The sequence below is a fragment of the Propithecus coquereli genome, unplaced genomic scaffold (genome assembly GCF_000956105.1).
Source record: "Propithecus coquereli isolate 6110/MARCELLA unplaced genomic scaffold, Pcoq_1.0 Scaffold14, whole genome shotgun sequence".
NCBI classification, from domain to species: Eukaryota; Metazoa; Chordata; class Mammalia; order Primates; family Indriidae; genus Propithecus; species Propithecus coquereli.
Genome location: NW_012138302.1, coordinates 6460165 through 6528870, shown reverse-complemented (window position 1 = coordinate 6528870; position 68706 = coordinate 6460165). Strand labels below are relative to the sequence as shown.

The following is a 68706-nucleotide window of genomic DNA, read 5'->3' as shown; positions in this document are numbered from 1 at the left end:
CTCCCAGAGTGCAAGGATTACAGGTGTGAGCCACCACACCTGGCCCAGAATCTGCATTTTAACAAGACTTCCAGGTGACTTGTACACTAAACTTGGAGAAGCACTGCTCTCGAGGTAGTCTGTGAGACAGCAGACCTCACACATTAGTGTGCACAAGAATCGCCTGTGGAACTTGTGAACAGTCTGTGTTTAATCCAGGAAGTCTGCACTGGGGTCCAGGGAGATGCTGATGCCAGTGATCCATGGACCACAGACACTCTGAGCACTCAGTAGCTATGTGGAAATGGTGGCTCAGGAGGGCGGCTTGTTGGGAAGATCACACAATGCAGCTGTGTGGAGGATGGGTTGGCGAGGAGGAGTGTCAGGTTTCAGTCTGAAATGTCAGTTCTTGGTGCGCTCATGGCCGGAGAATGACGGGACCCGCCAAAGTTAAGGCAAGCACAGAAAATGAGGTTTATTGAGGAGAGAAAGATAGGATCATAGGGCAAGAGCAAGATAGAGGTTTACAGAGCATGGTACATAAGCCACAGATGATGACCAGACCTATTGTCCCAGAAAAGGGCAAGTAAAAGGAGGAGTCCAAAAGGGACTTGGTTGTGGTCTGCGTCTTGTTTTATAGTGCCTGGATTGAGATCTCCCTAGTGGCTCAGACGTCATCATGAAACCACTTGATCGGACAGTTGGAGATGCATGACCTGAGTCTTACTGCACATGTGGGGTGTTCTAGTCTCTTCTGGACTCTATGATATTTATACCTGCGCTGCTTGGCCCATGGGCTAGAAAGCCCTCTGCATTCTTTTGCAGCTGGCATGCTAGGTTATGATTGGCCAATTTATAGCATATTCCCTCCTCCTCCAGGTATGTCAGTCACTAGGGAGAGGATCATGGTGGAGCAGGACCAAGACTGGGGCCTAGGGCCCACCCTTATCCTTCTTCCCAGGTGGGGCAATTGCACCAAAGCAACAGCACCCACTTTTGTCCCTAGGAGACCCGGAATCCCTCGCTATCTACATAACAGCAGGATTGGGTGAGATTGGCCGTGTCAACTGTGGGCTGAGACATCCTTGGCTCTGGCAGTGCCCCACTTCCTCCTCTTGCCCTGCCCCTCTTTCCATCCCACTTTTCCTGGCCGGACCAGGGTGTGCATCACTCACAGCCAGTGTGCTCACCGGGGAATGTGTGGGGCTTGTGGGAGGGAACTTGGGGGCCCAGTAAACAGCATCACTTTTCTCATTTCCCCAGCTGGGAACCAACTGAAAGATGAGATATCAGAGACAGACATCAACTTTATTACTGATTAAAGGTCGAAAGAAGGATGCAACTTAGATTGACACAGTCACCATCCTAACTAACACGTGAGCGCAGAATGACAGGGTCACTCTGGCCATAGGCATAACCACAGTGCTCCCCACAGGGCTGGGACTGCCCCACTGAGCCCACAAGGGGTGGAGAGCAGCCCAGCCTGTGTCCTCTCTGCGCTGGCGGAACCGAGGGACTGGCCTGTGCTTTGCTCCAGTCTTGCTCTGGATCTGACCACTGGGATCATGGAGGAAGTGTCAAAGGACAGTTTTCTCCCAGAGTTTTCTCTTCTGGAAAGAAGAATGAAAATTCCCTCACTGCTAAGGTGACACAAGGCTCAGAGCATGTGTTGCTGTCCCAATACCCATCCAGCAACAAAACAGTTCTGATGACTTCAGAGCCCAGGAGCGGTTTCCAGGCCTTCTCCAAGCACGGAAGTGGACCGAGGGTGGGACGTGGAGACGGGGCAGACAGGAAGTCAGGCGGCACCCCTTGGACACCAGCTGGGCTTCCTCTGTCCCAGCCCCTCTCTCCTCAAGATGGGAGCGTGGTGAAGGAGCGGATTTGGAACTGTAGGGAACTCCCTCCTTAGGGGGCAGTTGAGGCAATGTGGGGTTCAGACCATCTGTGCCCTGGACAGAGGCCTCTTTCTTCCCTGGGAATGCTGAGCACATGGGCGTCCTGACACCTCAATCGTTCCAGTCTCAAATATTCTACCTGTTTGAGTGCTCTGTCCTTGGTCCACCCAGTAGGACCTGCAGCTCAGCCACTGGATTGATGTTGCATCCCTGAAACAGCTTTGTTCTCTCAGCAGTGTCCACCCCCTGCTGCCAGGCACCCCTTCCCCAGCCTGAGTCACCATGAAGGGTGCAGAAAGAGCTCCAGCTGTACGGCAGGCAGGAGTGTGACTACTGATTTTTTGGCTTGAAATCCCAGATCTGCTGTTCACTAGGCTGTGTGACCTTAGGTGAGTTACTTAACCTCTTTGTGCTACAGTTTCTTCATATGTAAAACAAGGATAATGTTAGTATCTATCTCACTGGACTATTGTGAGCAGTAAGTGACTTCATACAAAGCCATTCAGACTGATGCCTGGGCATTTTAGTACTCAGTGAAGGCAAGCTGGTGTTTTTATAACTAGGTCCAAGGAAAGGATCAAATGACCAAGAGAAAGGGGAAGCTGTCTTCTGTATGTTCAGATCTGCCATGGGGGCTGAGCACTATGCAGGGTGCTTTAGCTAATTAAACACTTGGGAGAACAGAGGAGGAACCATTATCCCCCAGTTTGCAGACTAAGAGCCTGAGTGGACAAGCGGTTCGGCTGGGGTTTGGCACCGAGGTCTCTGACTCCAGACATGGCGCCTTCTTTGCTTCCCACCATGCTGTGTCACCCAGAGAGGAGACTGGGAAAAGAAACGAGTAGTGTGGTTACCGAATTTAAGGGCAGGTATCTGTTGGCGTCCTGGTGAAGGAGCAAGGGTTGCTCTGGAGAAGCCAGGAAGTTCTCGCCTCTGCTTTGAGCTAAACATCTTCAGGCTTTATGGCTGAAGAGTCCCTTTTGCCCCTCTGCCCATAAGGCTGACCCTGTAGCTCCTGAGAGCTACGCATTACAGCCCAGACACCAGAAGGAGACTGAATCTCTCTCCTAAATCCCAGTTCCAAAACTCCCAGGAGAGGGCCTGATTGGCTCAGGTGGTGTCTGGTGTCTGTCCTTCAATGGCCTAGTTTCCCTGCAAGACCGTGGCAGCTCCTGCTGAGTCACATGGATGCAGAATGGGGCGGGGGAGGGGACCTTTCTAGGCAAGGAGGACTTGGCAGATCATCCGACAGGCATCTACTTCATATGCTTGTTCTTCTCTTTGCTCTCGATCTTTCTCTACCTCCTCTTGCTCATACTTTCAGCCTGTCTTGACCTCCCTTTCTGCAAATTTCACATCTCTTCTCATGCCTCACTCCACCTCATGGCTGCACTCTCTTCTCACTCTCTTCTCACTCCCTAACCATACCCCATACCACTGCCTGAAACTCTGCATGTTTCTTCATTCAGACTTCTCAGATAAGCCAATGGTCCTGCCCATAGTCCCACACCAAGGCACTTCATAGGCAACGACTCACTTAAGACTGGCTGCCTTGGGGTGCACAGCCTGTGTTCAGGAATCTGCGAGGGCAACACAAAGCTACACTTTCTGTAGGTCTGTGAGCTGGGTGATTGCACTGTAGGGGCTGGTGTCATAAGGAGACATCGCTTATGCCTGGACATTGGAAGGATGCTCCTTCCAAAGGGCCTTCCCAAGCTTTGCCACCCTAAAATCTACTCACCATAGCATTTGACCCTCGAGACTGCCATGTGGTGCCAAGTACATTTGTCCAACTCGTACTGCCACAGAGGTCCCAATGTGCCATGGCTTAAACAAGTTAGAAGATTATGTCTTGCTCATATCTCCAATGCAGAATAAGCAGCCCAGAGAAGATATGACAGCTCTATTGCATTGGGGACCTAAGCTCCTTCTGACTTGCTGTTCTAGTGTCCCTGGGAGGTTGGCCTCATCTTCTTAGATCGAGACGGATCACTACCACTTTCCAGCCAGTGGGAAAGGGAAAATGCATTTCCCTCCCCTTTAAAGGCAGGAGCCAGAGTTTGCACACATAATTCCCTCGCATCTCACTAGCCAGACCTTGGTTACTTGGTCATGTCAAGCTGCAAGGGGAGCTGGGAAACGGAGTCTCTACTCTGGGTGCCCCGCTGAAGGTGGGGATTCTATTACTAAGGGGGAAGGGAAGACTATATTGGGAGACAACGGTGCTACCATTCTCCTGTCACTGTTTTTGACCCTTTTCCACCGCATGCTGGCATAGAGCAAACCTGCTTATATGGCTCCACTGTTAAGAAATTCTCCGGTGGCTCCCCACTGCCTCCAGCAGTGAGATTTTAAGTACAGATTTTTGAAAGACCATACTTTCAGGGATCATTTCAATAGTTCATTACTAGAGAAGTTTCTCTGAACATGTAGAGCACCAAAAAATAAAAAAAAAACAAACAAAAATAAATTAAGTGCAGATTTTTGAATCCCTGAAGTTAACATGCAAATTTTGCACAGATGTGCATTTTTCTGAAGAGAACTTTGTATTCTCAAAGGGGTCTTTTATTCTCCCTCAAGTTACAGGCTCAAGTCCAAATTCCTAATATTGGCCAGGTGTGGTGGCTCACTGCTATAATCCCAACAATTTGGGAGGCCGAGGTGGGAGGACCACTTGAGGCCAGGAGTTCGAGACCAGCCTGGGTAACACAGTGAGACCCCCGTCTCTACAAAAAATAAAAAAATTAGCTGGCCCTGGTAGCTCCTCAGGAGGCTGAGGCAGGAAGATCACTCCAGCCTAGGTGACAGAGTGAGACCCCATCTCTACAAAAAACAAAAACAGAAACCACAAAACCAACCCCATTTTTTTTTTTTTTTTTGAGACAGAGTCTCGCTTTTGTTGCCCAGGCTAGAGTGAGTGCGGTGGCACCAGCCTGGCTCACAGCAACCTCAAACTCCTGGGCTCAAGCGATCCTTCTGCCTCAGCCTCCCAAGTAGCTGGGACTACAGGCATGTGCCACCATACCCGGCTAATTTTTTCTATATATTTTTAGTTGTCCGATTAATTTCTTTCTATTTTTAGTAGAGACGGGGTCTCGCTCTTGCTCAGGCTGGTTTCGAACTCCTGAGCTCAAACAATCCACCCGCCTCGGCCTCCCAGAGTGCTAGGATTACAGGTGTGAGCCACCGCGCCCAGCCCCAACCACATTTTTAATATCATCATACAAGGGACTTGTGTCTCTGGACATCCCTCTCAAATCTCCTCTCCAGTCATTTCTCCCATGTAACTGACATTTAGGTCATTCTGAAATTCTCTCCATAGCCAGACAGGCCATGGCTTTTCACATGCCATATCCCACCCCCCTCCACGCTGCCTTTTTTTTTTTGAGACAGGGTCTTGCTCTGTTGCCAGGGCTAGAGTGCAGAGGTATCACAAAGTGCTGGGATTACAGGCATGAACCACCATACCTGGCCTCACATGCTATATTTTTACACCTGCTGTTCTATCTAGAATACCCTGGCAAACTCCTGCACATCCTATGGCTTAGCTCAAAAGCCACCTCCTCTAGGAGGTTTCCCTGACTTTCTGTCCAAGTCAGTCTCCGCCGCACCATTCAGACCTTCACCGCTTATACATTTCATAGTTGTCTTAGCCTACATCCGTCTCCCCCACCACCAAAGCAGGACCCTGAATAGATCGTCCACAAATGTCTGTTGAATAAATGTCACTCATATTAACAAAACTGGAGTGCTCTTTCCAAAAAGTAAATCTGAGCGTTGCTTCCTGAGTTCCAAACTTGGGTCCAAACTTGTTACTGTGGCTTTCCTTCTGGCCTTATCTTCCTTCCCTTTCCTTCCTTCTCTAGGAACACTGACGTCCTTTTAATGTCCCAAATCTATGTTCTTGCTCATCTTGGAGCTTTAGTCATGCTCCTTCCTTTGCCTGGAACGTTCTCCTGCTCTTCTTTTCCTGGTTAACTCCTACACCTCCTTCCGAGAGCTTAAATATTCCTCAGGAAGCCTTCCTGGACCCCTCTGTGCTCGAGACTAGGCTGAAGGCCCCACCTATGCACCCCCCTGGCACCCTGTGCTCTCCCAGGTGCAACATGTCTCGTACTCCATGGAAGTTTGTCCTCCTTTGCTGCTAAACTGCTGCAAATGCTGTGCCTGTCTTACCCACTAGCATAGCCCAGCCCCAAACACAGTATTTGGAAGGGAGTAGGTACCTGATAAATATGGGTTAAATGAGGATTAAAGGAATGGATTTCTCAGTCTTAAATCTGATTTTTAAGAGCTTCCATCACCTTTAGAATAAAGCCTTCCCACAGCTTTTACAGAACCTTCTGGTTTGGTCCCCATGTATTTTCAGTCTCATCTTTTAAAAATCCACCCTTTGATCTCAGTGTCCCAAACACAAGGTCCCCAAATGTCTGCTCTCCCTTCGTTCAGCCTCGGCAGTGCGATTCTCTCTGCCTGACACACTCGCCTCTCTTTACCTCTCACTTCTCGTCCTTTTCTGGCTAATGTCCACTAATCTCTAAGTTTTCAGTTCAGATACCATTCCTCCAGGAAGCTGCTCTTAATTTCCTAAGACCAGCTCTGGTCTCCCCCCACCCCACCCCCATCCTTTTTTCTGAGACAGGATCTTGCTCTGTTGCCCAGGCTGGAGTACAGTGGTGCAACCATAGCTCACTTCAGCTTTGAACTTTTGGGTTCAAGCAATCCTCCTGATGCTGAGTAGCTGGGACTACAGGCATGCACCACCATGCCTGGCTAATTTTTCTTATTTTCTGTAGCAATAGGGTCTCAATATGTTGCCCAGGCTGGTCTCTGGCCTCAAATGATCCTCCCACCTTGGCCTCCCAAAGGGCTTGGATTATAGGCGTGAACCACCTTGCCCAGCCTCTGCTGCCCTTTATTAGTACCACGTAGTACTCTGGGCTTCCCTCTCACCTTCTATTGGATTTCTCTAGCAGAGGGGAAGGCAAGAGACTGAACTGTGCTCACTGTGATGTCTCTGATGTTGGGAACAGTGTCAGGCATCTGGCAGTTCCAATAAATACTTATTGAATGAATTTCGGAGCCGAGGGACAGCGACAGGGAGGCAGGCTGTGCTGTTTGTCTCACCACATCCTGGGATGAGAAATTCCAATGGAATGAAGTGGTGGTTACGAGGGAGGAGATCATGTATTAACATTCAAAACTCAAGATTAAAAGAAAATTGTCAAAAATCTCAGAAAGGATGGACAGAGTCTTTTTGACAATGATGAGTACTAGTCTTCAAACTCTAGGAAAACCAGTTTGCTTTCTCTGGTAAATAAGTTGTTGTTAATAGTTGGATTCAAATGAAATATTAAAAAAAGTTACCCAATGAAAGTTGCCACTCTAAGGTGAGATACAGAAATACATTGTAAGCTGGCAACATAGGACATAGACCCCCTGCTGTCCGCAGAGACACAATGACAGAGAAGACCCACACTGCAAATTCCCAAGAACCAAGAACAGAAATGCCAAGAAATTTTGAGACAAAAGATTGAGAGGCAGCATTTTAATATACAAACAATGAGGAGAGGCCAGAGCCTCGCTACCCAAAGTGTGGTTGTGGCCCGGCAGCATCAGCATCTCCCGGGAGCTGGTTAGGAACGCAGACTCTCAGGCCCCACTCCAGACCTACCATTTTCCGACAAGATCCCGGGTGATTTGTATGCACATACATGTACGCAAAGCACTGGGCTAGACCACTGATTAATGTAGGCTTTTGCTCTTACAATGTGTTTTGAGGTCAAAATAAACCCACTTAAAGTATTTTTAGCTCATTTGCTCCATTCTCTGCACCTCTGAGCAGCATCAACACATGTCACTGTTCCTGCTCTGGGACTTGGAGCCTGTCTTATAAATCACAATGGCATAAAGAAGTTTGCTGCACCAGTTCTGTAGACAGCTTGAATGGGTTACAAATTGGATTCCAAAACTTCCATCAGCTGCTCCTTGCGCAGCACCCCAGGAGGTAGGTCGTATGAAGATTTCTGTTTTTAGAGGTGATGGAACTGGGGCCCAAGGAAGCTTTGATTCACCCAAGGGGCACCGAGCAAATCGGCATTTTGGCAAATCCTAGCCAACTAAGAACTCAAGCTTTTGAGTTTCCAGTGTGGGGCGCATCAAGCTTTTTTGTCTCTCTGTTTTTGTAAGGGAGGATTTTTTGCATAAGAGATTTTAAGAAAGAACACACTCAGATAACCCTTAAGTGAGCTACTGAATAGCAACCATGCAGATGCGGGCCCCAGGGCATATGGAAGCTTCGGAAAGAACCGTCCAGTGGAGAAAGCTGTCAGTCCAGGGAGCTCCCTGCCCTGCGCTGCCCAGTCCCATGCTCCTGCTGTAGCCAGGCTGGGAGGCTCTGCAGCCAGGAGCCTAGGAAAACCTCAGGGCAGATGTTCGCTCATAGAAGATATGGCAGAAAGCACCGGGGATCACCATGAGGCTGTGGATGAGGCTATGCAGGAAATGTGGTGCCTTCTAGATGACAACCACTCATCCCCAGGAGGAAGCTCACTCCGATTCATTAATTTCTTTCACAGGTTCGGAATAGCTGATATCACTGGACTCTGCCTAAATATGTGTGGTGCGTGTCACTGGATTGAATTTTTTAATTAATTCTAATTTCCCTGGAGCAAATTGGAGCCACTTGATGACTCAGAAATGGTCAAGCCTGTACCTTTGGCATTGACACCAATGTGCTTCTTCCTGCCTCCTCTGAATTTAAGACTTCTCCATCAACGCCATTGAGACAAAGCCCCCAAATGCGGCTTATTCAGCTTATTCTGTTTCACCCATCTGCGTGGTGATTCTGCTAGGGTCCTCTAGAGAATGATTGCCAGCGGGGTGGCTTAAATCCCCTCCCGTCCTCTCTAGACATGCATATTCAATGGGACACATTTATATATACTTTTTTAAAAAACAAAAAGACAGTGCACTTTAAAATTCCATGTAAAAAGTATTGCTTTTCTAATGTGCTACTGTGCTCCTGCCTACCTGCTGGCTACACGGTGCTACAGTGGGTAGAGTCACGAGGAATTCAAGGCTGAAGATACTTTGGATTTTTGGATGACACCAGTGCAGCCCGCACCTTGCACCTTGAACCCTGTTCTGAAACCCGTGTAGTTGTGGGGCTTGGCCTAAGGCAAAAACTACAAAGCGTCCTAATGAGCAGAATTACACGACAGGAATGTATGTGCATATTTGACATAGTTTCTTCTCTGGAGGGGTGGCCCTCTAGCTGTGACCCCTGCCCTCTCCAAGGGTGAGGGAGGAGTCCAGAGAAGGAGCCTTTTGTTCTGGGTGCCAGTTCTACAGCCACTATGGCCCCAGGGACCTGCCCTGCTCCGCGTGGGCCCACAGAAGCCCTGCGATTTCCATATGGGTGGGTGATTTCAGAACGATGGACAAAGCTGTGCGGCCAGCCTACAGAGGAGAGAGAAAAGGAGAAATAAATTTCATCTTATCTGCCCCCCGCCCCAGAGGGGGAAGGCAAATTGGGAGCTGGGGGTATGCTTGGGGTGTAGGAGTCTATTCCAAGCATCTAGAGACCCCAGGAGAGGAGGAGGTTCAAATGGCATGAAGAGTGCAAGAAATGGGTCCCCTTCCATGGAAACAGAACTCACTCCTGGGAATTGGTGCTAGTGAAATAAAAAAGGGTCACTTGGTTTTTAACACTTTTTTAAAAAATTGGAAAACAGAGGAAAGAAAAGAACTCTTGTTATTCTATTATACAGACCTAAATGAAAGTTAGCATTTTGGTATATTTCCCTCCAATCTTTCCTCTTGTGCAAATTTGTTGTTGGTTTTTAAATAGAGGAATGATAGTATACATCAACTTTGAACCTGCTTTTATTTGTAACTTACTGTGGAATGCTATAAAAATTTTCCCTGTTCTTACACAATATAGCGCACAATTTTTCTTTTTGGCTTTATAATTTTCCATAATTTACTAACCATTTCCCTTCTATTGCAGACTTAGGCTGTTATCATAAACTCAGTGCAAAAAGCATTTTCCCACTGTTAATTATTTCCTAAGGACTGACTCTTAGAAGTGGGCTTGCAGCGCTGCAAGACATGCACATTTTTACCTCCTGATGGCGATGCCACAGCACTGTTTACACTGCCATGGCAATGCAGGGAGCTGCCAGCCTCACCTTCTATAGGAGCTGGGTGGGGGTGGCGCTCAGCAGGCAACTCTGGCCATTTTCTACAGAAAGTTGAAGGCAAAGGTGGACGCTGAGCTCTGCAAGGGCAGCTACAGTCTCTTATGAGTGGCCTCAATCCTGTATCCACAATTCTGAAATCTAAACAGCTCCAAAACCCATAACCTTGGTAACTCCTTTGGAGTTAAAACCAAGCTGAGGCTGTCTGTGATCCTTATTTAGCCTTGTGTGAATATTTTTACCTTTTGCTGTGAAAATGGGTTTGATTAGGTAGGGGGCACCCAAGACCCCACTAGATCGTTCTCTACTGTATATATGCAGAATTACTTCCTAAAATGTGAAAAATTCTTTTAAAGAAGCCAGTGGGAAGTGTTAACACCCAGCTTAAAACTCTTCAGGCTTTCCCCCATGCACCAGGATGGAATCCAGCTTCACACGAGGTATAAATAACTACAACGCATAGCAAAAAGCTAACCGAGTTGGAAGAGAGGAACACAGTGAGCTCCAGGGAGAGGATGGCCACTGCATGCTGGGGTGGAGGTGGGGGCTGGTTAGGGGGAGGCACGAGAAGGAAACAGCCTTTTGGTGGGACCCCAAAAGATGGCACATGGGCTTCTCAAAACATGTGAGATTCTTTCTCCAAAAAGGCCTCGTGCCTCCCTGGCCTTCGTTTTGCCACCCTTTATATGTTGGAATTTGTGGGGTTGTTTGATAAATCTTGGTCTCCACAAGGTCAGGAACTCGATCTGGTCTGTCAGGGCTGCACGCCAGCACGTGGCCCAGTTCCTGGCATTGGGTCGGCACTCAACCAGCATTGCCGAACGAGGGAATGCTGCGTGAGAACGTGACGGCATTGACTTCGAGTTGATGAAGAACCTGAGCAACCTAAATCCTAAGGAGTATTTTCTTAGATTGGAAAATAGTGGAGAAAAAAACACAGATTTTAAGCAGGGGCGTCTTGTCACAGCTCACTCAGGGAGGGGCCTGAGTGTTCCAGCACCCTGCACTCCATCCTGCCGTGCTTTGTAAACACGAAGAAGAGTGCGAGATTACTATGTTTTGAGGAAAGAGCCACAGGGCTGGTCCCAGGGGACATGCACCTTATAACAGGGTCCATCTGGAGACGACAGGCTGCATCTATGGGCTCCTCAATTGCAGACACAGAGAGCAGGGACCGCATCCAGCTCAGGAAGTATGGCCAGAGAGGCCATCTGGGGATGGTGAGTGTCCCTTGCATGCCTTTGCCAGAGCCTGGGAACCGGCCTGTGGCATGCAGCTCCCGTGGGAGCCAGACGTGGTGAGCCCCCGCTCAGCAACACTGCAGGCCTGGAGAAGGCAACCCCGGCTGTGACCTGTACAGCTGGGGGCTCAGGCAGCCGGCATACCTGTGTGCGTGCACATGTTGGGGGTGTCTTTCAATATGGCAAGAACTCGTCACAAAAAGACAAACAAGGCGTAATTTCTGCCTTAAAGAAGTTTTCAATTTGATGGGTCTTTGAAGAAGCTGCCAGAACAAGACCTTCAAAGGGTGAGCCTCTGGGGTCCCAGGCTGGGTCCTCCCTGTCTTCCTCACTCTGGTGGCCCCGAAGAGGCTGGGTGGCCCATTTCCTTGAATTGTCTTCTAAACCTAGGGAAAGTGCCTTGCTGGCTGTTCTGGGAGTTCTGCATTTATATCTAACTTGAAATGCTGATGAGAGAAACCAATTTCACAACATGAATTCTCCCTCAATCTTCCAGGGGAATTCCCAGGTAATCCCTGCTGCTAACATCTGAGCTTCCATAGGAAGATGAGTATGGACGTGATGGGGGGATTATGAGAAGGACTGGCCTTTCCCCTTCCATGTGAGGCACCAGGTATGAGCCCTGGTACTCGGGAGGGCCCTGTCGGTAGTTCCCTTCTCCCACTGAAACTTCTCACCTGGTGCATGTAGACACTGTGCTCACCCAGGTCACCCTTGGGACATTTGGGTGTGAATCCTGAATCAACCTGGACACAGGTGGGCAGCACGTGACTGGGCCATGTCACATGGGGTCTAGAACCCGCCTTGCCTGAGGCATGCTGCCTGCACTGCCTGGGCTCCCCGTGCCAGCAGGGCTTTCCCTAGCATGCTCCACCTTCTGCTGTGATAGATTTCTGCTTCTTCTCCTCTTTAGCACCCCAGTCCCTCCCTTCCAGGCTTAGAGCCCCACCCTGGTCCTCAGCCTGGCCTGGTTCTTCCTGATCCAGCACTTCACTGGGACTGGTTATCTGAACCCACTAGGATGTCAGTACTGCCTCCACCAGGCTTTCTCAACTGCAGCACTATTGATATTTTGGGACTGATAATTTTGATTCTTTGCTGTTCTTGTGCCTTGTAGGATGTTTAGCAGCATCCCTGGCCTTTACCCACTAGAGGCCAGCCGCACTCTCTCCCCACTTACGGCAAATAAAAATGTCTCCAGACACTGTCTCCAGGCATGGTCTACTGCCATCCCTATTTTGCAGAGGAGCACAGAGAGGCTCAGAGGGGTTAGGTGATCTAGCCGAAGGCAAACAGTCACTGAACCCAGATTCAAACTCATGAGCATTTACTGTCAAAGTCCATGCTTTAACAATCATGCCTGAGTTGTCTAATGTGCAACAGATCCCATGGCTCTTCCTCCATCTCCAGAAAGCAGCCACTTGGCTCTCTGGCCTGTGACAGACCTCCAGAGGTGCCCAGGAGAGCTCTCAGATTCACTGCCTGATTATCCCGGCTAACCAGGGACTTGCAGAGCTCGTGCCTACCTGCCCACAGGCCTCCGCTCTCAGGCTCTTCTGGGCATCAGCAGTGGTCACTCCCGAGAGGGCCCTGGGCCTTTCATGTACAGGCCTGTTCCAGATTACGGGCCGCCCCCTTCTCTTCCAGGGTGACCCAGCGGGGAGCTCATTACCACAGATCCTTTGTCTGACTACACAAAGTTTGGGAAAGGAGGCCCTTATTTCCAGCAGCCCACGCCCGTTCCGTATGAATTTCAAGAGGGTCTGTGCTCTACAGTGATCTCAGAAATGGCTTTGAGGGGAGCTGAGTTCACAGGACCAGAGATTGGACGGGATGGCTGCTTTCTGGGTGTGGCCGAGGTGCTCAGCAGCTTGAATCACCGCTCAAATGGGGGCCAGTAAGAGGTGCTGTCCCTGGGCTGGGAGGAGACTCTCTTCCCCTCTCCAGGCTTTTGTTCCCTTTGAATTGTGGCTGTTCAGAGACTATAAAGATGTCTGTTTAAAACATTAAATTATAGTGCCAACATTAAGGATATTGGAGTCAGACCTGGGCTTGCATCTCTGCTCTGAGATTCGGCAGCTTGTAAACCTCAGGACAGTGACATGACATCTCTGGGCCTGTTTCCTTTTCAGTAAAAAGTGGGGGTCGCTATCTCACTTGATTGTTGAGAGGATGAGAGATAAGGCATAGAAAAGGTTTAGTTCCCATGAGTTCTCTAGAAATAGTACCTACAGTAATCATCAGGAATAGCATTGCTCACTGGTGATCTACTCCCAAAGTTTAGGGGTTCATTCATGCCATTGTTGATTCGTTCCCTAACAGGTGGCAGGCACTCTGCTAGGTGCGCGGATTCAGCAGGGAGCCAGAGACACGGATGCTTCAACGTGACAACAGTGATGATGATGGAACAGTTAAGAGGAAGGGCTTAGGAGTGTGACAGAGCTGAGTGGCACTAGCCATGTGATCCTGGGTATGGAATCTGACCATTTGGTGCTTCCGTTTCCCTGAGCAAAGTGGCAGCAGCCATGGAACCAACCTCACAAGGCTGCTGTGGGATTTAAATGAGATGGTCCATGGCAAATGCTTGGTACAGAACCTGGCACACAGTAAGCCCTCATGACATTAAAGTTATCATTATTGTTATCGTCATCATCATTGCCATCCCCTTACGAGGAAGGTGATTTAAGAGGCCTTAGTCTGGAAGTGCAACTTCAAGCAGGCTGGCTTGATGGCACGGGCTGCTCCATAAAGTGGATCCGTGTCAGAGAGGCCCTTTCCAGAGTCCCCACTGGACAGAGCTTCCCTGTCCAAGTGGCTGCCTCAAAGCCCACAGCCACAATTGCCTGACCAGATGAGGCTCAGGGCCCAGCCAGGCCCACGCATGCCCCCAGGGTGGTGTTACAAAAGGTTAGGGTTGGAGGTTTCCCAGCTCTAAGGCTCCAAGCATTTACCCTGGATCATCTCATTTAAATCCCACAGTAGCCTTGGGAGGTTGATTTTGTTGCTCCTGCCAAATGGTTCTTTGAATTCTGCTGGCTGGCGAGGAACGTTTCAGGACTGGAAGTTAAACAGCTACTTGTTAATTACCTATAAGTCTCACCTTGTCAGTCAGGCTGCTGTCGCAGGCTGGGTGTGCCAGGAGCAGCCGCACCATGTCGGTGTTGCCATGGTGACAGGCCAGCATGAGGGCCGAGGATCCATCGTGGTCCTGCAGGTTGACATCTGCCTGGCAGCTCAGTAGCGCTTCAACCATGTCCTCCCTGTCATGGCTGACTCCCAGCATCAGCGCAGTCTGGCCTCCCTGCACACAGGGCCACAGGGGTGTGCTGAGGTTACTGCCAACAGCAAGGGTCCCGTCTGCAGCCTGGGTGTGCTCAACAAAGACTTCTCAAGAAAATGACCATTGATCAGAATCTCCTTCTTGGTATGGGACACAGCCTTCTGTTTGGCACATTTATACTCTTCCAAGACAATAGTCAAATGCTACATCTTCTCCAAAGCCTCCCCTAACTCCCCAGGCACGGAATTCATAACACGGAACTTACCACTTGGTATTGCAACTTGCCAATTTCTGTCCTTCTCATGGATTGGGACATTATTGATGGCAGGGAAGAAGTTTTTTTTTTTTTTTGTCTCTGTCTCCCCAGTGCCTAGCACCAAGTACATGCTGATAAACGCTGGATGATGGAACAGATGAAGGTTGAGTGCTTCAGCACTGCGGCATCAAACTGCCTGCCCCAGCCCAGCTTTCTCCAGGAAGCCTTGGTCTGCTCAATGCCTCTGGTATTTTCAGTTTAATGATACCCAGAATCCTCTTGTCTCAACAAGATCTCTGCTTGCACATCCCTGTGGTCATTTCTACTCTACAGCACTGACAATAATCTTGGACAGCCCTAAAATCATCAGTGGACGTAGCCATGGACTGGAGTCAGAAAGCAAGTCCAGGCTGCAGTCTGCAGCTTACCGGTATGTGACCCTGCCCATGTCACTTGTCTTCCCTGAATCGTGGCTTTTCTTTTTTTTCTTTTTAATTAATAGGCCATTTAAAGGACTTAATTGGCTTTTATTTTCTTAAAAATTAATATAATAATGATTTGTCCTGTGTATGTCACAGGGATCTTGCGTGAATCAAATGAGATAAAGGATGTAAATATAATCATGTGTGGTAGCAATTTTTCTGATTACAAATTGACCGTCATTTCTCATTGCCCATAGATTTTCTTGTGTATATAATACTATATATAGTCCTATAGTCCTCTCATCTGACTTTATTATATGGTTCGCCTGGATTCCAAGCAGGTTTCTCCGATGGGACAAGCAAGGACTATGTACTCTGTCCTTTCAGATCCCCCGGGGCTCTGAATGCACCGTGGTACATGTATAAAGGGCTGAGGACTCGTTGCTGATGTGTTGGCTGATTAAAACTCCAAGCTGCAGTCTGATGAACTATGCTTCCCTGCCCAGAATGCTGGGGCTAAGGGAAAAGGAAGGGAGTTTGGAAACAGAAAAATCCTGGCTCTGCCACTGATTACCTATGTGACTGCGGGTAAGTTAAGCCCTCTGTGACTTTTCCTGATTTGGTAAAGTGGGAATGATCAACAGTATCACCTGCGTCATGGGGTTGCGCTAAAACCCCGGTGCTTAGCAAGTGCTAGGCAGGTGTTAGCTGTTATTATCATTACGGGGCTTAGAGGTAGCGTCTGACAAATGCTCTGCACATTGTACATGCTCAGTACGTGGGCATGTATTATTAGATATCCTGGTTCTCCATTTCTCTGGAACCCAGACAGATCTTTCCAGAGAAGCCTGTCTGCTTTTTTGTTTTTGTTTTTTTTAACTCAGCCCTGAGGTAATGGTTGTTTGCTGGACTAACCAGACCATGAGGTTTCCATCCAGACCTCTCTCTCCAACTGTTATTAAAGCCAGATGACATATGCAGGTTGTCCTCATGCCTGTGCCCCTGCCTGATGCAGGGCCCCTTCCTCCCCCACCACCGTCCTGGTCCAATTCAGTACAATTTAATTCAATGAGCATTTGCAGAGTGCTACTCTGCCAAGATGCAATGAGGAGTCCGCAGCTTGTCCCTGGAACACTCCTGGCTCATTTCCATTTAATCTGGCACCTCCCCCTCTCCTCTCCCGTAAAGGCCCCGGGGAGCTGAAGGGAACAGCAGCAGCTAGGAATTCTCATCCCTCCTCTGGTGGCCTGGGATGAGCCCCAAACCCTCCTAGAACATCAGTTTCTCTTCTGTAAAAAGAAGGAGTTGATTTTGATCCTCTTGAAAGCATTTCCTCTTTCAAGAGGGCCAATTTAGAAAAAAAAAAATTAATAAGTTTGTGGGGAACATTATTTAACACGAAAACTGCCGTATTGAGTTTTGTGGAATAGGAGTTGTAGGTGGGTGAAAGTACTTCGAAAACCGGAAAGTAGTCTACAAATATCTGTTTCTTGCCATCACCAGGGTTGCTATCAGATGAAATGTGCGAAGTGACTTTGCCATCAGGTTAGGCTACTATCTGTCATCACTTCGGGGGAGTGTGGGACCGTGGAGTTAAACAGATTGTGGGGGGTCAATTTTCCACGGGTCTCTTGCTTTTCTACATGCCTTGTGAGTAAAGCACAGAAGAATCTGCCCGTTTGTTCTATGCTATATTTTTAAGGATGTTTATGCAGTGAAGAGCCTTAGAAGACAGACATAGTATCTCCTGAGAAAAGGGCAGGCTTGCCCGTCATAAAAGATTCAGATTCACTGAGCTCAGGGTTCCTCTCCTGTAATACAACTTGCTCCATGCTCAGGTATCTGGCCCTCCTCACGCTGCCCTGTGGGAATTAGGAATTAGGCAATGCTGACACTGTGGCTACTGCTACGGCTGTGGGCAATACGTTGTCCTTGTCTGTGGTACAGAGGTCTCACATCTTCCGCCAGCATCCATGAAACTGTAGCAGACTAACGCGTTAGCTTTTTTTTTTTTTTTTTTTTGCGGCCGAGTCTCACTGTGTTGCCCCGGCTAGAGTGCCGTGGCGTCAGCCTAGCTCACAGCAACCTCAAACTCCTGGGCTCAAGCGATCCTCCTGCCTCAGCCTCCCGAGTAGCTGGGACTACAGGCATGCGCCACCATGCCCGGCTAATTTTTTCTATATATTTTTAGTTGTCCAATTAATTTCTTTCTATTTTTAGTAGAGACGGGGTCTCGCTCTTGCTCAGGCTGGTTTCGAACTCCTGAGCTCAAACAATCCGCCCACCTCGGCCTCCCAGAGAGCTAGGATTACAGGCGTGAGCCACCGCGCCCGGCCGCGTTAGCTTTAATGTAGGGTAAAATCTCATGGTCTTCACGGTTCTTGTCAGTTATGCTACTGTAATATCGATGGTCACTCAAGGGGGAAAGGAGAGTTAAATGCACTCTATTCATTCATTCCATTCATTCCTGCATTGTCAAAATGGTCAAATAACCTTCTGAGTAGTTCCCATTGTTCCACGTGGAACCTTGTCTAACTCAAAGCCCTACTGGGCAAGGACCACATCCCCACCCTGTGTTCTCAAGTAGAGAAGCCCGGAAGCTGAACAAAGACATTCCAACCCTCCGAGTTGCCTTGTATATCTTTGCTGTCATGAGATTTTTTTTTTGCATGAACTCCAATCAACTTCTACTTAATCACTCTCTGAAAGGTTCAGAGTATCTGGTTTTGGCTCAGTTTTAAAAGTTATCAGAGCTGTCTAGAGTAACAAATGGGCTACTTTGGTAGACATGAGTTTCCTGACACTGGAGGTAATGGAGTTGGAGACCACCATAAGGAAGCTGGAGACCATCTGGTAGGATTTTGAAAAAGAATAGGGAGTAGACCTAGGTGACCTTTGAGGGACCTTCTGACCTGATGCACAGGTGACCCAGTGAATTAGTGGAACCCACATGTCCTGACTCACTGCCTCTTGGCAGCTAACTGCTTTCCCACCCTGGCCTAAGGCACCACTCCTGGGGACTGGGGTGTAAGTTGTGTGCCCAGAACAATGGCACTCACATTGGTTGGCGGGGAGCTAAGGAAGACAGGAGTGTTTTGAGATCTGATTATTTCAAGGACTGAGGAGGCACGCTGGGTAGATTGACCAATCACCAGCAGAAGTCAATAATTCTCTGGGCCAAGCGTAGGCCTGGGAAGCAAGGATCTTCATGAATGATCTGCCAACATTCCTGTCTGTCCTGGCTATCCATGATTTCTCTCCATCAGGAAGGGGACTCATGACCTTGTTAAAAGGCTTTGGGCAAACATGGGATAACAGAGCTAAGAACTTCTTTAAAGGACTTGACTTCCAAAGAGCATCTTGCCTAGTTAGATGCCCCAGGGTCATGATCAAGGTGGGGCACCTACAGAGACTTTCCTAGAGCAGCCAACTAGCAAATGCCTTCTGGAGATGCTAACTGTGGGAACGTTGGTTTGAGAAATTGAGTCCAAATGAAATTTGTCCAGTTTCAGACTGGGACCTAGAGTAGAAGCTCACTGACTTCTGCCCCAGCCTGTTTGGGTCTCAGGAGCCTGTGAGGAAAACCAAATATACAGGCTTTGGATGGATGCCATTTGGAGGCCCTCCAGCCTTTTCGGGTTAAAAATGACATGGATCTACATGGAATTTCTCATCCCACCAGCAGAATAGAGCCTGCATTTATTAAAGAGGAGATCAAGTTCACACCACCCACCTGAGTAGCTTGGATGTTCACATTTCCTTCTCTTAAGAGCTTCCAGACGACAGCCATGTCTTCATCGGTCTCTGGAGAAGCCAATGGAGTGATCATCACAGCAGTGTAGCCAGCTTTGTTCTGACGGTCCACATTGCAGACGCCTACAAGAGAAGTGGTGGATGCTGGAATAGCTCCTGAGGGGCCAGGAGCCAAGCTCCACTTCGGCCTGTTCAACAGGACGCTGACTGCTAGTTGAAACGCCACGTAATAGAGCTATCCTTTCCACAGGTGGAGCCAGTGGTTTACATTTTTAGCAACTTTTAAAACTGGCTACTTTTCTTTACAAGTTTTCTAAGGATACCCAGCAAGAGAGGTCCATAATAGAGCTGGAGACGGCCAAGCGGGCCAGTGACCATGACCCCATATTATAAAATGGAACACAAGACATTCTTTCCATTTTACAGATACAGACACTGAAGGCCAGAGAAGTTACACAAACCACTCATGTGAAGGTGAACTGGGACCAGGACCCAGGTCTGTCCAGCTCTAGAGCCCATCACTCACCTGCCCACATGCTGCCTACAGCTGTGCGTTCCAGGTTTCACTCTCACTACCTCATGTTTATGTGCAGCTCTCAAACTGATGGCTGTGTCTGTAGGTCCTTTCCAAGGGCCTAGTGACCTGCTGTGCAATGTACCAGGGGCATGAAAAACACCACAGGATAAACATGGGAAATCTTCCGAGAACAACTATCTTACTTAAAAAAGGATGGGAGAAAAAGCTCCATAATTTTTACATTAAAACAATTCAGAATATACCTCTCACAATACAATGAAAAACTGGCATATTTTTAAAGATGAAGTAGTAAATGAGAATTCATAAGAAATTCCTGCCTTGTAGGCCTGGAGATATGCATTCATATCCCTCCCTACCTAAGGGGGGCTAGAAGATTATCAGACACAGACTGATATCTCTTATGCAAATGATTCCACCTCTCAAGGTGTAAATGATTTCCACCTCTCCATGGAAAACCAAACATCTGTGTACTGCTGCTCATCTGAAAAACCTCAGTGGCTCTTTTAGGTAATAAAACTATTTCAGGGCCGGGTGTGGTGGCTCACACCTGTAATCCTAACACTCTGGGAGGCCAAGGCGGGAGGATCACTTCAGGTCAGGAGTTTGAGGTTGCTATGAGTTAGGCTGATGCCATAGCACTCTAGCCTGGGCAACCGAGCAAGACTCCGTTTGAAAACAAACAACAAGAAAAAAACTGGCTCAGTAAATCAAGTCACTTAGCCTTTCTTAGCGTTTCCTCCTTTGTAAAATGGGGATAATAATAGAACCTACTTTAGAGGGTTATTGCCAAATGTGTTGAGTTAATATACTTTAAGTCCTTAGAATAATGCCTAGTACACAGTAAACGTTCAGTAAGAGTTAACTGTTATACTATTATTGTCCAGAATGATATTCTTGTGAACTTAGGTGTTCATTGTAACAAATCTGGTTTATGAAAAAATGCCAGGGCTACTGACAAGCTCTGTGCAAGTAGAAAAACCAACATTTGTTTGATATTCCCTCCACCCCACAATTTTTCAAACAATTTTTAGAAGCATGCCATAGTAATACCAGGATGCCAGCGGACACAGAAAAATCAGTCTGGCTCATTTATCAGCAGTTTCTCCCTCCAGCCCCTGGGCCCACTGTCATGAGCAGGCAGGCTACGAAAGCTGAATAATAACTCCACGCATCACCTCACAGCCCTGTTCTGAGAAAGAAGTGAGCATTTGCATTGCCTTGTTAATAGCTTTTTTATTTCTACCTCCTGACTATTTTCTGCTTGCTTTTAAGATGTGTGAATGAGCCTCGGGTTACCAGTTCTCTTTTCTCTCTTCAGAAACGTGACTTGTTGGTCAGTGAAGCGAGGTCTCTGCCTTCTCCCCATGGGCTCAAAAAAGGGACTAAAAGGGGCCAAGGACTCAGGATTAGACAGCAAAGCCCACCCTCCCTGCAGGTGAGAGAGGAGAAGGCTCTTGCCTGCGCACGCTCCCAGTGAGCAAGCTCACTCTCTGCAACGTCCAGCAAAATAAAGGACGATCACCAGGCACTAAGCCTGCAGACATGCTCTCGCTGGCTCTGATCTCCATAGTAATGAGTCACTTCTGCACAGCGCTTTACAGGTGGTAATGTGTTTTCTGGATGCTTCACAACTGCCTCCTAAGGGAGCCCAGGTATGTGAGCGTCACAGATCTGTCATCCTCAACACCCCTGCTGCAGATGAGGAACATAATGGCGCTTTTAGCCCATTTTCCCCAAATTCCTTCATACTTTATGCTGTGGCTATTTAGCTATTTCACTATGTTAAAGGGGAAAGCTTCCAAACCACTTTAAGGGTGATGAGTATTAACTGGATTCTTAGTCAGCATCAGCAGCTCTTTATAACACCCAAATCTTAGGTTGTCCATTATCTGTCCTGGCCTGGCCCACCTAGAACTTCTAACAGGCTACAAGACTGTGAGCTACTTAAAGACCAGGGCTGTATGTTACTGGACTTTGGATTCCTCATGCATACAATGGGTGTTGCCAAAGTCTCACAGTGTCCCTGAAATCCAATCTGGGGTTGTAGAAAAAGCCCCAATTGGGAGGGTGATGGATCTTGGTCTGAATTCTGGCTTTGCTACTTACTGGCTCTGTGACCTTGACCATATTACCTGACATCTCTGAGCCTTAGTTTTCACACTTGAAAAATGCAATTAATATCTGCTTTATGGGTCCTGCAAGGGTTGTATATGATAAAGTGTACGTATCTCTCCCCACCTCACCCCACCGTGTGCGGGATAACCAAGAGAGGGCTTCTCCCTCCAGCCTCTTCCCTTCTCCATCTCCGTCCCTCCTCCCAAAGCCACCATTGCCTGTGCTCTAGTTGGCCCCACCCAAAGCTCTATCACTCGTTGATCTTGCATCTGGAATTCACGATAGCCTCCTGGACAATTCCACCTGGGCAACCCACTGGAGACTCACGATCTGCCCCGGATTGAATTACCCTTTCTGCGTCCCCCACACTTGCTCCTTCTCCTCCTTCTGCAGTGCCACTGTCTTCCCAGCTGTCCAACCTTGACGGAGAGCTCAAGTCCCCTTGCCCTCCATGGCCGGTTAGTCACTACCTCCCCCGTGGCCTTTTCACTCTCATTCTCACCTACCATTCTCATCTACGGCAAGCCTCCGCTACCTGTCTTTGGACCCCCTCAATGTCCTCCCATCTGCCTTGCCACCTCCTCCTCTGCTCTCTCCACTAACCTACCCCGACCGTCAAATTACCCTTCCTAGAGGACTCTCCTGGTGTGTTAGTCCATTTTGTGTTTCTGTAAAGGAATACCTGAGACGGGGTAATTTATACAGAGGTTTGTTTGGCTCACAGTTCTGTAGACCGTCTAAGAAGCACGGTGCCAGTATCTGCTTCTGGTGAGGGCCTCAAGGAGGTTCCAATCAAGGCAGAAGGTGAAGGGGGAACAGGCGTGTCACATGGCCAGAAAAGGAGCAAGAGAGGGAGGAGGAGGTGCCAGGCTCCCTCAAACAAGCAGCTCTCAGGAGAACTCAAACAGTAAGAACTCACTGATTACCATGGGGTGGACACCAAGACATTCATCAAGGATCTGTCTCCATGACCCAAACAGCTTCCACCAGGCCCCACTTCCAAAACTGGGACTCAAATTACAACATGGGATTTGGAGGGGCCAAACATCCAAACCATATGACTTGGTTATGGTGCACCCTACATAAAATCCTGCATCAACTTCTCAGGCCTTTTCAAATAGGGTTCAAACTATTCAGCCTGGCACTCAAGGTCCTCCATTCCTCCATGCTGTGGCTCCAACTCACCTTCCCAACCTTAGTCCACATCCCATCCAAACTAGAAACTTTCTGTTCTCCAGGCATCTTTCCCTTTCTTAGTCTCCATGGAATTCTCTCTGCCAGGAACACTACTCTGCCTGCCGGAACCCTGCCTGCTCCAATGCACCTGTGCTGCTGCCTGGACTGGACCCGATCTCACCTCTTCTGAATCCCTCAATCACATTCTGCAGCTCTCTGTGAGCCATCATCGTGTTCCGCTCTGATTGTTAGGCTACGAGCTCCTGGCAAACAGAGGGCACACCAGGCTCACCTTGCACCCTGGTGATAGCCAGTGTGGACCTCACATTGCAGTCAGTAAATACCTGATGAAGGATGAATGACTCAAATTGACTCAAATTGGTCAAATGGTACCATGATCTTTGTTAAAAAGTATCTTATGAAGATGGGAAAATGTGACCTTCCCTAGAGTCAGTATGAGGTAGCCCTGAGATTGGACAGACCGAACACAAAATCTCACTCTACCATTTACCAGCACCTTGACCTGAGCAAATTTTATCACTGTTGAACTTCGAGTTTCCTCAATGGCAACATGAGAATAATAATACCCACATCACAGGAATGCTGTGATGTATAAGTGATAAATGCAGACAAAACGGTCCAGTCCCGTTCCTGGCATACGGAAGGAACTCAGAACAGTGAAGAAGTTCCGTGCTGGAAAGAAGTGTGGTACAAGCACTGCCCTTCAAGGAGGGATGCGGATGGTACAGACGCAATCGTTTCTCACCTGTCTCCAGCAGCAGCTTTGCGATGGAGAAGTTGGAGTGGGACACACTGTAGTGAAGGGCAGTGTTCCCGTTGCGATCAGCCAAGTTGACAAGCAGCTTCAGGAAATGTGGGGAGTGAGGCTGGACCCCGTGCAGGTAGGCAGCCACCACGGCAGGGCTAGACGACTTCCGGCTGGAGATGCGGAACCACTCCTGACTGATGGTGTTCAAGCTTTGCCTCTGAAATCCCAAAAGAGTCCAGTTCCAAGAGGTTCCCTGGCCAGGGGTGCCCCAGCTAGGGTTCCTAGCTAACACTGGGAAAAGTCAGCTTCAGATACTTCCACCTCTAACCCTTCAGCTCCCTCCAGCTCTCCATGTGGGTTATTCCTGGGGCTCAGAGCCAGTAGGGTTAGGAACGCAGCAGCGCATTTTGTGCCTGTGCGATTGGCCCCCACGGGAGGTAAGACAACACGGTAACCAGTAACAAAGCACTTTACTGGGGATAGTTTGAGTCTATGGTAACTTTAGCTCACATCCCCTGTGTGCACACGGTTACGAAGACCCCCTCTTTCACGCTCACTCAGCCCCAGACTCTACCAGGTCTCTTGTGTATTTTTAATCGGCATAGCTGGAAAATCACAGCATCTCACTGATGGGAAAAATGCATGCTGAAAGCTCAGACAACATATCCAACCTATGTTTGGAATAAAACCCAAACAGGTGTGTTTGACTTACTGTTGGCTTTTAAACTTTGCTGTTGCCTTCAGCATAAATGGTTTAACAGCCATGGCAGGACCTCACTCTCTGTAGTATTCAGGTCCTCTGGGACCGTGAATAAGAAGAGTTCCAGAGCCAATGACATCAACTCCATGTGTGACATGACCTTAGTGTTTAAAATGGATCATGTTTAGATTATTTGCCTCCAGGGGAGGAAAAGCTGTTGGGATGTGATTACTAGAAATGATTTCATACTCATTCTGGAAAGAGCACTGGATTTGGAGTCACAAAATCAATGTGACCAGGTTTAAGTCCTGGCTCAGCTGTGTGACCTTAGAAGTCATATAACATTTCTGAACCTTGTCCCTATTACAAAAGGGGGGCTGGCTCCCTTCACTCTCGGCCCTACAGAGCAAGGTCCTTATGAGACCTGCTTCATCTCTAGGCAGGGGTGAAGGAGGTGTCCTGTGTTTAGATCCTAACATGGGTGTGGTGTCACGCTTGCACATACATCCTCTGGTCACTTTTCTAGGGCAGAAACAGTGGAATCTTTTGTGGCTGAAACACTTTTATACATCAAAATATCTCCTTTACGCATGGAATCTTCAAGAAAATCTGGAGAAAGATCCTAATATTAAGGAACAGAGGGGTGGATTTTGAATGAAGAGCTAAGAAAGAACTTAGTTCAATAACTTAAGAATCAATAACAGGGCTGGGCACAGTGGCTCACACCTGTAATCCTAGCACTCAGCAAGGCTGAAGCAGGTGGATCCCTTGAGCTCATAAGTTCGAGACCAGCCTGAGCAAGAGTAAGACCCGTCTCTAATAAAAATAGCTGGGCATGGTGGCCCTCACCCGTAGTCCCAGCTACTCAGGAGGCTGAGGCAGGAGGATCCCTTGACCCCAGGAGTTTGAGGTTACAGTGAGCTATGATGACGCCACTGTACTCTACCCAGGGTGACAGAGTGAGACTCTGTCTCAAAAAAAAAAAAAAAAAAATAACAGGAGTTTTGATCAATATTCACATTACATATTGGTTCTTTAACAGTCTGAGAATAGCTATTTGCCAAATCAGCTAGGACAAAATAATAAAGATGGGTTGGGCAAGGAATAAACACTGACGAATTATTTTTACTCCTAGGGCTCTTCTGCAAAGGAGAGCAAAATGGCTTTTAAAAATGCCTACAGGCTGCTCCACTGTGGGCCTTCCAGCTGCTCTCATAACTTGGGAAAATGCGTATGCGCCAGTGTCCCTTGATTAAAAGTAGACCCCAATCGTTACATGTCTAAACTCTGTGGGCCACGAAGGTGTGAAGGAGCAAACACGTATTTTCTTGTTTTCGGTCTCCTGACCCAGAGGTGCACTTCAAGGAAAACAGCAACGACCAGAGAATCACATGTCAGGGCCGTCGGGATGGAGACCTGCCGCCGCCCTCGCTTTATCGATGAGGAAACTCAGGCCCTGAGCGTTGGGCTGATTTGCCCGACACCTCACAGATGAGGGTCCTGGAACAGAACCCCCGTTCCCACTCTGCATGCTTCCTCCTCTGCACTTAGGTACTCTCGAACCTCGGGGCCATTCTGAGCCTAAGCCGGAGAGGCTGGTGACAGACGTTGAGCGTTCGAAGCCTAATGGGGCCGGGGAAGGGCCTCTGAGGCCCCTGCCCGCCTCCTGTGCACGTCGGCCAGTTCTATCTCAGGGTGATCCATCACCTCAGACAGCAGCCTTTGGGGAGGCCAGAGAACACCCAGACTGCCTCAGGCAAGGGACCAAAGTCACCCAGTCTCGCTCTTAACTGAAGGGAAATCTTTACATGACCATGGAAAATCATACCAAGAGCTGGTCGGTGGTGGTCCCAGTTTCCGGCAGATGTTGGTTCAATGCCCGGCATGCATTAAGAAATTCTTCTGAGGGTTTATATCTAAAGAAAACAAATATACAGATGTTTATATAATCATTCTCTGTGTGGACAGAAAAAAGACTTTGCTTTCCTCCTCTTTCACTTCCCAGCAGCTCAAACGCCCAAACTGGGCAAACACCCCAGGAGAGGGGCAGTCCTCAGAAACCTGGGGTGGCCACGGAGTCCCCACAACTCCGCTGAAGAGTGAGTCAAGCACACTGCCCGATTCCTCCTGCTTTCGTCAGGGGTCGGAGCAGGTAACAATGCACTCGGGGGGCCACAGGTCCAGCTGTAATTCCTGACACGCCGGGAGGGGGAGGGCTGTCTTTCTGACTTGGGACCCAACATTTTCTGCCTGGGTGATTAGAAAAATTCAAAAAGCCAATCCATACCAGCAAATTTCTTCAGGTTATTCTTCCATGAAGGACACTTTAAGTACTAACAGGGTCAATACGATGAGACTCATTTCAGGGGGGGTGTCCGCAGTGACAAGTGCTCTGCCCGTGTTAGTAGGAGGACACCATTGGCACCAAGAGGCCTCAGTTGGGACTTACTGGCATTGGTCGCTGAGTGGCCCACTCACTCGTCATGTCCTATGGCGCTGCTGTGTTGGAGCAGCGCCGCGCACCTGTGTGACCGCCAGCTCCCGTTCACTGTTCATCATCCTCCGGCACCCAGGCTGGGGATGGTGACAATGACGATAATGGCACCGACTAGTCTTATCCCCACCATTTGTCAAGAGCCTACTATGTGGCAGGCACTGTGCTAAGCATTTTACTTGCTTTTTCTCATACAGTGCCCAGACCAAAGCTCAGGTTGCTATAATCCACATTTCACAGATGAGGGAAACTGAGGCGACCACAGCCTTAAGACCTTGCCTAAAGTAACACCGTGGCAGAGGCAAGATTTGAATCCAGGTGTGTCTGACTCCAAAGGCAGTACTGTTCTCGTCACATGGCATGACCTCCATCATTTTAAAAGACAGGGTTATGTCACCATGGCCAACGGGAGAGGCAGAAAAGCTCGTGGGTAAGAATCAGAGAGAGAAGGCTGGAATCCCCGTTCTGCGAGCTGCGTCCCTTCACTCCTCTAAGCCTCTATTTCCACATCTGCAAAGCAGGGATTATAATAATCTTTACCTGGAAGGATTGTGAAAAGGATTATATAAGATAACACTTGTAAAGTCCTTCCCATTTTCAGTGCCAGGTATATGTGGCGTTAGACGAAGAGATCTGGCCGTGACAGTATATTCCACAAAGGCAAGAGCCACTCTGATTAGTTCAACCAGTGCACAGCGGATGGGTAACGAATGAACAGATTAACACAAAATCGAATGAAAGGATGGACCTGTGTCCTTTTCCAGAGGACCAGCTGCCCCCACCCATACCCATCTGACTCACCTCTCAGCCTTGGAGTGGGGGACTTCTTCCCCAGGCCCACTTTCCTGGCCTGCATGATGCGTGCCCTCGGGGACACCCTGCCCGGCCTCGTAGCTGGGGTGGGCATCCTTGGTCCACCTGTGTTCTGGGCCATCACATTTCTTCTCAGCTTCGCTGTCAGACAAGTCTTCTGGGGAGCTGTCCTCACCGCTGGTCTCCTCACTCGAGGTGGTCTCATAGCTGGGGAGGGAGACAAAGGTCACTTGTCCTGTCCTTCCTGCCCAGTGCCCGTGTCAACACCAACGAGAGCTGGGTGGGCCTCAGGTAACACTTGCTAATCTCCTCCTCCATTTTCTACACCTACAGGGCTCCCAGGAATCTTAGTATCAGAAAGACATGGTAAAGGGCTTTGGCTCTGAAGTTGGAGGCCATTTGGGGAAAAAGATAATTACCTGTGCTCTTGCCAGCTAATACACAAGCAGCCCTGACCCCTGATTGGCTGATGCATTCGGGTGATACTTTCGGGCAATGCAGTGTCTCCCGAAAGCATTTGCTTCTGGAATCCTAATGTTAGGCCCGGAGAGGGGCCCCAATCCAGGCAGACATGCCCCAACTCCACTCTGAGTTCTCTGAATTTCCTAACAAACCTTCCCGTCTCTGGGAGAGAGCGAGACCTCCCTTTTTAGTCCGCTTGCTCCAGCCCAGCTTGCACCCGGCAAAGGATGACTCATGCAAACCTTCTCCCAGCAGGGCTGCGTGGGATACCCCAACACAGCATCTGCCGTACTCGGCCGCAGTCTGTCTGAGCTATTGCTTGGAGCAGCTAAAGGGGGGGTACAGGCCACCTGACTCACGGCCTCCCTCCCCGCAGGGACCCTTATGCTCCATTATAAGTGGCTCTATTGAGTTGGCAGATCAGAGGCCGTGGAGGAAATCCCTGGAAGATTTATTGATTCCCTGCTGGTGTGCAACAGGAGCCCCCCGATGCTGGAGGATGCTGGAGGTGAGATGAAGATTTTGGGTTCTGGGGACAGTGGACACAGCCACAGGGACTAGTGGCCATGGCCTCCATGGCATCCCTAAGGCCCCTTCTCAGAAGGACGGCCTCTGTGGGTTTGCAAATCCAGCCTGCTCCCTGCTATGCTCATATTCTGTTTTGCTTAATCCCAGATATTTCTTCCTCTATTGTGCATGGAACAACCTTTCGCTTCGGTGATTAAGAGAGTGGGAGATGTATAACATTTACCAAACAGTGTTCATCTTAGAATTGCTTCCATAAAAACTCTGCCTGAAAGTTTATTCACTCATTCGACAGGAATTTATTGAGCACCTGCTATGTGCCAGACACTGTTTTAAATTCTATGCCAAAGCTGCCTGCCCTAGTGGGAGAATATAGGAGAGCGAGGCAGAAAATAAACACGTAAACAAATATTATAGTCAGACAGTGATAAGAACAACAAATAAAATAAAAAAGGGCTATGGTACAGAGGGATGGGAGAAGGGGTTACTTTAATGAGAGCAGAAGTTTCTAACCTTGGTGGACATTAGAATCACTTGGAGGTGTTTACAAATCTGAATACGTGGAGTACACCCAGATTAATCAAACCAGAGTCTTCAGGGAAAGGACCCAGGCATCGGGATTTTTTTAAGCTCCCTGGGTGTTTCTAATGTGCAGCTGAGGTTGGGACCCACTGCACTAGAGGAGCACATACTGAAGACTGCCCACTAGAGGAGCACTTTCAGCAGGTGACAGCAAAGGCCAGGGCCCTGAGATGGGCCTGGGCTCAGCACGGTGGAGGGTGGACGTGCGACAGCTGCAGGAGCTGAGGCAGCCAGAGCCACGATCTGGCCCTCCCAGGTTTGAGTGGCGATTGTCGGGGGCATTTAAGCTGGGGAGAGGTATGACCTACATTAAGTGTTGAGATGAGGTTGATTCTCCTCTATCTATGAACTAGTGAAAGCGCAAGACGTTAGAGGAAGTGGGAACGACAACTGTAAGACATCCCATTTCATCATTTCTGACGTTTCCTGCACAGAAGCTGCAACAATGACGTCACCCTTTTGCCTCTAGTGTCTTCCCTTGGTGTGAATTAGCAGGGATTCTGACCCCTGGGCAGCCTTCAGGACCCACCAAGGGCTGGGCTGGGGTCCCTTCCTTTGGGCTTTCACAGCATCCTACGTGTCCTTGTCTAATGTAACTTAACACATCAGCATTTCCTCTTTTTTTTTTTTTTTTTTTTGAGACAGAGTCTCGCTCTGTCACCTGTGGCGGGATCATAGCTCACTGCAACCTCAGACTCCTGGGCTCAAGCGATCCTCCTGTCTCAGCCTCCTGAGTAGCTGGGACTATGAGCCTGCACCACAATGCCCAGCTAAGTTTTCTGTTTTTTTGCAGAGACAGAGTCTTGCTCTTGCTCAGGCTGGTCTCGAACTCCTGACCTTAAGCGATCCTCCCACTTCAGTCTCCCAGAGTACTAGGATTACAGGCATGAGCCACCTCACCCAGCCAGCATTTCCTCTTTATCTTATCTGTGAGCTAAAGGTGGGGACCATGATTTGTTTGACTTTATCCCCACCACCTAGCACATTGCTGGCATTTAATAAATGTTTGTTGAATGATTGATTTAGAAAATATTCTAAATCCAACACTCAATTCTCTAGAATATATAAGGCTTGGTTCGTGTTCTAAGTCAATAGACTGGTTGTTTTCTTTATCCCAGACACTTGGGTTTGGTTTACAGGAAGTTAAAGAAAAAATTAAATGGATGAAATTTGAAGTTCAACAAATTAACAGAGTTTTTACTAGTTTCAGTGTTGTGATTCAGGTTAAACGCCTTCCTCAAAGGGGCTGTGTACCCTCCAAACTCCCAGAAGCCACCTGGAGTCCTGGCCCTGGGTGAGGCCAAAACCAAGACATATTAAAAGCAGATCACCACAGTTGGCAGGAAGCCAAACATATGCAAACCCAAGAAGGAGTTTCAAAGAGCCACTGAGATTAATTCCCTTGAAGAAGAATGAAAACCAGATGCCTCCCCCTAGGAAAAGAGAGTGCTAGGGACAACAGCAGGAGAGGTAGCAGGGAGGGCGGTCTGAGCTTCACAAGCGATGCTTACCCACCGTTAACCCCAACAAACTGAAGGTTCTTTTTGGTCCCATTACCTCCTGCACGGAAGCCATAGTCTTTCTTTTTCATTATGGATTTAAGGCTGGTCGACGGGGAGATCTCTAGGCAGACACAACATCACAGGTTAGAATGAACCTTGGGGACACGTGGGAATGCAGCAAAACCAGGATCTTGCTTTGGGAGGGATATAGGTTGCAGGCATGTGGGGAGGTAGGGACAGGGAACTAGATCATGTAGATCAAATGTTTTGGGGGGCCTCTGGGAGGACCCGGCTTTCTGGTCGATGTTGGCAGAACCGTCCCTGTTAATGCTCCTCTAGGTGTGGATGAGAGAGTAGAGCTATCACAGCACTCTCAGAAGAACCACGTGGTGTGGGTGCCACTGTTGTCCCTGACGGCTGGGAAATCTGAGGCTCAGACTTGTTCAGTGAATGGCAGAACTTGGGTCTCCGGACCCATCGTCCAGCACCCACCCCTGCTCGAGGGCACCTCAGCGTCCCTCCTGGCTCGCAAGTGCACGTCGACACCTGTGATGTGGAGGTGGTGACGACACAGTGCTCAGGGCAGACCATGAGCAAGGGCACAAATCTCCTTGTGCTGGGCTCGATGGTAGTGGAAGCACTGTCCAGCGGGAAAGACGAGAACTAACACCGGGATAATGAGAGGGCAGCCAACTTGTGATCCCCGGCAGGAAGCAGCCTCCTCACAGGCTGCCCGTGGAGCAAAGCAAAATATGGTTCCACTTTACCCCACAGCAAAGAGGGTTGGATCTGTTACAAGAGGAAGTAACAGCCAAAGGGCTGATTTCCACATGTGAGCATCACTCCATCCCCAACCCCCCATTTTTTGTGCACACGTGCACACACGCATGCGCACACACAGAGAGCAAATATTCAGGGAACTGTCCAGATCTCAATATAATGTTCCTCCAAAACCAGGCTAGAGAAAACCTCTACTGTGCGAGAACCACAGAGGAACACAGGAATGCAAGGGCCCAGGAAACAGTGGAGGGAGGCCGAGGTTTGGAGCCCACGCGCAGGGCCATTCTGGGCCCCAGATGCTGCCTTTGCACAATGCAAATGAGAGTAGGCCCCCCTGGGTGGATGCGCTGCTTGAGCACATGACTTGGCAAAAGGGAGCGTGGGCTGGATTTCTACTCTTTTGTGCCCCTCCTGGCTGGCATCTCTGTGCCCTGTGCTTTCTGTACAGCTGTATGCGGTGGCCCGGCAGTCAGACCCAACCTTACAGCAGGGACAAACGTAGAGGTACTGAGCCTCCACTGTTAACACACATCAGTTTTTATTTCCCAGAGTTCCTGAGGATGCTAAAATCTTTCTAAAAATCATACTCATGCAATTGAGAACCTTTTTCCCTCTGACTCATGGTGTAGAGGAGACATGGTTCCCTGTCTCAGGCCCCAGTATTTACCCTTCGGTGGAGAGGAGGAGGGGGCCGGGGGCTCCTTGTGCTGGGGGGCCTGGGCCGAGTAGGCAGACAGCAGCAGGTTGAGGGAGCTCAGCAGCTGGCTCTGGATGCTGCTCAGCTTGGAGGCTGGCTGCCTGATGGCGCTGGCCAGCTCCGGGTACCCATGCTCCAGGCAGCTCCACTGTTCCTGCAGGAGCTCCTGGATCTTCTTCACATATTGCCCAAGGGTGGCATCTGTTGGTGAGCTTGGTGGCCTTTCCGGGTGCTCCTTCCCTGGGAGCTCTGAACTGGGCTCCTGCCTCCCTGCTGGGGGAGTCTTTCTGTCACTGCTCCACGCAAAGCCTCCTGCTCCCCTGGCCAGGCCCTCGGCTCCTCCCTGAGGGCCTTCCTCCTCCTGCTCTGTGCCTGCTTCTTCAATCCTGAGCTCGGTGGAGAGGCAGCTATGTAAAGACGAGGAGAGGACCTTCTCTGGTCCCTGCAGCAGTGACAGCTGGGGTGGTAGCACGTGTTCTGCTGGGCTCTGATCCCCTTGTTTGTGACTGTCTTGCCCCCATAGGAGACCATTCTCCCCTCCTTGGGCCCCCCAGCTTTCAGATTCTGTGATGCCCAGAAGGTTGACCTCAATGCTCTTGTCACATGACTCCCTGGTCAAGAGTCCATGGAGAGGGTCAGTGTTGACCGTGGCGTCAGCCTGGCCCTGAGCATCTTTGGCGGTCTCTTGGCTAAGCTTTTCTTCCAGTTGGGCTACAGCGCGCTCCAGCTCTTGAATCCTCTGCTCCCTGGCCTTCACTTCCTCTTCCTGTTGCTGGAGGGCAGCCCTGACCTGCGCCAGTTCCTCGGTTCTTCCAGACAACTCGCCCTCGAGGGCAGAGACCTGCTGCTTCAGGCTGGAGACGCCGCCTGCACCCGCCCCCGCCAGGCCCAGGCTCTCCTCGGTGACCCTGACGCCGACGCTTCTCACGTCCACCTCCACGGGCGGCGGGGGAGGGATCTCGCTGATGTTGAGCTCGATTTCTTCCAGGGGCAGCTCGCTCTCGGGGATGGGCGATGGCAGGGGCGGGGGGCTAGGCGTGGGGGAGCCCGGGGAGACCACCACCTCTGCTGCTCTGGCTTCGCGCTCGTCTTCCGCATCCTCCAGGCCTACAAGTGCATTCGGGAACGAGGAAGGAGGAGCTGGGAGGCAGAGGTGGTTGGGAGCCGTCACGCCACCCTCCGGAGGCTCGGCTCCCTCCCGGACCAGCTCCAGAGTTCCCGGCACCGGCTCTCCCAGTTCTCGCGCTTTCGGCTGCGGGGACGCTCGTGGGCTGGAGCTGTGAAAACCTGCGAATCCTTCTGCGGGGCCGAAGGCGCCATCGCAGACGCTGCCTTCGCCGCGAAGTGGAGGGAAGGTGGGAGGCGCGGGGGCACCTGAGCTCAGGCTCGGCTCCTCGGAGGCCCTGCTTTGCTGCAGCGTGGCTGGCATGCTGGACGCTCGCAGAAGCTGGGGCCGTCCGCTTCCGGAGCCGAGCTCAGCGTCCTCTGGAGCAGCAGCCTCCAGCTGTCTGGTGGCCTCTGCCAACACGGCCCTCCGATGGTAGCTCAGCTCGCTCCCGCTGGCTGCCGCCTGGGGGGCAGTACCAGGCAGCAGTGACTGGGTTTGCTCCTGTGCCACAAGCGACACTTTCCTTGGCACCCCTGGGGACCAGTTTTGGTGGAGCAGAGCGGCCTGGGGGCGAGCCCCGCTGTTGGGAAGGCTGAAGTTTCGGGGCAAAGTGCTAAACTTGGCCTGCTTGGCCCTTCTGTGGATAGGAATCCTTTTGATGGTGTTTCCCTTCTCGATGTCATCCACATACTTGAGGAAGTCCAGGTCTAAATGAAAGCCATATGGGGTCTCCACAGAGTAAGGGTGGCTCTTTGGAGGGTCTTTCTCTTCATCCCCCTGAGAAGACTGGTCTTTGGCTGGGAGACATAAGACAAGTTAAAAAAAAAAAAAAGCACAGAGTTAATTAAGAATTACAGGGCCATGAGGCCTAATGTCTGTGATTTTGACTTAACACTGTCACATGAGACTTATCCTAAGTGTTCGAGCCTCTAAATTATGGCTGCGATGCTCAGTCTTTTTGGCTGTCCTGGGAAATCATCTTATTAAATCAATGTGTACTTAGCCAGTGTCTGCAAGGAAAGAGGTAGAGGGAATGGTTTCCAATTTGCAATATGTCAATCTGAGTGACTACTGTGGAATCTGCCTGCAGACCTGCAAAACAAAATTGTCTCATGCTGTTTTTTGGGGGGGTCGAGTCACATAATTGCTGAACTGAAGTAGCCAGAAATTTGCCAAATCAGGGTACTAATTGGCTGAAGTTAAGCAGAGAGCAGATTTATGACCCAGAAGACAGAGAACTCCTAAAAGAGAGGCTGCATTTTTTATCTGCTTAGTGCCTCAATTCGGTAGAAATGCACTGATTTTCCCAGGGGTCCCTGGGAGCAGGTCCAGAGCACAAATATAATAATAGCATCAAGTAAGAAACAGATAGATACGGAAGGTTTTAAAGGATGAGATACACATGTGTATGTCACTATTAAAAAAGAAACTTGCAAAAAAAAAGAAAGTAACTTGCATTACTCAAATAAGTAGTAAATCTTGTTTAAGCCGGAGGTATCAATGAGTTACGCCATCTGCATTATTTAAGCTTGCTCGGGTGCCTGAGCCTCAGGTACACCAAGATCAGAGAGAACCACAGCAAGTAACCACACACAGCCTACGCTCCTTCCACCTGAAAACTGCTTAGTGCTTACCGAACACCAATTTCACCCTCAAAAACCCATGCCAAGTAAGAAAATACCTCCTTTGGCCAGGAACTCCATGAAAAAAAAAGAAAAAACAAAACAAAACAAAACAAAAAGGAAACACCACATTTATCACAGACTGGAAAAAGGGTGTTGAAGGAAAAGGGCCAATTAATGTCAAAAGGGACATTGGCATATATGCTCCCAGAGGTGTGGGGCCCGCCTTTTCAGGACACCCAAACTATGGGGAAACATCATGATGAGAAAGTTCTCCATTACACCACGGCACCATTGATCTTTTGCAGAGCCCACCTATTGATTCCAACAGAGGACACTGAGAACAAGTCAGTCCTTCGACTGTTTGAATCCACAGGGGCTTGTCTCCAAGTAACCTCTTCTCCAAGTTAATCTTTGTTCCTTCGATGTTCCTAATGGGACACCCCTTTCTACTTCTGTGACATTCTGCTAAACAGGCTCTGAAAATTCTGAGCTCAGGAGAGAACATTCATGGAGAGTATAGAGGTTAAGAATTCAGGTTCTGGGCCGGGCGCGGTGGCTCATGCCTGTAATCCTAGCACTCTGGGAGGCTGAGGCGGGCAGATCGTTCTGAGCTCAGGAGTTCGAGACCAGCCTGAGCAAGAGCGAGACCCCGTCTCTACCAAAAAATGGAAAGAAATTAATTGGACAGCTAAAAATATATGTAGAAAAAATTAGCCGGGCATGGTGGTGCGTGCCTGTGGTCCCAGCTACTTGGGAGGCTGAGACAGTAGGATTGCTTGAGCCCAGGAGTTTGAGGTTGCTGTGAGCTAGGCTGACGCCACGGCACTCGCCCCAGGCAAGAGAGTTGAGACTCTGTCTTAAAAAAAAAAAAAAAAGGATTCAGGTTCTGGAGCCTGTTCTATTTCTCTGCTCTGTGAATTTAAGGGAAATTACTTAGTCTCCCTAGTGTCTCATCATCTGCAAAGTGGGAATAATAATAGGTGAGATAAGATTACTGTAAGGACTAATTTATACTAAAGCTAAAGTGCTTAGAACAATGCCTAGCACATGGTAAGCATTCAATACATGCTCAATATTGTATTAATAGTTATCTTTGTGGAAGCCCCAAGTAAAGAGAACTGAAGTCCCCTAATAGAAATTAATTCATGTGACTCACTGCCTGGTCTCTACAAATTGTCTGTGACTGACTGATTGCTTGGCTCTCAGGGTAGTAGGCTCTGGGCGCGAAATTACAAAATAGCTGTAATTCAATTCACTTATCTCAACCACTATTTTTTCAGCACCTATGTGTCTGTTGCTAAACTAGATCCTAAGAACACAAAGATGAATTAGGTTCAGCCCCTGCCTTCAAAGAATTTATGGTCAAGTAGGAGGGACACAAACAAATACAGTGCAGTATGATAAGGAAACCCGTTCAAGGTACAGTCTTCTTTCCTGACTTCTTTTTCCGGAATTATTTTCTTGGACGTGGAGGCTAATTTTGCCTTGGCAGGAGAGGGATGACTCCACAAGAGTGACATACGACTGGATGTTAAATGAGTAAGTATGAAACTGCCAGCAGAACAAGAGAATGAAAGATACTGTAATGGTTTATCTCTAAGATGACCACCATCAATTCCTACCCCCTTTAGACAAGCAAGCTAATCCTACATTGAGAGGGAGAATCTATTTCTCTAGGTCTTTGAATCTGGGCTGGCCTGTGGCTGCTTTGACCAAAAGAATGTGGCAGAAGTGATGCTGAGATTTCTAAGGCTAAGTCATAAAAAGCCTTGTAGCTTCCACCAGGGTCTCTTAGAATATACACTCAGTGCCATGTAAGAAGTTCAACTTCCCTGAGGCTGCCATGCTGTGAGGAAGCCCAGATAGCCCCAGAGAGAGGTCACGTGGAGAGAGGGAGAGAGATGCCCATCTAGCCCCCAGCTATTCCAGCCATCCTAGCGCTGGCGCCAGGCATGAGTAGAAAAGCTCTCACCCATGATGTGACTTCAACTATAGGAGTGTCCCCAAGTAAGAACCACTCAGCTGAGCCTGTGTTAATAATAAATTATTGTGTTAAGCCACTGAGTTTCGGGGTGGTTTGCTATGCACAAAAGCCACCACAAACATGCTAGACACCTGTCAGAGAATGTGCGGAGGCATGAAGGTATGAAGTCACACAGTATTTCAGAGTTCTGCAATGCAGTCAATATGGCCAGAACTTAAAAAGTGTGGTAGAGAAGGGTGAACGGAAGAGAAAGATAAAATTGGAAAGGCCAGCAAAAGCCAGATTGGGGAGCAACGTGTGTGCACCCTAACAAGCTTTGACTTTACTCTCTAGGTCAGGGGAGTCATTGAAGGGTCTTAAGTAAGGGAGTGACTTGGTTGAATGTGATTTCAAAAAGAGCATCTTGCAGAGGGTGAGAAGAAGAGCAAACCACAAGCCCACAGGCCAGCTGGGAGGCGGCTGACCTGGTCAAGGAGAAGCTGGAGGGAAGGGAGGGAAAGAGAAAGGGGTGTGGAACCTGCGGCCTTGGGGCCACCTGTGGCCTTTTGACCGAATCCAAATTTTACAGAACAAATCCTTCAACTAAAGGATTTGGTCAAGGGGCCACACTTGGGGATCTGGAAAGTGCAAATGATGGCATTTCCCTAAGGGCGATGACAGATTGGGGCTGAGCTCTTCCCACTGGCCTGATCTCTCCTTCCCCTGGCCGATGCCACATGCTTGCCTTGTGGCCCTCTGTGCTTAGAGAAGTACAGCTCCTCCAAAGAACGAAACGACACCAACTGGACACATGAAGTCTGAACTCACGAACACGGACACCACGGAGGCTGCAAGCCATCGATGCCAAGTAAAGCCACAGGGCCTGTGGGCAATTATGCTGCAACCACAGGAGGGAACAGAACCAGCTCAGTGCTGATCCACAGGATGGTCTCCTTTGGGTTTCAGGGCTTCTGCGGCAGATACCTGGACTTCAGGTGGATAAGGAGTAAATGTTCCTCTAGCACCCAAAGAAACTCCAAACAAGTTCCCACTCACCTACATGATTTTTTTTTTACCAACTTGCTTCCCCCAGCCAAAGAAGCACATTGGCAGTTTCAGTAAATGAGAGCAATATCTTTTATTGCTTTCTGTTAGTTTTCAAAGTTGTACCTGGCTATACTCTTAGACCTATTGGTCCACTCAGCAGCCTCCTGGATTATAAGGACAGGCCAAATCAGAAAAGAGATACTTGTCCAAAGTTAAGCAGAGAGCAGATTTATGACCCAGAAGACAGAGAACTCCTAAAAGAGAGGCTGCATTTTTTATCTGCTTAGTGTCTGAATTCAGTAGAAATGTACTGATTTGCCCAGGGGTCCCTGGGAGCAGGTCCAGAGCACAAATACAATAATAGCATCAAGTAAGAAACAGCAGATTCAAAGGCAAAATCTTCCACAAGGGAGAGGAAGGGAAGTGAGATTGAGCAGCTATGAGGGACGACAGGTTTAAAAGGTGCTTTCCCAAGCTAGCACTGTGGGGTCTCTCTCTCTCTCTTTCTCTCTTACTAACACACAGATCCATCAGGTCACCCTGCCTGCCGCCCCCACTCTGCATTTCATCTCTTTCTTCCAGTGCAAGAGGCATGCTGGACTTCGATGAGGGAGCCTGAGCTGATATGCTGTGAGACCTACCCTCACATGAAGCTCTGCTCCTATTAATTCTACCTGGTGACAGGTAGGCAGGAGCTCAGAATTCCAGGCATTGGGCCAGGCCAAGAATTAATTAGGAGGACTGGCTCTGCTCAAAATGAAGTTCAGATCAGATAAACCAACACCGGGCCAAACTGGCTGGATTTGAGTCCTGGCTGTCATCTCCTGTGTGACTCTGGGCAAATTATTTCACTCCCTTGTGCCTCAATTTCTCCATTTGCAAAATGGAAATAATCACACCTCACTTACAGAGTTCTTGTGGCTATCAGCATGCATGCAGTAGAGAACAGGGCACAGAGCAGGTACCCAAAAAAGGATTCTGAAGGCAGGGATGGCTACTTCTGAATGGGGCAGGGGAAGATTCGCCGAGGATGTGTCCTGTCCCTCTTTGTTAGGACTACAGCCTCAAGAGGAATGAGAGTCCAAGAAAATCATTCGGGAGAAATTGGGAAAATGAGTCAGGGGAGAAGAAAAAAGTAAGATACAGGAGGCTCAGAGCTTCCTGGAATTCCCTATGGAGTCTTGCTTGAAAGCACAATAGATCAGCAGACCTTGCAGAGGCCCTGCAAGCCCAGTCGTAAGCTTGAGAGTTACACACGGACAGAGAAAGAAGGGAAAGAAGGGCGTGCCAAAGTAATTATCTGGGGCGACAAAGTGAGGTACAGCAGGTGAGTGAACCAATTAGAGGCATTTAAAGTGAGAAAGAGAAGTTCAAAAGCCTATGCTCAGTTTCTGAAGGAAATGGGAAAAACAGAAACCAGAGAGAAAATGGCTAAAAATAAAGCTGGAAAGAAGGGGAAGGAAATGAACCTTTTCAAAAGGCCAAGACAGGGAAGGAAGCCTTTCCCTCTTCTGTCCTTGTTCTGTCAGACAAGTGTGGGTGTACCTGGGGAGGGTACCCTTCTTGAGCTAGCTGTGGGCAATCACGTGGCGGCCAGGGCCACGAGCAGGGTACTGAGCAGGGAGGAACAGGCAGGCAGGATGACAGGGCCCTGGGGCATTAAGGGAATTATCGGGTGCTCTGTGGCACCACTGCCAGAGATGCACTGAAAAGGCAGCTCTCTGGGGAGAAAGGCAGACTCTTGAAATATAAGCTAACTGCATTTGGAGGAAAGGAAGAGGCAGGGCTGGAGCTGATGTCTGGTCCTTAAATCCTGTGCCAGTGAAGGGACACGTGATTCAAGGGGGATTATAGGCTCTCCTGTTTCCAGGCAATCTGGAAAAAACATTTCATTAGAAGTCAGGAGATTGGGGTCTAGACTATGACCTTAAGCAGGTCTCCTGGGGAGGGGAAGAGGGAAACATTCGTTGAGACACTCATTGTGCTAGATAGCTATTACTCAACGACTTTACATACATTATCTAATTTAGTTCTTTACCAATCCCGAGAACTAGTATTAATACCCATTTATAGAGGAGATGTGGTAGATTGCAAAAACAGCTGCAATAATACCCCACCCTTGGGGTACTCCTCTACCACACTGATCCTGGGGTTGGCCTTGTGACCTGCTTTGGCCAGTGGGTTGACAGCCATGTGACATATGCAGAGATTTGAACATTGCTTGCACACGGGGGTGTGTCTTTTGCAACCCTTCTGCCACCATATGAACGAGCCCCAGCTAGCTTCCTTGATGATGACAGACACATGGCCAAGTCATTACTGATGCCCCAGACATATGTGTGGCCATTCTAAACCATCTAGCCCCAGCCGAGTCACCCAGAAGATCACAGACATGTAAATGAGCCCAGAAAAGATAAGCTGAGCCCACCCACACCAGAATAATGGCCCTACCAACCTACCGATTCTTTTGAGAAATAATGTCTTTAAGTCACTAAATTTTTTTATTTATTTGTTACACAGCAAAGCTAACTTATGCATAAGGGGACTGAGGCTCAGAGACATTAAATGACTGGTAGGGTCACTAGGTATGAATGGGAACTCTTTCACCATATTGTGCTTCATCTGTAGAGTGAGGATGATGAGTGAGAGCACCTGCTCCCTTCTTGGTGCTTGGATGAGATGAGAAGGCACTCTGAAAATTGCACAAGTCCAATATTTTGGAAGGCGTGAGAATATATAGGAATGAACCAACTCAGTTTCTCCTATATTCTCACTCAACAATCAACACAGAAAACTTCCGTGACCGATTGTGTGTAGGTTTTTCTCCACACACCAAGCAAACAATCAGTTCTGCAGCAGACACCAGCTGGGTGTCCTCCAGTTCAATTCCAACACTGTCTACCTGGAGATAGCCTCAGATCCCACAGGGCTCAGTCCCCAAGAATGTTGCCCACTTCTGATGCCAATCACAAGCCCCAGGTTGTTCTCCTTGTGCTATAAATCCAGGTTTCCACAACCCCCTCCTCGGGTTTAATTAATTTGCTAGAGCAGCTCACAGAACTCAGGGAAATCTTTACCTCTGTTTACTGGTTCATTATAAAGGATATTATAAGGGATACCAGTGAACGCTAGATAAAGAGATAGAAAAGGCAAGGTATGGGAGAAGGGGTGCCCAGCTTCCATGCCCTCTCCGGGCACACCAACTTGCAGGAACCTCTACGTGTTCGGCTATCAAGAAGCTCATCCAAACTCTGTCCTTTTGGGTTTTTATGGAGGCTTCATTGCATAGGAATGGTTGATTACATCATTGGCCATTGGTGATCAACTTAACCTTCAGCCGCTCTCTCCTCCCCAGAGGCTGGGAGGTGAGGATGAAAAGACGCACCCCTCAATCCTGTGTTGGTCTTTCCTGTGACCAGCCCCATCCGGAAGCTTCCTAGGCGCTGCCGGCTTAGCCACCAGTCATCTCATTAGCGTATGAAAAGACACATCACTTAAGAGATTCCGAGGCTTTTAGGGGCTGTACGCTAGGAAATAGGGATGAAGAACAAATTCGTATTTCACGACAAGGCAAGGCTTCATTCTCATTCTCTGCCACCTTCTCTAGGTCATACCTGCAATACCTGGTGTGGGCCTCCCAGGACTGCCTGCCTGGGGAATGGCTCCTGCCAGGATTTATGGTAACAGTCTCTTCCCAGCCCCCTTGCTTACTTTCAGCCAGGACTACAAAGCAGCTGCCTACCATTGGTCTTCTCCATCTTAGGGAGCGCTGACCCTCAGTCTCTCAGCCACTCTGCATCCGATGAGTCTGTAAAATTCGTCCGAGAGTTCTGAAAGAAAGAAGAATAGAGAAATGGAGAGTCTCATTAGTGTTAGAATAAGTGTTGAGGAAACACGGCACCAAAGAAAGTAGCGCCCATCCCTGCCTTTCTCCCAGGGTGCCCATGAGCTCACAGCCCTCCAAGGAGGGAGAGTAAAAGCCTGTACACACTCCTAGCGCCCCATTTTGGGTGTTACTTCATGGAGTGGGTGTAACTTCATGGGATGTGAGCAATAGTCCAACCAAAAGAACCATTTGGCCCAGCCCCCTCACTTGGCAGATGAGGAAACTGAGGCTGTGTTTTTTCTAGACAGAGTCTTGCTCTGTCACCCTAAGCTAGAGTGCGGTTAGCTCACAGCAACCTCAAACTCCTGGGCTCAAGCTATCCTCCTGCCTCAGCCTCCGGAGTACCTGGGACTACAGGTGCACACCACCACACCCAGCTAATTTTTCTATTTTTAATAGAGACGGGCCTTGCTCTTGCTCAGGTTGGTCTCGAATTCCCGGCTTCAAGTGATCCTCCCGCCTCAGCCTCCCATAGGGCTAAGATTACAGGCGTGAGCCATTGCGCCCAGCCGAGGCTGAGAAGTCAATTATTCTGTCCAAGGTCTCTCAGCATATACTAGTGAAGGAGCTGGAACCAGACCCAGAGCCCTGACAACCAGCACAGGGCTCTTTCCATAACATCAAGAGTTGAAATCCACCAGCCCCATCCTGGTAAGAGCATTATAATCCATTTTGTGAAAATAGCTGGAATCAGAGTACCTATAAGTGATGTGTGATGTCCCAATCAAATAAAAGACAAAGATGAGAGAATTGCAAGGACTGACAAGGAAGTGATACTTGGAGGTGATTTCTAACTGTGGGCAGAACTAGGGGAAGTTCAACCTGGGTGGCCAGAAGACATCAGTAACTATTCAAGCAGAATATTGTCCTGACTCTGAATTAGTGTACCTGGAGGTGTGACCATAAATTCTCCCCAAAGTTTTAATCCATTCCCAGGACCCTTCCTTCAAATGGCAAACAACCTAGCTCCTGCTCCCATCACAATAAATCACCCAGGAAATTGGCTTTTTATGATTGTACCTCCACATACATCAGAATAATGAATTGTCTGTGACACCACCGCAGTGGAAGCAGGGTTGTTTTCGGAATTCCAATGGGCTTGACAAAGAACTCCAGACCAGAAAAGTGAACCAGTGATGACGGAAAGGTTAGGGAAATAGGGTGAAAGAGAAAGATGAGGGGTGGCCCCCAGCAACCCAGGATGGAAGGAAGGGGAGCAAACAAGTAAGTGAAGAGGGGGGCTGGGAAACATGAGAGCTGCCAAATAAGAGAGAAATTCCAAAGTTTGCCCAGCAGAAAGTTTAGCATCACCTCTTTCTGTGAGCACTGCTTCCTGCCTTCATTCCTCCAGCCCATTTGCCAAGCAGCTGCTACGGGGGCAGTGGAGCTGAGTGGAAGGTTCTAACCTGGGGCGAGGGAGGCTTGCCCTTGTTTAAAGAGAAGACTCCCAGGGGAGGACATTGCTGCTTCTCTCAATGCCCTAGCTCTGCAGTGACCGCAGTGGGCAATGCTGGCAGGTGAAGCCTGGGGAAGAAAAGGGTGCAAAAGCAAACCCTAAGTCTGGCCCCTGGTCTGCATCATCACTGCCTCTCCTCCTCCTCCTGCTCCCTCCCTTTCCTCCCCCACAGCATTGCTGAGCAACACGCAGAGCTTGGAGCACATTCGTGAATTATCTCAGGCAAGCTTCACCATGACCCAAAGAGGACTATTATTATTTCCATTTTTCAGGTAGGGAAACTGAGGCTGAGAGCACTGACAGGCCGGCTTGGGGTCACACAACAAGCAAGGGTTGGAGCAAGATTTGCCCCCCAGTCTAGCTGAATGCAAGCCTGTGTTGGTTTGCAAACCTGTGCCACCTATAAGCCAGCCCAGTTCAGTGATGCAATGAGTGACCCCCAGTTCTCCTTGTGAGGGGAAATGTTTCTGACTGATGCTTCTCTGTTTCTCCCACAGTGGACAGGAAAAGCCTTCTAGGTATGGAGAGGAGAACTGCTCTCTTGTAAGGCCTCCTGGGCCACAGGAGAGCTCTGCTTCTCTAAGGCTGCACACTGAGTGACAGGGCCACCGGGGTGCAGCTAGACCTCGGGCCGCACAAACTCTCATGGTCACCCTGGGGACTTCAATCACACTTCCTGCCTCTGGTTAGAATCGGGAATTCAGCTCATCGTGTATCAGATCATGAGACGTCAGAGTTATTCAGCACACATTAGGTCGAATTTCATTAAAAAGAACTCTGTAGAGACCTCTGAAATTTCTCTTAGACTTGGATTTTACTAAAACCAATCATTTCAAGGCTACAGAAATTAAATGGAGCTGACTTCCCACTCTCTGAGGAAGGGGCTCGTAATACCAGAAGAAAAGGAAGGAAGTGTCAGGTGCACAGGTCGCCACTGCCAGCCCCTACCGCCACCTTCTCCACACTTTTCTCCATGGACCTTCCTTCAGCAGATGTCTTGGAGTTTAGCTAAGGGGGTTTCCTTCAAGTGGGTGGATTTTTGATGTGGTTAGGAGAGTGGGAAAGAAGAATTGCCACCTTAACACATGCTACTTTGTTTGCAATACAACAGAATGGGAAAATGGCTTTGTTGGACAGAATTCCCCTTCAAAATGGAATTTTACAACCCTCTGGAGCATGTAAAGCTTTTTTTTCTTTTTTTTTTTAAGATAAATAATATTTTAATGTCAAATCTTAAAAATCCAACATTAATTAAATTACATCAGTCCTCTGAAGCACGTAAAGCTTTGACATAAAGCCATTTATTACTCATTCTGTTAAGCTGTCTCCCCAGCATTCAGAACCTTTTAATACCTGGCGTTGACATGTAACTTTTCATTTGTTTATGTCCTATCCCAAAGTCAAGGGTCCCTAGTTAGGGCCCAACCTCTCTCCTTAGCTCATCGTAGTCTAGATGTTTTGAGTGTATGTAGCTTTGTCTCTCCTTAGCTCTTTTCCCCTACTAATCTGTGAGCTTGTGAAGCTCAGAATTTTTGCAAGACTCTTTCCTGTGTCACCCCAACTCCCCATGTCTAACACGTAGCAGACACTCGGTCCATGGTTCTTGAATTAACAAAATGATCTGTCTTCAAATCCCATGGAAAGAACCCATGGAAAGAAATTAACAGGTGCTAAGCACTTATTCTGGGAATCAGGTACTGGGTATAGTTTCTTATTTCACTCTCATACAGTCAATCCTGTCCCAGTTACAAATGAGGAAACTAAGGCACAAAAAGTCTATGTGGCCAATCTGAGCAGGCCAGTTGTGTGACTCCATCATCCCATAGTGCCTTTCAAAGCCTACGGGGCAGGGAGAAGGTGGGGACCAAGGCTGCCTGTTCAAAATCCACCAAGAGGCAGTCTCTGGCAGACAGTACTGATGGTTCACGTGTAACTACCCAGGCCAGGTGAGAAACGATTCCAGCAGGGTCCACCCTTGTGCTCAGGAGCATGGATTTCCCGGGTCAGCCCTGCTCCTGCAGCATGCACCCACACCCTCCTCCTCTCCACATTTATTCCTTTTATGATGCCATTTTCAACCTCATTTCTAACCTCAGATTCAAATACATGAAGAAACCTTCCCTTACTTAGTCCTGAAATTGAAACCTGGTTCTGCACTTTTGTTTTCTTCAAACCTCTCTTTATTCTGCAATAATAAAAATGCTGTATTTCATCCCAGAACAGGCTGCATGCCAAAATAAATAGCACCTTGGATTTCCTTGAAAAGAGAGCTTGGCTCAAAGCACAACCTCATTGCCATGAGAATTCTTAGAGAATTCAACCTCACAAAGTCAAATATTTAGCAAGGTAGTACACCAAACAGCAACCCTGCCAGTCCCCGCCTGATCACTCAAAAAGACAAAACACTCTTTCCAAAACTGAAAAAAAAAAAAAAAAAATACACCCATACCTTGGACCAATCCTGTGAAGATGATGAGCGCTTCCCGTTTCCCCATCGGAGGACCCCAAGCTTCCAGGTGTAAATGATTCCCTGTGCTAAGAAGCAGGACGCATTTGACAGTCGCTTCTTAACATAGAGAGGGCTGAAGCCGGGACACCAGGGGAGGTGAGATGCGCTCCTGAAAAAGATTCTGCCACCGAGTTCTCCAGCGGGCTCACTTCCCGCCAAATTGAGAAACAAAGAGATAACTCATGCTCCATAAATGACACATTAACACAACCTCATTAACTCCATTCCCATATTTTTTTTCTTTTTTGCAAGTGTCTGTCATTTTTGTCTGCATTGCAGCAGCTGAATCTGGAGCATCAGGAAGCAGAGAAAACAGTCGGGAGGAAAGCTGAGCCCACATTACCTGCCTTGCATCCTCCCCCTGCACAGCCCGGAGCGGGGAGGACTCGTCTCCTTCCCAGAAAGCCAGGTTTGGACTGCAGGAGTGTAGCTGATTGCTCTTGCGTGTTCACACAGCCGTGTCTGCTTCCCAGCTGTTAGAGGACTTGGTCAGGTGATCCGTGACCTTGCTGGAAAAGCAAATACTGACTTCCTTTTTGCTCCCGGGAATAGGTGAGCGGGTCAGAAAGGAATTCATTGCTCAATAAGCTAATACTGGACCTTGCAGAAAGAGGAAGAACGCTCAAATCCGTCACCTGGAAAGTTAGTTCCCAGAGCTGCCAACGCTTCGGAGGGACACATCTGAAGACGCCCAAACCACACACAACCTTCCTTCTTGACTCCTCCGAATCTGGCACCGCATCTGAGCAGTCATAATTAATTACGCTCTTCCTCCTTCCTCCCTGCAGCTGATGTGGCACGTTAATGAATTCGTTCCTAATGAGGACGCAGTCTCCTTACAGTTGAAACCCTTCCGTGGTGCATCGCTTTCTTCCTGGCTCTGCTTTAGAAACACCCCTCCCCTCTCCTCCTCCTGGGGTTCCAGGACCACACGAAGCCTCTGATCATTAAATGAATGGAAGTCTGTCAGGGCAGAGCGGAGACAGAAACAATGACCAGTAAATTCCTGGGCCGGACTGGCAGCTCCTGCTTCCTTCTGCTCTACCAATCTGTTGCCCTTCAGCACCAAAGTGCACCCAATTCTGGCAGGAAGAGAAAAGCAAGGAAGTACCTGCTGCGACGACCAAATTACTGTTCAGTGGATCTGGCAGGGTTTCTAACTGCAGCGCAGACCAGAGATTTCGGAGGGGCGGGGTGGAGGAGCCTGGGAGAAGGCAGCTGAGGGAGGAAGGCTGCAGAGTGTCCCAGGCAGGCGCTGAGGAGCGTCTGTTCAGCCCAAAGCTGCCGCAGTTGACTGGAGCAGAGGCAGGTGTGAGGTGCAGGCTCCCAGCTCTGTGCTCTCCAAACCCAGTGCTGCTCTTGGATCTGGAGGAGATTCAGGGGGTTGGGGGCAGTCCAACAGGGCCCCGGGGAGCATCTGGGCTCCTTTATGCAGGCTCAGCTAAAGGGTTAGAGGGACCTTGTCCCCTTGACCTTCCAGGGCTTAACCAAGCAAGGCTGTCCTAGGAAATGAAGCCCCATCAGTAGGGCACGTCAGAAGCAGCTCTGACCTGCACAGACACTGACTGTTGGGATGAGCTTTCCAAGGCCTGGCAGGGTCCTGTCTAACCCATGCTGACATTGATGCCTGTACGGAGTGTCACCCTGAAACGCTGCCTGCATCAAGCCCAGAACACTTGGAAAGCACTTTCCATCTCGTGGCCCATTTATCCTCACACCAGCACTTACGGCAGCCAGAACGGGAATGAGGTTTCCCATTGTACAGGAGAAGAAAATGAGACAGAGAGTCTAAGTGACTTCCTTTGGGTCACCCAAAAGCAAAGAGTCCTGGGGTAGAGTTCTGTGTTCTTCCCATTGCACTGGACCAAATTCCTTATTTTCCTTGGAAGATTCTACAGCTTCTTGCTCAAATGGAGGTTAATCTGAAGGGCACAGGATGATGTGAGGGCGGGCAAGTCCATGGAACACCAACATTCACTTTTCTCAACTGTTGAAAGTATTTTTCTGTATTAACTGAGTACACAGAACAAACCACCTGAAAATAATCAGGAACAAACCATCTGAAAAGAATCAGAAATACTCCTTGGACTCTAAGACGATACAAAAATAGACTAAGGAGCAAACTGCTTCTCTGATACATTTAAAATGACCACTGACCATCTCTCCCAACTGGCTGGAGATGGGCCAGAGGCATATGACATTTTTCTAGGGGGCAGAGTAGGAAAAAGCCCCCCATTTTACTAGGTCCCATGCCTTTCCAGCCACCCACTCCTCCCCCTGGTCTACCTGTGTGAGTGAGATTAGCACTGTCTTTCCCTCTCTCAGGATAAATTCTTCCTTATCCAGGACGAATAGGTGAGAGGCTTTCTTCCAGAGCTGTGCCTTTTCTGCAAGACCCACATTCCACCTGGAGTGCTGTTCCACCTCCTCTGCCTGGCCACTTCCCACCTGTCCTTCGAGCCTCTGCTCAGACATTCCCTCTGAGCTTGATGGCCATCCTTCTGCTGCCACTGCCACGTCCGCCTGCTCCTGCAGCACGCGGCACCGTATTCTCATTGCTGGCTCTGTGTCTGTCTCCCAGGCCAGCTGCTCCCTGAAGTTTGCAAAACAGAATTACTCACAATCCCTACGGCTCCAAACACAGGCTACCTCTCCAGACACTCCCATAGGCTCCAGGCCTCTCACCAGATTGAGGAAAGGGAATACAGGTGAGTATCTTTTATCCAAAATGATTGGGACTAGAAGTGTTTTGGGTTTCAAATTTTTTCAGATTTTGGAATATTTGCATATACATAATGAGCTATCTTGGGGATAGGACCCAAGTCTAAACACAAAATTTATTTTTGTTTCATCTATCTTATACACATAGCCTCAAGGTAATTTTATACAGTATTTTAATAATTTGTGCTTGAAACAAAGTTTTGACTGCACCTTGATGATGACCTGTCAGAAGAGGTCAGGTGTGGAATTTTCCATTTGTGGCATCATGTCGGCACTCAAAAAGTTTTGGATTTTGGAGCATTTTGGATTTTGAATTTTCAGATTAGGGATGCTCAACCTGTATTAGCCCCCTAGCAGTGCCACCAGTCAGCTTGCTCAGAGGCCAGGACAGAGGACATACACTCCAAAAAGACACACCCACACACCCAACCAGCTCATCAAGTTCCCCTGACTTCTTCAGATCTCCTTCTGGGGAGAAGTAGCACCTCCGGTTCTCGGGCTCTGCATGAGGTGCTGGGACAGGCACTGTGCCAACAGCCTACATCTCTAAGAGGAGATGAAATTCTTCTGTCTTTGTGTCTTTCTAACTTACTCAGGACACTCATTTGAACTCCATGGTCAAGCAGGGAGGTGCACAGAACAGGGACTGTTATCCTCCATTTTCCAGGTGAGGAAACAGTCTTGTTCTCAAAGTTACAGAGCTAAAAAAGGGTCAAAGCCTCAACTCAAACCCAGATATTCTGCCTCTCCGTAGAATACTCTTCTGCTAAACCACACAGCCTGAACTGGACATGCTGTCAAATGCAGGAGACACACAAATAGGACAAAAACTTCAATGCTGGTGCTCTCCAGGAAGAAGGTGACCTCACTTTGAGGGAAGGTCTTCATGGGAAGCTACAGCTACTTTCTCTAGGGAGTCTGTGCTGCTTTTGGGGGATCCGCTCCGTGGTCTTGTGATGTCTAGGGTACCAGCACCCCCTACGCCTATGCCTCACTCAGACCTGTGTCTTAAGACTAGTAGCCAACTTCATACTCCCACCAAGCCACCCAGAGCATCTCCTGGACCAGACACATTTATCCACAGGAACTTTTCTGGCAAGAATCACTGGACTGGAGGGAGGCGCAATTTAGAAACACTCTTTTGCAATTTAGAAATGGTTAGCTTCTACAGCACAGGTCCCTTCTCCCCATGAGGGAAAAAAGATGAACTGTCCACGTTTGGCAAGATAGGGGCTAGGCAAGACAGAAAGAGAGGTTCAACTATGTTAAGAATGTGCCTTACATCTAAGTGGTCCCTTAGGCTTTTGCACTTCGCTCAGGAAGGTCAGCCATTTGGTAGGCAGTGCGACCACAAGGGCTGGGAAGGGGCATGCATGTCAGGCACACGCACAACCGAACAGAGCCTCTCAGAGCAGACTGGCCCCAGCCACAGTTATTCCCACGGATGCAACTTAAGTAGGCAGAGAAAGAAATCATGCGTGTGAGACCTGTGGCTGTAGCAATCCAGGAGGGAAATCAGCTATTCTAAAGACTGACTCCAGAAAGCAGATGTAATTTTCCGAAGGAAGAAACTGGGCCAATTGTGGGAAGAGAGGAGGCTGCACTAACCAGTGAAAAATGCTCCTCGGAGGAAAAAAAAGGCATCGGGGTTGCAGGAAAAACATTCCGCACGTCTCCCTTCCTATAAGCTCTTCCAGAACACTTTTAGTCCTCAACTTCAACATGCTGTAAAATCAAGCTGCCAGTAGACAAATGAGGAAGGGGTACAAGCAGGCAGTTCACCAAAGAAGAAATGCAAATGGTTTAATATTTGAAAAATGTTTCACCCCACAAATTAACAATCAGAACAATGTCAGATAAACACCGAGATACCACACTATTTACCCTACAATGAGCCAGGTACTCTAGGTCCAATCCAAACACCCTCCAATTTAATTCCCACAAAAACCCTATACAGTACTATTTCTATTATCAAACGTTGGAGTGGAGGCTCAGAGCAGTTGCCCAGGTGCTAAGACTGTCAGTGAAAAGATTGGAAGATCCCAATCCATGTGTTTCTGATGCTAATGTGCTGCTCTTAACCGTGGTGCAACAGGCTGGCTTCCAAGTTAGGAAAAAATCTTTTTCAAAGAAAGATCCTCAGGGTTGATAAGAGTGTGATAAGGGGACACACCCTCCCCAGAAGACTGCAGCAGAGTCAGGGCAGCTGCAGCCAAGAGAGGACCTGCAGGCTGTGGCAACGTCTCAGGGCACGCCGGTGAGGACGCTCCAGCACACTGCCTGGGAGTTTCATGGTACCACTTAGTTTGTGCCTGTGCTTAGGGAGTTCAAAGTCAAATATGGCAAAATAAAATGCTGAAGAGGCAAGAAGATGAAAAAGATCTTCTAACGTGATTTCTTTCCTTGGTCTAAAAATCATTACTATGATGATGTATTCTTAGAAAATACAAAATTATTTGGGGGAAAAAAGATGGGAAGTTATCATAATTCTCCCACCTGGATACAACAATTTTCATGCTCATCTATCTTGCGTGTTTTAACATAACCGAAGGGCTAGTTCTATAATGGTTAAGAGCCTGGGCTCTGAGTCAAGTAGTCATGACTGAAATCCCAGCTCTGCCACTGGCTGTGTAACCTTGGACAAATTACTTAACCTCTCTGTGCTTCAGTTGTCTTGCTTGTAAACAGGACTAGTAATATTTCCTACAAGTCCTGGAGCTGTTAGGAGGATTCAACAGGGTGACAATACATGTAAACCATTTAGAACAGAGTCCAGCATATCGTCCTATTCAATAAATAAATATATTAGTTATTAATATAATAATGTGAATTCAATTGCGAATTCAATTTTATATTTAAAATTCAATCACATAGCCATTTAAAAAAGTATAGTTTTACTTGCTTTATGATTACTTTAAATGTCTATACAAGACTCCATTGACTTATGCCTCAATTTCCAAACCCACTCCCTACTGGAGGTCATGCCACCTCATGTCTCCCTCCCCCTTCAAGGCTGTCAGATCAGTCAGCCTGACAGGCGGTCCCCAGGGCAGACCCCAATCCCAGGTAGCTTGGACCCAGGTGCATGGCTTTGAGGTAAGACAGACCAGGTTCAAATCCTGGCTATGTGACCTCGAGCAAATTTCCTTTTTCAGGAAGAGCCCAGCTCAGTACACCATCGGAGGACTGCAAGAAATAACGGTATGCAAGATTCTTAATAAACCCAGGACATAATTTAGCTATGATTATTTTTTTAAACCCACAGTGTAAAATGGAAGGGCAGGCATCATGTTTATTTTATTCATTGTCCCATTCTTAGCACTTAGCATGATAGGAACTCAATAAAAATGTGCTGAATCAACAAATAAATGGGTGAATGGATAGATTAGAGACTGCAAGAGCTGGAAAGGATTTTTTATAACAGCTTTATTAAAATATAATTTGCATACCATATGTTAATAACTCACACTGCACAATTAAGTACAATATACTTAAATCGTACAATTTAATATTTGTAGCATAGAGTTGCACAAACATCGCCACAATCTAATTTTTTTTTTTTTTTTGAGACAGAGTCTCCCTGTGTCACCTCAGCTAGAGTGTAGTGGCATCATCATAGCTCACTGCAATCTTAAATTCCTGGGCTCAAGCAAGCCTCCCGCCTCAGCCTCCCAAGTAGCTGGGACGATAGGCAAGCACCACCATGCCTAGCTAATTTTTCTATTTTTTGTAGAGACGGGATCTCATTCTTGCTCAAGCTGGTCTTGAATTCCTGACCTCAAGTGATCCTCCCACCTCGGCCTCCCAGAGTGTTAGGATTACAGGCATGAGCCACCTTGCCCAGTCTCACAATTTTAGTTTTTTAAAACTGTAGTAAAATATCTATAACATAGTATTTATCATTTTAACCATTTGAAAGTATACAATTCAGTAACATTAAATGCATTCACAGTGTTGTGTAACCATCATCACTATCTATACCCAAAACTTCGTCATCTCCAAAGGAAACTCTGTACCTATTAAACAATAACTTCCCATTCTCTCCTGCCCCCAGCCACTGTCACTTCCTTTCTACTTTCTATCTGTAAGAATTTGCCTATTCCAGGTGCCTCATATAAATGGGTACCTAGAATAGGTACCTAGGTACTTCATAGACAATATTTGTCCTTCTGCTTCTGGCTTATTTCAATTAGCATGTTTTCAAGGTCCAACCAAGTTGTAGCATATATCAGAAGTTCTTGCCTTTTTAAGGCTGAATAATATTCTATTGTCTGTATACACCACATTTTGTTTATCCACTCATCTGTCAGTGGACACGTGGGTTGCTTCTACCTTTGGCTATTGTGAATAATGTTGCAATGAGCACTGGTGTACAAATATCTATGCTAACCCCTGCTCTCAGTTCTTTTGGATATATACCTAGGAGTAGAATTCTATGTTTAACTTTTTGAGAAACCACAGAATGTTTTCCACAGCAGCTGCACCATTTTTCATCCCTACTAGCAATGCGTGAGGGTTCCAATTTCTCCATACCCTAACAAACACCTGGTTTTTGTTTGTTTTTTAATTGTTGCCATCCTAGTAGGTGTAGTAGGTATGAAGTGGTATCTCATTGTGGTTTTGATTTGCATTTCCCTAATGACTAATAATGTTGACTATCTTTTTCATGTGCATATTGGCCATTTGTATATCTTCTTTGGAGAAATGTCTATTCAGATCTTTTGCCCATTTTTAAATCGGACTGTTTGTTTTTTTGCTACTGTGCTGTTTGAGCCCCTTGTATATTTCCGTTATTAATCCCTTGTCAGATGGGTAGTTTACAAATATTTTCTCCCATTCTGTGGGTTGTCTCTTCACTTAGCTGATTGATTTTTTTTTTTTTTTTTTTGCTATGCTGAAGCTTGTTAGCTTGATGTAATTCCATTTGTCTATTTTTGCTTTGGTTGCCTGTGCTTTTGAGGACTTACACAAAAAAATTTTGCCCAGACCAATGTCCTAGAGCATTTTCCTGATGTTTTCTTTTAGTAGTTTCATATTTTCAGGTTTTAGAATACAGTCTTTAATCCATTTTGATTTTATTTTTGTGCATGGTGAGAGATAGGGGTCTAGTTTCATTCTTCTGCGGAGAGTTGTGCAGTTTTTCCAGCACCATTTATTGAAAAGACTGTCCTTTCCCTACTGTATCTTCTTGGAGCCTTTGTCGAAGATGAGTTGGCTATAATTGTGTGGATTTATATCTGCGTTCTCTATTCTGTTCTATTTGTCTATGTGTCTGATTTTATGCCAGTACCATGCTGTTTTGGTTACCAGAGCTTTGCAATAAATTTTTAAGTCAGGTAGTGTGACGCTTTGTTCTTTTTGCTCAGGATTGCTTTCGCTATTCAGGCTCTTTTGTGGTTCCATATAAATCTTAGGATTTTTTTTCTATTTCTATGGAGAATGTCATTGGTATTTTGATAGGGATTGCATCAAATCTGTAAATTGCTTTGGGTAGTATTGTCATTTTAACAATTTTAATTCTACTGACCCATGAGCATGGAATATCTTTCCATTCTTTTGTGTGTGTCTTCTTCAATTTCTTTTGTCAGAGTTTTATATATTTTTTAATAGATCTTTCACTTCTTTATTTAGATTGATTCCTAGGTATTTTATATTTTTTATAGCTATTATAAATGGTATTGCTTTCTTTTTTTTTTTTTGAGACAAAGTCTCACTCTGTTGCCCGGGCTAGAGTGAATGCTGTGGCGTCAGCCTAGCTCACAGCAACCTCAAACTCCTGGGCTCGAGCGATCCTACTGCCTCAGCCTCCCAAGTAGCTGGGACTACAGGCATGCACCACCATGCCCGGCTAATTTTTTATATATATATATTTTTAGTTGTCCAGCTAATTTATTTCTATTTTTTTACTAGAGACAGGGTCTCGCTCTTGCTCAGGCTGGTCTCGAACTCCTGAGCTCAAACGATCCACCCACCTCAGCCTCCCAGAGTGCTAGGATTACAGGTATAAGCCACCATGCCCGGCTGGTATTGCTTTCTTGATTTCTTTTTCAGATTATTCACTGTTAGCTAATATAAATGCTACTGATTTTTGCATGTTGATTTTGTATCCTGCAACTTTACTGAATTCGTTTATCAGTTATAACAGTTTTTTGATGTTCTTTAGGCCCTTTCCAATTTGGGTGCCCTATATTTCTTTCTCTGGTCCAATTGCTCTGGCCTGTTCATATTTTATTTTGTTGTCTAAGCTTTGTAGTCATATCCATTAAATGTTGCCAAATCCAATATCATGAAGATTTCTCCCAATGTTTTCTTCTAAGAGTTTTGTAGTTTTAGCTCTTAAGTTTTGGTCTTTGATATATTTTGAGGTAATTTTGTACATGGTTTAAGTTAAGAGTCCAGCTTCATTCTTTTGCATGTTAATATTCAGATTTCCTAGCACAATTTGTTGAAAAGACCACCATCTATTTTTAGAACATTTTTATCAACCCATACAAAAGAAACCCTATACTCTTTAGCAGTCACTCTCTATTCCCTCTACTCTAGCCTCAGCCCTAGGCAACCACTAATCTACTTTCTCTCTATATACATTTGCCTATTCTGGATATTTCGTATAAGTGAAATCATACAATGTGGTCTTTTGTGACTAGCTTCTTTCACTTAGCATGATGATTCCAAGGTTCATTAGAGCTGGAAAGGATTTTTTTCAGGTCATCTAATCTAACTCTGTCTTCAATGTCACACAGTACCTTGGTAATAGAGCCCATATGAGGGCCCAGTTCTGTGTTTTCTTCCTTAATAACCCTGACCTTAGAAACATCTCAACACGTAAGGAGCTGTGGCAAATTCTCAGTGGGAACTGCACTCTAAGCCTCTCTATCAAGGCTTTAAGTCTGCTCTAGCTCAGACGGGGCCACTTGGCTGAACTATTGTTTCCCCACATCACCTCTGTCTAAATCCCACTCAGCCCATCAGACCCCACCTCTTCCAGGAAGCCATTTTGAGTGCCCATTTGGGTGTAATTCTTCCTCTTCTTCCTCTGAAATCCCATGGTGGAGAATCACTATTTCATCTGTGTGAGGTCACATGGGATTAGGAATCCAATTTCTAACCAGAACAGCCTTCCTCCAGTTGACAAGGACAAATGTCCAGTTTAATGGGAGGTGAATCAACACTGAGAGGCTTCAGAAAATTTCAGTTTGCTATATATGGATATGTTTTGGATTATCTCTTCCACACAAGGAGATCAGCTGATCACTGATCTATTTCTCAGCCTGCTGGACAAGGTAGGGGCAAAAGTCAGCTTTGGAATCCAATAATCAGCTTTGGAATCCATCAAGTACTATTTTTCCTACATACTGAGACATCAGGCAAGTTAATGAACTTATCTCATTGTACCTATCTTGTCCTGCCATCTACCTTTATTATTGGATGATTGTCTAATGTCTCTTGCTGGACCTAAAGCTCCTTGATAGCAAGAACCAAGCCTTCCTCATTTGAGTCTTTCATAGTGCCCAGGGGTCTAGAAATGCCCCTGTTAAAATGTGTCTCAATTCTTTAAATTTGTAATTCTCTCAGCAGAGTCTCTGGACCAGTGGTAGAGGGTAAGGATTTCCAAAAGAGTCAAAAATGGATTCCAAATATGTGTGTTTTCTTCAGTTCTTATGTGAGTGACACAATTATATGGGATTTCATTTTTATAAGGAACTAGGAACATAATATATGAGTTATTAAGGTTAATGAACCTTGACATTAATAAACAAAAATTAGTCTAAGAGTTTACTGAAAACATTAATTCTCTATTCTCCCCATCCATCACTAAACAACACTGCAGAACTCCTGTGTATGCTCCCAGGCCAAGAGCTGGAATTCCCGCAGTTCTCAGGAAGGGCGTTTTGTTATTAGTGCAGAAGACATTTGTTGTGTTTTTTTCAGCTACCCAGCACTTTGTGAACACCGTTCCTATGCTTGGGTTACTTCCCTCCTCCAGAGATCCACCTCCCAAGGTGGAAACTGAATTCACAGTGCCAAGCTCCCTTAGAGCTAGGACTCAGTTGTGGGACCTCAGCTAGGTGAGCAGAGACACCCAGGCCAGACTTCAATTCAGAGGAAAGTAGTATGGAAAGGGAAGGACTGCAAGCACGTGATTCTGGGGCGGTGGAGTGATGTTCAGCTACTTGATATCCTTTAACAAATTCCTCTTTTATATAAGCCTGCTAGAGTGGGTACTGTTGTTTGCAACTATGACCCTTGACTGCTATCATGCTGCATCAGCATTGTCTTGGTTTTAAACTGCTTCCATTCTATTAATTTATATTACTTTTAAAATTACTTTTAGGAGTGTCTGTTGATTGCTGTCCTGAGTATTTACTGTATTACTGCTTTGATTATTTTCTCTGCCCCTTTAATCCTTTGTTATTACCAAATTCTTTCCTACTGAAAAGTGATGAGTGGACTCAGTGGGCCACAAGGTCTTTTGTTCCATCTAACTGGGCCATAGTCAGGAGGGCTTGGGAACCACCGAGAGGAGTAAATGCTTCCCAGGAATTCAGCTCCACTTCCTCCCTCCTGGGTCACATCAGTGAAAGCATCTCAAGGGTGGGCTCAGACACCCTCCGCAGTGGGGCGCCCCTGCACCCACCCTCTTTGGGCAGCTCCCGTCTGGCAGCATCGTCCCTGTTCAGAATGTGAGGCCGTCCCAGGCATCAGTCTGGCCCCACAGTGCGAGGTGCAGGTGCAGGCAGTTCAGAGCTTGCCTGGGCTGTGGCATCTGCCTTCTGGGTTGGGAGGAAGGTTTCTCTTGGCTCAAATACACACAGCCTACACATTCAGGAAAGTAGGTTTCAACCAAACTGAGCCTAATAAGTGGTCCCCAGACACCTGGGTGGAGCAAGCAATGTTTCCAGATTTTTCAGGCAAGTTGGGAGGTTTTTATGATTATTTCACAACACCCCACCTAGCCCTCTAGCAAGTTCAGTCTGACAAGGAGCGGGCATGTGTGATGTGGGTCAAATAAAGAGACTAAACACCCGGCTTCGGCAGCATGCCCTCCAAGGGAAGGACAGGCACCGTCAGAGAGCAACCAGAGGCAGAGAGACGGGAAGGGCACGAGGGACTTCTCTCAACTTCAACTCGTCCTTGAAGGAGACAGGATCCCTTCAGTGGACCACCTGGCAATGCAAAGGAAGCTTATATACTGTCGTGGTCTGCATATGTTTTGTTTTAACGTGGGCAAAGTCACTAAGAAAAGGTGTTGCCAAAATGCATATCTCAGATTTATTTCACTCCATAGTAGCTCAAAAGTGTCACAAAATGGTTGGGCATTTGGAGCACAATATGGCAGATTTTATTAGTTACTCTGCTCACATCTTTTCTCCCAGCCAGACTATGGGCTCTTTCAAGCCAAGGTTCCTCATTCACGCCTCTGGGTATGCTTTAGGGCAGCAGTCCAGGGCCTTGCAGGTGGTGAGTGCTCAATCAGTCCTGCTGATTATCTACTGTTGGGAGAAGAGAAATATAAAACAGGACCTTAGGCATCCCCTGCACTTACAAAGGGGGAAAAAAAGGTTCAACGGCTTGTCCGTATCATATAGCAGGGCCAAGGTCACAGTCTGCTTTCTAGACTCCTAACTCAGTGCTTTCCTTTATAAACCTCGTGCTGGTGGCACTGGTCCGAGGCGTGATGACGGAGGACACAGAATTGATGGTTTCTTTAAAAACAATGTAGTGGTGTCTCCAGTTTAAACACGGAATAATGGAGTTTTTATTGGGGTAAAGTGTGCCAGAGAACAGCTCACACTCCTATTGGTGACCTTTGCTTGCAGCCTCTGGCTACAGGGAAAGTACAATGCATAACAATAAAAATAGCTGCCAACGTCAATTAAGCACTGCCTCAGTGCTGGATCCAGCCCTGGATCCTGCTGTCTCAACTCCTCTGTAGCGAGATAAAGATGCTGCCTCATGGCCCAGTGCGAGTTCAGTGCTCAGAGAAACAGCAGTTAAGTGGAAAAAGTTAATTGGAAGCAATCCAAACCTTTGCTGCAGTCTCTAGGGAAAACACCAGAGGGGAAGTACATCTTAGCACAAAGCAAAAGTTTTTTGTTTTTTTTTTTGGAGACAGAGTCTTGCTCTGTCGCCCTAGCTATAGAGGGCAGTGGCATCATTATAGCTCACAGCAACCTTAAACTCCTGGGCTCAAGTGATCCTCCTGCCTCAGCCTCCTGAATAGCTGGGACTACAGGCGCATGCCATGACACCCGGCTTATTTTTCTATTTTTAGTAGAGACAGGGTCTGGGTCTCGCTGTTGCTCAGGCTGGTCTCCAATTCCTGGGCTCAAGCTATCCTTCTGCCTTGGCCTCCCAGAGTGCTAGGATTACAGGCGTGAGCCAGGAAGCCAGGAAGCCAGGAAGCCATCGTGTGCCTGGCCAAAACAAAAGTCTTAAAATTTTTCTCTTCTTAGGACAAACTAGAATGGAAAAAAAATTTTTTCTTTCCTGTCTCTGCTTTTCTCAGTATCTATTTCCAGCAAAGCAATTGCTCCAGCAGCAGGGTGCTCCGTTCCCTGACATCCCTTTTGCAAACTCTCCCAGCTGGCTCTTCACTCCCTCACTTCTGGCATCTACTCCCCCATACTCTGCCAATCTCTCTGTCCTCTTCACTGGGAATCCCAATATCGGCTCCATTCATCCAGGATAGCCCCAGTCCGCATCGGGCAACAGCCAAGCAAGCTATGCCAGAAATTTCCTTAGAAGGAAATTACTTGGAAGACTCCACAAGAAGTTTTGAATAATCACATGTTAATAGTTTTATTCCCCATACACCCATTTTACAGATTAGAAAACTGAGGCTTAATGATACCATTATTGCTACTATTACTGCAGACTACTTATATAATAATAATAATTATTATTATTACCTAGACACTGTCTTATACTGTACAAATACTAACTTATTTAATTTCATGATGACCATATAAAGCAGATGCTATTATACCCTTTTTACAGATGACAGGTTCAGGGGCACAGATCTAGTAAGAGGCAAGGTTGGAATTCAAATTGAGTTTTGTCTGACTCCAGAGACCAAGCTCTCAACCACAGTGCTCTGTGCCTTTCGGGTCCTATTTCTGTAACCATCTATGACGCAAGTTTCCAGCGAAGTCTAAATAGAAAGAGAAGAAATCAGATAAAAGGATTTAGCAGAGGAATGAGCCTAGCATTAAATTCCATCATCAGCTGTGTTCATTAAATATCGGATGATTATTAAAATACAAACAACATGTTTGGGGATGCAATAGGTCTATAACTAAGATAAATTGGTTTGTGAAGGAATAGCCTAAAAAATGCAATGACTTTCTAATCAACTTAAAATTATTTAATCAATAAAACGCAATTACTTTTCAAATAATCTTTGAAAGCTCCAAGGAGTCTTGAGGTGTTTAATTGCTATTTAACCAGATAGCAGCAGTTGCATGTCACAGATATCAATTTTATATAAAATGCTCTTTGCAGATCTAATGCTCTGTCAAATTTTCCATTAGAAAGACATATTTTCAGGCCAGATACAGGGTTTTAGGTTACAATTTAATTTCGTTTCTCTGCCATTCACCAGGCAGGGCAGGGGGAGGCCTCCGCGGCTCCTGCCTTGATAATTTGGAGACTAACGTATCTCCTTGCCAGTGGGGCAGTTCCCCCCAAACCACAGGGATGCTGCTGCCAGTGACCCGGTGAGAACCCAAGTCCAGCCCAGCTTTCCGCTAATGGTTCTGGCAGACATAAACCATGAGCCACCTTAAGCCAAGACTTAAGCCAGAAGTTTGCCTGGGTCCCACTCACATCTGCTGTACCTACTCTGAGGAACTCCTGAAATGAAAGCACTGGATAGGATCAGAATCAGCACAAAATCAGAATCTCTGGGGTAACAATACGAGTTTTAACTAGCCCTCCAGGTGTAGTTTCAGAAGTACTGTTCTAGCCTACTTTTTCTTTTTTTTTTTTTTTTTGAGACAGAGTCTCACTCTGTTGCCCGGGCTAGAGTGAGTGCCGTGGCATCAGCCTAGCTCACAGCAACCTCAAATTCCTGGGCTCAAGCGATCCTCCTGTCTCAGCCTCCCGAGTAGCTGGGACTACAGGCATGCGCCACCATGCCCAGCCAATTTTTTTTCTATATATATATTTTTAGTTGTCCAGATAATTTCTTTCTACTTTTAGTAGAGATGGGGTCTCACTCTTGCTCAGGCTGGTCTTGAACTCCTGACATTGAGCGATCCACCCGCCTCGGCCTCCCAGAGTGCTAGGATTACAGGCGCGAGCCACCACGCCCGGCCTTTCCTAAAGATCTTAACGTGCAGATGCTGATTTAGTAGGTCTGGAGTGAGGGCCTGAGAATCTGCATTTCCAACAAGTCTCAGCTGATGCTGGTCCCAGCACCAAGTAGTAAGCAGTGTGATTAGGGTGTTTGTCTGGTTGGAAAGGGATGGGACGAGCTCAACAGACCTAGGCACACTTCCTAGATCCAGGGCTTGCAAGCTATGTGATCTTGGGCAGGTCCTTCTACCCCTTTGAGCCAGCCTCCTCAGTTATAAAAGGGTATAAAATAACCTATCCACTTTATAAGGCTGTGCAGATGGCTACATGCCTGTACTTAACACAGTCCTTGGAATGTAGAAAACACTCAAGCAGAAGCTACGGTTGCTATTGTTTTTGAGGGAAGGTAGAAACTAGTAAGTCCTCAACAATTGTTAGTTGTTTCATTATTATTTATTGAGTGTTGTTGTATGGTATATTAGACACTGTGCCAAGTATTACACGACTGTCGTTTACTCTTCCCAAAGACTCTATGTACTAGGTATTATTTTTTCTGTTTGACAGATTGGGAAGCAAAAACTCAGAGAGGTTTAGTAACTTGATCAAAGTCACAAAGACAGTAAAAGAGCTAGGGTTGAATTCAGGTGTTCTTGCCTAAGCTTTTAACAGCCTAGACTGAGGCATGGTTCTGTCCACACCTGCCTGAGTCTGGGGAAGGTGGCAGACTGGTAACAGATGACGCTGCTGGGTGGCACACTACAGGGCCAGGGGTGCGGAGACAGAGAATGGGCAGAGGCAGATAGAGGCCTCGAGGCAGGAATGCTGGGGAGGAGAGAAGGAATGGGGGCAGGTTCCCCGAGGATTCGGACACTTGAAAATCAGGAATAGACCCTAGAGTGACAAGGACCGCATCTTCTTCACTTCTGCCTCCCTAGTGCCTAGTGTAATGCTGACCATAGTGGTGCTCCATAAAGATATAGTAGTTGAATTAATGAATTACTTAAATAATAGATTAATTCATATTTTGAAGGCAGGAACTGATTTAATAATTGGTGGGCAGGATGCATTGGAATGTGAGAGAGATGTTCACTTCTGGACTTTTCTTCTTTAAAAGAGGGAGCAGTTCAAAATAGAACAACTGGAATATTTCCCTTGGAGAGCCGCCACTGCACACAATGCCTCCTTTTCTTCCCAGGTCAGAAGGCGTTTTGGGCCCAGCCCCTCGGCATGTGTGTGCAGCCTGGAGCCTGCCCGACACACTTCCCCACTTGTGCTCTGGAGCACAAAGACCTCCGCCTGCCAAGCCCTACACAAACGCCTCCTTCACCACAGCCATCGGTGTGTGTGGTTTCGGCTGCCACCGCTCCTTACAGGCCCTCTCCAGGGCCAAAGTGAGGCTCCTGTGGCTGGTCTCCCCACTACTGTTCAGAGACAGAGACAGCGATGTCACCTCCACAGGCCACAAGGCATGAAGTCAAATAGCTCAGCAACTTGAGGAAAGAAAAGGGAGCATTTTCTGTTCAAAGATCAGCTTCAACAGACTGTGTGCAATCATCTGTTCATTAGAAATTATTTTTTGGGCGCTGGGCTAGGTTGTGTGGGTTCAAGGATAAATTAAGACGGGGTTCTTCCTTTTAAGGAATTCACAATACAACATGGGAGGCAGATACCTAAACAAGGACATGGCGCTAGAGAGGTGTGGCTAAATGGTTTCGGAGGATCAGAAACAGATGTGGTACTTGAGCTGAGCATTGTAGGATGAGTAAAAGTTCACGAGGAGATAAAAACACGTATGGTGGGCTTGAGGGATGCCCAGCAAACCCGGCCCAGACCGCAGGGTGGGGGAAGAGGATGGGAAGGCAGGGCCTGGAAGTCAGCTCGTTTGATTCTCTGGAGTAGAAAACCACAGAGGTTCTTAAGCAGGGAGGAGCAGGATGGAAGCTGGGGTTTGGATACAATTCTGACTGCAATGAGGAGAGCGTGTCCCCAGACACTGACCTGTTAGTAGACACAATAAATTTTTATAGAATGGACAACCAATTTCGAGAGGGAATAGAGAGTAACAAGTCTGGCAAGAAGTCTGGCCAGACTTAATGCTTTTGCCTAAATACTCCTTTTACTTATTTTTTCTTTTAAGAGAACAATCGCTTTTCTTCTTTATTGAACCATGACAAATATACATAATCTGAAATCGCAAGCATAATTACATAATGTCTTATGTAGTTGGCAGTTTCATGAGTGTTGGCTTTGACTTCCTGAATGACTTTGGCTCCATGACAGCTGGGGCCATGCCTTTTGTGCTCTCTCTGCATTGTCCAACAGCATCTATCATGTGCTGAGCACACAGTAGGTCCTATGTAAGCAGAACCATGAAACAGACTCATGGAGCACAAGGACTGGATGGGCTCTTGCAATTAACTGGTCCAATTCCCACATTTTACAGAGGGGGAGACTGAGACCAAGCGAAAGGGAAACATATGCCCCATCCAAAGACGTCTGCACATTCCTCTTGCATTTCACAGCAGGGACCTGGGCTCAGTCAAGACTTTTAAGTGCTAACACCGAGGGTCCAGGCACAGACTCGGAAATAGACCAGTGATGAGCCTGGATAACAGCCGGGGAAGTAGACCACCGACACACACACAGTACAGGCACAGAAGGATGTGCTCGTGTACATATGTGGTATTCAGTATTCAGTGCTTATTTAAGTCTAAAAAGAACATCCTGGGACTAGAGCCGCCAGAGCAGGACAGCATAAAGATGAAGGGTGTGGGCTCTGAAGTCCGGCAGGTTGGGATTTGAATCCCAGCTCTGCCACTTACCAGTGTGTGTTTAGCAAGTTCCCTAACCTCTCCCAGTTCCAGTGTCTACATATCTAAAACAGGAAGAAAAAAAATAAAAAAAACCTCCTTTATAGGGTTGTGCAGACGAAGTGAGATGAGGATATATAAAGCGCTTATCAGAGTGCCTGCAGTGGGGACTGAAGGGTGATCAACTAGAGACAAATCAAGGAAGAAAACAGCAGCGCTCAGCACCCGATGGGACCCATTGATCATCCAGCCTTCAGTTACTGAGCACTCACTTCAGATCAGGGTGAGGAAGGAGAGGGAGGTGTAATAACTCCTGGGTTCAAACCTGGGTAACTAGAGAGGTTGGGATGACAACTGAGTTAGGGAAATCAGAAGGGACAAGAGATTTGGGAGTAGGAGGACGGACAGTTCAGCCTCGGGCATGCTGGGAGTGCCTGACGAGGGGTGCACCCACAGAGAGGGGTTCATTCAGAGAGAGTGGCCCAGCAGACAGTTACAAAATGGGCCTGGGACAGGGGAAATCTGAAGATCAGAGATGTAGATTCTAGAGGCATCCGTCTCAGGGCGATCGCTGTGGGGTGGGGGTGAGGAGTGAGAGAGAGCACAGGAGGAGTCTGGGGACACCTGGAGAAAGTCACATGTGGAGAGCGGACAGGGAAGAAGAACCAGGGTGCTGTGAGGCCCGGAAACCCAGAGGGGTAAGTCTGTTGAGAAAACTGTTCTACGGCGTCACGTGCTGCAGAATCTGCAGATAGTGAGGCCCGAGCTCAGTTTCAACAAAGCAGGGGGCAGACACCAGGGGTTGGCAAGATGGCAGAAGCAGCAGGTAGGCTACTCTTTGGCTGTTTTCCAGTGAAATTCAGGAGAGAGTGGGCAGCAGCTCAGCTCAAGGGAGGGACAAGGTGGGCTTTAAGGAAGATGAGCGTGTTTACAGGCCAAGAGGAAGAAGCCAAGGGAGAAGGATGGACCACGGTGAAAGAAAGAGGAGGTGGCCCAAGAGCTGACATTTACTCTGGGCCCTGTGTTAAAAGATGCAACAAACATTGAATTTAATCGTCACCACAACCATAGGAGCTAGGTGTTTTTATTACTTTATTTTCTATTTTACAATGAGACTAGGCATGGAGAGGCTGCCGCAGATTGAATGTTCGTGTCCTCCCGAAATCCTAATGTTGAAATCCTAACCCCCAATGAGATGGTATTAGGAGGTGGGGCCTTTGGTGGAGAAAGGAGAGAGCTCCCATGAATGGGGATGGTGTCCTTACAAAAGAGGCCCCAGAGAGCTCGTCACCCCTTCTGCCATGTGAGGACACAGCAAGACGACGACTGTCTATGAACCAGAAAGTGAACCCTCACCAGACACCAAATCCGCCAGTGCTTTGATCTAGGACTTCCAGACTTCAACTGTGAGAAATAACTCCCTTTTATTTAGAAGCCACCTGGTCTGTGGTAGTTTGTTACAGCAGCCCAGACGGACTAAGGCAGGGGTTAAATAACTTACCCAAGTTAGCAGCTGGAGGAGCTAAGATTTGAAGCCAAAAGCTCTGGCTTTAGAGTCCTTGGTTTTTACCCAAAGGGCCAGTTTGGTAAAGAAAGTATCTGGAGGCCGGAAGGGAAGGCTTTTAAGGCTTGGCTTTGGCAAAGAAGAGGAGGGCAAAGGTGGAGAGAAACACTGAGGTGGGGATGAGGGAGGTTAAGCCACGTGGCCTCCACCTTCTCAGGAAGAGGCCAACAGCTGGGAGTGAGAAAGGTGTGAATGGATTTGGGAACTTGAGAAGTACATATGAAGTTTGCAATAGTCAGTGAGAGATTGGATGAGACAAACCGGACGGATGCCAAGGAACGGCTGAGGTCAAAAGGCATCGATATAAAATGGATCTAGCAGCCTGTAATCCTAGCACTCTGGGAGGACGAGGTGGGCGGATTGTTTGAGCTCAGGAGTTCGAGACCAGCCTGGGCAAGAGCGAGACCCCGTCTCTACTAAAAATAGAAAGAAATTAATTGGACAACTAAAAATATATAGAAAAAATTAGCCGGGCATGGTGGTGCATGCCTGTAGTCCCAGCTATTCGGGAGGCTGAGGCAGAAGGATTGCTTGAGCCCAGGAGTTTGAGGTTGCTGTGAGCTAGGATGACGCCACGGCACTCTAGCCCGGGCAACACAGTGAGACTCTGTCTCAAAAATAAATAAATAAATAAATAAATAAATAAATAAATAAAATGGATCCAGCAGTCCCAACGCAGGGTCAGAGGAATGGAAGGGTAAAGTTTAATCTAGGACTGGAGCATACAAAAGTAAAAAAAGCTAAGAGGGGTGATTGTAGGGCACAAAGGTGAACACAAATAGCGAGGGAGGACACACATAGTTGGCATAACGGGGAGGAGGAATGTTTTCAACGTCATGTCATCCATCCAACAAGCGTAGAGGTGAGGACAGGGCAGGCAGCTGTGATGTGCTGTCACTGAGGCCATCTGACCAGCCACCCCACCCAAGGACACCCTGGTTACAAAGGCACCCAAGCACCCTGCCACTCATCCCAAAATAAGTCTTCCTGGTTTAACAGTGAAGGCTCACAACTGCACTGCCCAATACTGTGGCCACTAACTACATGTGGCTACTGAGCACTTGAAATGTGGCTAGTCTGAATTAAGGTGTGTCGTAAGTGTAAAATACACCTGGATTTCAAAGACTTAGTATGAAAAAATGAATGTAAAATTTCTCTTTTTATTTATTTTTTGGTATTAATTACATGTTGAAATGATATTTTGGATATATTGGGTGAAAAATATATATTAAAATTAATTTCACAATTTTCTTCTTAGTTTATTTAATTTGCTACTAGAAAACTTAAAATGTGACTCCAATTCTATTTCCATTGGCAAGAGCTGGTCTCTAAGGCAACTGATATTAAAGGCCAGATACCCATTTGAGCAAAGGCGTTGATGTGAATAGCTCTCTCAGCTATTCTGAGAGAACGGGCATCAGAACTGATAAGTTTTGATTTGCTGGACATGGAAATGAAGGGCCAGGGAGATGTGACCTCAATTAGGAAAGGAGTCTTTTTTGGGGTTCCGGAAGAAGATTTTATGATGTACCACTGATTGGGGCAAGAAAAGGGCCAAACATCCCAAATGAGACCAAATGCCGAAAAAGCCCACGAGCCCTCCAGTGATGACAAGGACTGACCCTGGACCGACTTCCAATCCAGGATCCTCCCCTTCGGTGCCTCAGCTCTGCACTGGGCCTTCCCAACCTTGCCAGCTCTGGTCTGCCCCCTGACCTCAGGTGACCTCCAAACCCTAACCCCTTCACTTGCTCCCACCAGAACACTAAACCCAATAATTTCATGCATTCCAGAAAGAGTTTCCCCGCTGGCCAGAATCAGGGCCAGTTACCCCCCCACCTCACCCAACCCCACCCTCCCTTCTAGGACCTTCCTGCCAACAGTGAAGGAGGTAGTATGACACAGCGTGACCAGCCTGGCTTGTAAGCCAGGAAATCCGGATGCTAAACCAGATTTGTCCAATTTTTGCTGTGCAGGTTTAAGGCACATCACAACTTCTCTGGGCTGCTTCGTTTGCTACTTAGTAATACTGATCTAAATCTATAGGCTTGCCAGACGGTTTAATGAGATAATGGGAGTGCAAGTGCTTTGTTAAAGAGGATGTGTTATGAGAAGGAAAGGAAATATTGTACTCTAGAGAGGGAAGAGGGAGGGAAGAAGCGAAAAAGGAAAAGGAGGGCGGGCGCAGGAAGGGGTGCCATTTACAAAAAGCATAAGTTCCCCTCTCCCCATTGTACTGAGAGGGGCTGACTTTCCCCACTGGGAGGAGGGCACCCTCTTCTCCCCAAAGCTAGCACTGGTCAAAGCCTTCCTACCAGAGAACACCATATACCTGGCTTCAGGAATTTTCCTGCAGCTGAATAAATAAAAGTGATTCCAGGGAAAATGTCCTAAACAAAACCTGAATGCAGCTGTGAATGAACTGCTCGAGATTTTAATGTTACCCAGCACCGAAAGGAGGATTTTGAGCTCCACCGTGAAAGTTATAATTCATCCCAGATTCACTCTCCCTCTGAACCCTCCCCCAACAGGGTGAAGGGTGGAGAAAGAGGAATCCTAAGAATGGAATGGGAGCAGGGGGTGTTTTCTCTCCACGGTGCAATGGGCTCTGATCACCCAATACCCAAAACGCTACACTGCACATTTTATTTCTCCCTCATTCAACCTTCGAGGGAAGGAATTATTATCCCCATTTTATAGAGGAGGGAACTGAGACTTGCAGAAGTGCAGCAGGGTTCGAGACCGCCTGTTTCTATCCGGTAAGGTTTCCCTGCACAGACTCTTTACACAGGCTGGGACGTAATACGATGACCTGCAACACATTCAAGATCGAGTATTAGGAGAAAAACATAGCAGGACGGCATGTAAAATCCCATTTTTATTAACTAGAATAATATGTTCCACCCTGGTCCACAGACCCCAGCCACCAATTCTTGAGAGTTTGCAGTTTTCTCCCATATCTGCTTCTACATTATTTTAAATGTTTGCTACTAACTGGTATGATATGTATAACAATTTTTTAATAAAAAATTTCCCAACAGGATTCATTGAGCCTTTCAAATTGTAAAGGCCACTCCCTCCAACACACACATCCCAAAATTATTCCAAAAAAATTTTCTTTCCTTTTAGTTTTCTTACCAATTAAAACACAAACACACACACACACACACACACACACACACACACACACACACACACAAATTTCATCTTGTCCTTCAAGAGTCCAATTTATTTATTTATTTATTTATTTTTGAGACAGGGTCTCACTCTGTTGCCTGGACTGGAGTGCAGTGGCGTCATCATAGCCCACTGCGACTCCTGGGCTCAAGCGATCCTCCTGTCTCAGCCTGCCTAGCAGCTGGGCCTACAGGAGTGTACCACCATGCCTGGATAATTTTTCTATTTTTTTGTAGAGATGGGATCTTGCCAAGGCTGGTCAGAACTCCTGGTCTCAAGCAATTCTCCCGCTTTGGCCTCTCAAAGTTCTAGGATTACAGGCGTGAGCCACTGTGCCCCACCAAGAGTCTAGTTTTT

At 47.5% G+C, this 68706-nt stretch overlaps 1 protein-coding gene across 1 annotated transcript; it reads right to left on the bottom strand.

Moving 5' to 3' along the window:
• Positions 1 to 9233: 9233 nt before the first annotated feature.
• Positions 9234 to 41684, bottom strand: KANK4 (KN motif and ankyrin repeat domains 4). Its single transcript, XM_012639330.1, has 9 exons — positions 41669 to 41684; positions 32154 to 34088; positions 30716 to 30827; positions 27624 to 27842; positions 26157 to 26244; positions 23626 to 23845; positions 19011 to 19153; positions 14420 to 14620; positions 9234 to 9338 (listed from the first exon to the last, which is right to left on the bottom strand). The coding sequence occupies exons 1-9, from the start codon at positions 41682 to 41684 to the stop codon at positions 9234 to 9236; spliced, it is 3039 nt and encodes a 1012-aa protein (XP_012494784.1).
• Between the last annotated feature and the right edge of the window lie 27022 nt (positions 41685 to 68706).

Coding starts and splice junctions, on each gene's coding strand:
- KANK4 (XM_012639330.1), bottom strand. Junction 23,846..26,156: donor CCACCACCGACCAGCTCTTG/GTATGATTTTCC, acceptor TTGGGATTTCAG/AGGCAAAGCTTGAACACCAT. Junction 19,154..23,625: donor AAAGCTGCTGCTGGAGACAG/GTGAGAAACGAT, acceptor CTTCTCTTGTAG/GCGTCTGCAATGTGGACCGT.